The 72,089-nt window shown below is 40.6% G+C and overlaps 1 protein-coding gene across 1 annotated transcript; it reads left to right on the forward strand.

Moving 5' to 3' along the window:
• Positions 1–1,454: 1,454 nt before the first annotated feature.
• LOC124253082 (zinc finger protein 658-like) lies at positions 1,455–34,490 on the forward strand. Its single transcript, XM_046686803.1, has 6 exons — positions 1,455–1,602; positions 16,511–16,846; positions 17,099–18,017; positions 33,415–33,419; positions 34,024–34,275; positions 34,360–34,490. Exons 1-6 carry the CDS (start codon positions 1,536–1,538, stop codon positions 34,488–34,490), a joined length of 1,710 nt encoding a protein of 569 aa, XP_046542759.1. The 5' UTR covers positions 1,455–1,535.
• Positions 34,491–72,089: the final 37,599 nt, after the last annotated feature.

The raw sequence follows: 72,089 nt of genomic DNA on the forward strand, positions 1-72,089 counted from the left end.
GAGATACTATGTGATTCCAATGTTATCAAATTCACTCATGACAATCAGAACCAAAATACACTCGTTGAAAGAATGTACGACATGGTACGTTTTGCAAGGGTTCATGACTGCAAATGGCGCACACGTCCTTTCTATTCAATCGAACATGTACAGGAACGGTTGATTTACACATAAGTCATTGCTCAAGATATTCCTCCGACGCATGATAATGAAACGTTTATGTCTTGATAACTTACAGGGTGTAATCAACTCACATTCCATGCTGAAAACTCCGTAAATTCCATTGCATTCCAAGTGGCAGTTTCTGGCTCCGGAAAACGAGAAGGATGTGGCGAAGGAGAGTAGTTCCCCGTTAATAGTGAACGTAACCTCAGCAATGTCACATTCAAGCACACTGGGTGCACCTAATTACACACACTCAAAAGATGGGAGAACATTGAACGTAAACTGGTACACAAGTACAAATCCTCAATGTGCAGAGATATCAAAAACAATCTTCTGATGACGACAACCACCAAGCGATAACGATGCAAGAATTAAAACCACCACATTTGCATGGTAACATCATCGTTTTAGAGGGTTTAATTAATTTTCTGTGATCTTGTCTAGTTATCATTATCACCATTGCCTTAAGGATGCGAAAAGGTGGCAGAAACCTTTTTGTGGAGGGTCACCATGGGGATGAGTAGTGATTAGGAAGCCAAGTGACGTCACTCATTCATAAACGTGTTGTGTATTATTGCGCACTTACAATGAGAAAACATGGAATTTGAATCTATTCGACCATATAATTGTGCGATTTTATTGTGTGTAAGAAACGGATTACACGCTCGTTAAATACGTTTTGAAACAACTCGTTGTAAGATAAATGATATCTGACAGACACTCGTTTAGTAATCTCTATTTATGTTTTCAGCAAACACCATAAGATCCTCAGAGTAAAGACGGAAGTGGAAATCCACAGAATGTCACTGAAACATATGAAATATGTTGAAGGGGTTTGCTGAAAACTGGAGATCTCGGGGAACATTTTTATTGACACCTTGGAAACTGGTGATCTCATGAGAGAACCCATAATTGCAAACCTGGAAACTGGTGATCTCAAGAGAGAAACTATGACTGGAAACCTGGAAATCTCACGAACGAACATGTTATTGGAACTCTGGAAACAGATAGTGTGGAAATGATGAAAATCATAGTGGTCCATCGAAGCAGTCTCATATGTGTTGAGAGAGGTACGAAACATTTTCTAAGTCAGGTGACTTGGAAAGGCGTCTGCTCTGTCATAGTGGAATACATACTATTGAGTGTGCTGAATGTCGGAAAACATCCACACTATCAGTTAATCTTCAGACACACATGAAGACTCACACTGGAATCAAGCCCAATGAATGTGTTGATTGCTTGAAAAATATTACAACATTTACACATTCCAAGAGTCTGCGGATACACACGAGGATTCACAGTGGAATCAAGCATATGAATGTGTTGAATGTGGGAACGAATTTACACATTCAAGTAATCTTAAGAAACGCATGAAGATTCACAGTGGAATCAAACCTCATCAGTACATTGTGTGTGAGAAAACATTTACACACTCACGTGACCTTCAGACACACATGAGAATTCACACACGAATCAATTCTCACGAATGTGTTGAATGTGAAAACGTTTGCACATTCAAGTTATCTTAAGAAACACATGAAGATTCACGGTGGGATAAAACCTTATCAGTGCATTGTGTGTGAGAAGCATTTAGAAATTCAGGTGGCCTTCAGACACACATGAAAATTGACACAGGAATCAAGCCTTGTGAATGTTTTGAATGTGGGAAGATATTTACACATTTAAGTAGTTTGCAGACACACATGAGAATTCACAATGGAATCAAGCCTTATGAATGTGTTGAATGTGGGAAAAAGTTCACACAATCAGATAGTCTGCAGACACACATGAGAATTCACAGTGGGATCAAGCCTTATGAATGTGTTGAATGCGGGAAAATGTTTTCATAGTCGAAAAACCTTCGGAGACACATGAAGATTCACGGTGGAATGAAACCTCAACAGTGCGTTGTATGTGAGAAATTATTGACACAATCAGGTACTCCGCAGGAAGACACGAGGATTCACAGTGGAATTAAGCCTTATGAATATGTTGAATGTTGGAACAAAGTTACACAGTCGTGTAAACTTCAGAATCATATGAAGATTCACTGTGGAATCAAACCTCATCATTGCATTGTGTGTGGGAAAAACTTTGCAAAATCAGGTGACCTTCAGGAACACATGAAAATCCACATTGGAATGAAGCCTCATCAGTGCCCTATATGAGAGCAAACATTGACACAATCCGTTCATCTGCAGGCACACATGAGGATTCACAGTGGAATCAAACCTTATGAATGAATATTGGAAACATTTTACACAATCAAGTACTCTGCAGATATACATGAGGATTCACAGTGTTCTTGGAGATCTCCAAACCAGACAACAGTATCGAGACAGTAGACTTGCCATCTATGCTCGCTTAGAGCAAGACACCAGATGATCTAGTTACTGCATTCTATATGAAGCATCGCTGATTTACCCCCTCGTCCTTGTATTACCCAGATCGAGGTTAACTATACTAACCACATAAAGAAAATGTGCATTGTCAAAATATTATCCCAGTTGATAAGTACGATAACAAATGTCAAAGGTACATATAAACTTAAATGGAGGGATCATGAGACCATAACAAGTTGGGAGAATTTCAGTTGAAAAATCAATCACTATGACGCCACGAGTCCACAAGCGGGACAGGGGTCAAACGACCATGTCACAAGTTCAATAACGGGTATGTCCACCATCGGCATCGAGAACAGCAGTGCATCGACGACTCATAGAGCCTATCATACATACAAGGAAGGCCTGTAGGATATCACGCCAGATTCTCCCAAGTTCTGTTACAAAGTCAAGGACGTTTTCTGGCGGATGAGGAAGACGGCGTAGACGTCGATCAATCTCGTCCCAAACATGCTCTATCGGGGAGAGATCAGGTGAATTTGCAGGCCAAGGCAGTAAGTCAACGCTGTGGTGTTGCAAGAAATCCATAGCAAGCCTTGCCGTATGAGGGTGGGCATTGTCCTGTTGGAATGTTAACCCAGGGCCATGACGTTGCAGAAAAGGAATTGCCACAGGTCGAAGAATCTGATCCCTGTAGCCCACACCAGTTTAGTTGCCCTGAACAATCACCAAAGGAGTTCTTTGGCGTGCTGTTATTCCACCCCAAATCATCACACGTACGGAACCACCACCAAAGCGATTCCTCTCCAAGACACAGGCCTGTGCATAACGTTCTCCCACACGTCTATAGGCACGTTGACGTCCATCACTATGGGAAATGTTAAACCTGGACTGTAAAAACAACATCTCTCCACCAAAACAAGGGTCGGCGGACAGGATTTCGGCACCACATTGTGATGTTGTGTCAGGATAGGCCGTATGGCGGGACGACGTGATCTGATCCCGTGATGATGTAAACATTGTCGAACTGTGTTGGGGTGGATACGGCGAAGTCCTGGGATGGTTCGGGCAGTCATCACTGCAGTCTGAAACCTGTGGCGAAGATGGGTCACCCTTATCCATCTGTCCTCTCTTGGCGTTGTTACACGTGGACGTCCAGAACGTGGCCGATCGATGACGTCATTTGTGTTCTGGTAGCGTCTCACCAGTGCAGAAATGGTGTTCCGGTTGTAGTGGAATGTGCAGCCACTTGTCGTTGAGACATTCCCCCACAGACCATTCCAATGGCCTCATGACGTTGTGCAGACGTGAGCCTTGGCTTGCTATGCGTTTCAATAGCCGTTTAATTTTTTGAACGATGGCAAGGGCAGGGATTGAGCTTTCCAAAGTGACAGTATTGTGTGGGATTCGCTTGCTCTGTTTCTCTTTCCCGGAATGCACTGGAAACAACGTATTGCACGTCTCCAGGACGAACCCACTGACGTCACGGAACGTGGCACGTGCATGCATGCTGGATACATGTCACTAATCTATGAGTTTAAATCCTTATGTGTCTACGCAGGTTTGATAAATTTAGATTTTAAATTTTTGTATGCACAGTTTCTTTATGTGCCTAGTATAGTTGCGGCGTTTTAGAATCTCGAGAGAGTGCGAGACAGAATCACTTCACTGAAGTTTATTATCACTACTGCGCACGTCCATGGGGTTTGAACTTGGCGATCTGTCCAACAAGCCAGGACTTGTCTCGTCCCAGATCTAGACAACCATCCGATCCCCTCCTTGGACGATTCGGGTCAACGAACATACCCTTTGGCGCATATGTCAGCTCTACAAACCACTTTTTGTGCAGTCAAGGAATATTCTATGAACACTTCGCTGAGTCCTGTGTACTACAGACAAACTCGTAACATCGCTGTGATGTATCGCTGGGTGCAATCATGGCTTGGTTCGTCGTCCTCATCATTAGTTTTAAACATCATTACCCAGCTACTGGACCCATGGGTGGCGATTCAACGCATGATACCAGTAGTACTGTCTTCACACGGCTGGCATATTGCTCAATGTGAAGTACAATGAAAAGGGCCATTGGAAAATAGACGTGTGTTTTGGCTTTTGTGTTGACATCAGAATATACATAACTTCTATTGTACAGAAATTACTTCTGTAGTATTGACTTACATGCAGATCCTAACACTCCATTGTGACGTCAGTAGTTGGGGGAATGGGTGGGTGGGGGTTTCTGTGTGTGTGTGTGTGTGTGTGTGTTATTTATCTATTCTTTTTGATGTCATCGTAAGCAGCAGTCTAGGGCGTTGACCAGTGAGTTGAGTCCGTCGGGTCTTTAAACAAATTGTGATTCTGTGTTTAGATCCTGCAGGTTCGGAACACGGATTCCATCTGGTGTCTAGGCACCAAACCTGAACTCGTGAGTTTGACCAAAGCTGTAAACGTTTAGGACCAGTGAACAAAGGGCTTTCTTCCCACATCTTGTTCACCCGCGTACGCCGTGATGTTATAATAAATAAATAAAGTTAATATTTGTATAGCGCCTGTTCCAACATATTGCTCAAAGGTGCTTAGGCGAAGGCTATGTTGAACAAGTGGGTTTTGTTGTCGTTTAAATTGGTCGAGATTGACAATGTTCTGAATGTGCCGAGGAAGACGGTTCCAGAGCCAGGGCCAGGCTTTGGAGAACGATCTATCTCCATAGTGTCTTTTCCTAGTCATAGGAACATCCAGTGCTCTTGATGGTCTTGACCTAAGATCCCTCCCTGGAGTGTAAGTTGATGGGAGTTCACTGATATACTCAGGAGCTAGACCATGCAGTGATTTGAAGGCAAACACCAGGATCTTGAACTGGATACGTTGTCTCACTGGCAGCCAATGGAGGTCTTGTAAGACCGGGGAGATGTGATCTCGACGTCTGGTGTTGGTGATTACTCTGGCTGCACTGTTGTGCACTCTCTGGAGTCTGGAGAGTGAGTATTCCGATGCTTTCCATAAAGCAGCCTTAGACGTAGTAGATATGGTCGACAGGGGAATTAGCTCGATTTAAGACGTATTATATGTTGATGAAGACGGAGGAATAGTTGACGGAGATTTCTTTAGTTGACTCTACAGCACATGATGAACAAATACACAAGACATAAGTGAGGTGAGCGGAGTTCCAGCTCAACCCCAGGGCGTTTCCTACGAGCGGCATTATCCTGCTCGCGGTCGTCCCTACACGGGCACTCGAAAGACCAGACTGTTGACAATATAGATCTGAACATATATACAGTTTTTGACAACAATGGACAGGCGATGACTCAACAATGGACAGATAGAGAAACGATAGCACTACCTTGAACCAGTTGATGTGATGGCAGACATGGTTAAGGGGGATGACCAAATAAGGCTATAAATGTCACATACAGTAATTAATGAAAGTGAGAGAGTGGTACAGGGTGGCTGACAAGACAATGTACCCTGCGGTAGCGATAAAGATTAAGGAAGCAGATTAAATAATTACAAATAAGTATCAAATGGCTTGGTTATATAGTTTTTGGTCTTTAGAAGTATTTGGACGATGGCTGTCCTCTATTAGACGCTGAAGCCCATTTCTGGTGTCCCCCGCCGTGATGTTGACGGAATATTGCTAAAAGCGGCGTAAAAAAACAAATCAATCAGTCAGTTTATTAGACGCTTATCAGTTGTCTGAAGTCTCCCATGATGTACAGCTCGACTGTTGCTCGAAGTGGCGTAAAATAACCTAAACGAACATTGCAAAATACATTTATGTGTTTTGTCTATATTTAAACGCTGTAGAGATCCGTGAAGGTCCAGGTTAGAACTGGTCTTCAGCAACCCATGATTGTCGACAATCGACAAACGAGATCAGGTGGTCTCGGTTGGGCTCGCTGACTGGGTTGACACCTGTCATCGTATCTCAAATGTGTAGATCGATGATCATGTTGTTAATCACTGGGTTATCTGCTTATACTCGATTATTTACAGACCACCGCCATATAGATTATGTCTTGTGGTGTGGCACTTACTCAAGATTACCTCCCCTTACATGGCAACTCAGGGTGCACGGGTGGGCTTGCTGTTCATGGCGCCATCTTTCCTGTACAGAATTTCCTCCCTCGGGAACGGCTGAAACCTATTATTATGCTTAAGTAGGTTGAATTTTACGCCGCTGGGGACACCAAAAATGGGATTCACACATTGTACCCATGTCGGGAATGGAACCCGGTTTTTCGGCGTGATGAGTGAACGCTTTAACCACTTGGCTACCCCAAGTGTTGAATCAACTGACTGAGTAGGCTGAAATCTCATCAGTGTCGTGAGTGTATACATTACAACAGATAAATGATAAATCAATCCACATATTATCGTTTTGTCATTAATTCATCCATGTTCGGATGCATAAAGATGGATCTTTTACATTTACTCTATGACAAGATGGAATACGTAACATCTACAGTTCAACATCATTTGTCAGTTTGCAGATTAATATCTATACAGTTACAGCAATACACACGTACATATGCATATACATTCATATGTGCTATTTTAACAGGCCAAATTCGTTCAAGCGTTATCCATAATTTGCAGGTCAAGGTTGTTCGGGGTAAATTTCGAAATTTATAGTGAAAAGTGTCAGTGTTATTCTGTATATTCACATGTCATAGTTATTCTGTATATTTCGCATGTCAGTGTTATTCTGTATATTTCACATGTCAGGGTTATTCTGTATATTTCACATTTCAGTGTTTTTCTGTATGTTTCACACGTGACAGTGTTATTCTGTATATTTCACATGTCAGTGTTATTCTGTATATTTCACATGTCAGTGTTATTCTGTATATTTCACATGTCAGTGTTATTCTGTATATTTCACACGTCAGGGTCATTCTGTATATTTCACATGTCAGTGTTATTCTGTATATTTCACATGTCAGTGTTATTCTGTATATTTCACATTTCAGGGTTATTCTGTATATTTCACATGTCAGGGTTATTCTGTATATTTCACATGTCAGTGTTATTCTGTATATTTCACATGTCAGTGTTATTCTGTATATTTCACATTTCAGTGTTATTCTGTATATTTCACATGTCAGTGTTATTCTGTATATTATATTTCATGTCAGTGTTATTCTGTATATTTCACATGTCAGTGTTATTCTGTATATTTCACATGTCAGGGTTATTCTGTATATTTCACACGTCATGTTATTCTGTATATTTATCAGTGTTATTCTGTATATTTCACATTTCAGTGTTCAGTGTTATTCTGTATATTTCACACGTCAGGGTTATTCTGTATATTTCACATGTCAGTGTTATTCTGTATATTTCACATGTCAGTGTTATTCTGTATATTTCACATGTCAGTGTTATTCTGTATATTTCACATGTCAGTGTTATTCTGTATATTTCACATGTCAGTGTTATTCTGTATATTTCACATGTCAGGGTTATTCTGTATATTTCACATGTCAGTGTTATTCAGTGTTATGTTATTCTGTATATTTCACATGTCAGTGTTATTCTGTATATTTCACATGTCAGTGTTATTCTGTATATTTCACATGTCAGTGTTATTCTGTATATTTCACATTTCAGGTTATTCTGTTATTCTGTATATTTCACATGTCAGTGTTATTCTGTATATTTCACACGTCAGTGTTATTCTGTATATTTCACATGTCAGTGTTATTCTGTATATTTCACATGTCAGTGTTATTCTGTATATTTCACATGTCAGTGTTATTCTGTATGTCAGTGTTTTCTGTATATTTCACATGTCAGTGTTATTCTGTATATTTCACATGTCAGTGTTATTCTGTATATTTCACATGTCAGTGTTATTCTGTATATTTCACATGTCAGTGTTATTCTGTATATTTGTCATATTCTGTATATTTCACATGTCAGTGTTATTCTGTATATTTCACATTTCACAGGGTTATTCTGTATATTTCACATTTCAGGGTTATTCTGTATATTTCACATGTCAGTGTTATTCTGTATATTTCACATGTCAGGGTGTTATTCTGTATATTTCACATGTCAGTGTTATTCTGTATATTTCACATGTCAGTGTTATTCTGTATATTTCACATGTCAGTGTTATTCTGTATATTTCACATTTCAGTGTTTTCTGTACATTTCACATGTCAGTGTTATTCTGTATATTGCAGTGATTAACCCAGACTGAACTTGTTCTGATTTGGTTTCAAACTCAGTTAACCGTTTTTGACCTGCGATATCAGTCATGTCAGGAACTGCTACACACAGTTGGCATGTAGGAAGTTGGAACTAGACGTTGTGGCAGGAGCTCTTAATAATTTATCAGATTGCAATCAAGGCAGAGAAATAAGGCTGATGACAAATGTTAATCTGGCAGACTAAGGGCTCAAAGTGCCTCTCAATATTGGAGATGAGCTTCACAGAGCATAGACATCTGTGTGAGTAGACAGACGATTCGTAGCTGACTACGATTAGGAGTTTAGGAATATGTATCGTCTAATACGGGATTGTCTGGAGGTATATTAATGAAACACAGAAGTAAGATGACAACCAACACATAAGACGTGTATTGCTACATCTATCAAGTGAAAACACATACGCATGTAATTTGGCCACAGTACAGTTTACTGTGTACTATACTGTGTTCAACCATCATCCCTTAAGCAAGTCGGCGGTCAATTTCTGTAATATGTGGAGCAAGGCGTTTCAAGGTACATTTTACTTCTTCATCGGGTACAAAGTATACTAACTCCTTCATCACGTGAATTCCTTCTTTAGTTGAAGAATGTACTTACTCCATTAAGTGAGGAATATACTTACTCCTATAACAGGTGATGGATACACATAATCCTTCATCTGGTGAACAATATACTTACTCCATCATCACGTGAGGAATATACTTATTCCTTCATTAGTTGGAGAATAAGTGAAACAATATTANTAGTGAAAAATGAAACATAAGTGAAAAAACATCTAAACAGGTGAAAGACTTATACTATATATTTACCTTCATCAGGTGAAGGACATGCATACACCTTCTTCTGGTAAAGAATATGCCTACTCCTTCATCAGGTGCAAAATATACTTACTCCTTCATCAAGTGAAGAATACAGTTACTCCTTCATCCGGTGAAGAATATACTTACTCCTTCAACAAGTAAAGAATATATTTACTCCTTTAGCAGCTAAAAATATGTTTACTCCTTCACCAGGTAAAGAATATACATACTCCTTCACCAGTTTAAGAACATGCTTACTCCTTCATCCTGTGATCAATATACTTACTCCTTCATCAGGTGGAGAATACAAACTCCTTCATCGATCTACACAGTTGGGACACGAATCTGGCCAGTCCATCCCGTTAATCGCGTGTTAAGACAAGCATTGGTTGCTAACGATCAGGTTCTAACCCAGATCGTCACGGATCGGGTTTTGGTCACCAAAAGAGGTTGATTATACTATACAAAATTGAATAAAATAATTAATTATTTTGTGACACGTTTACGTGCAGAGATCCATCCATAGCTTGTATTAAAACAATGTTACACTACTTTAAGGTTAGTTTATGTTATGTCGTGCCTTGGCATTTGTTATGTTCAAATAGAAAACATAGTGGTTAGATCTCCTCAGTTTCAACAAACGTTCCGAGCCTGCTCGTGACGCCGAAGACCCGGGTTCGATTCTTCACATGGGTACAGTATGTGAAGCCCATTCCTGGCGTCTTCCGTGGTGATATTGCTGAAACATTGCTAAAATGTTGATGTCAATTTCATCATGACGGTGATTTGCCAATGACAAGATAAACATACGTCAGTCCAGTGATGAAACGATTTTATACAAAAGGTGTAACGTAATGCTGTATAGATGACACTTGACACCTGAGGTCAGGTGGCTCATGATCTTCCAGTTGGTATACTGAATGAGTCAACATGTTTTGGGGAAGTGATTGAAAGCCTGAATTGATTTGTAATCGATACAAATAAATTCATAATGTCCAAAAATAAGAAGATTACCGTCAGATGACTTTTGTTCAAAATTCGCTATGCAACCTCAAAATTAAGAGTTACCTTTTCAAAAAGGTGTCCTAAGAATTGCACTGAGATATAGACACGTGATAAATACAGCTTAAATCTATTTCAAAATGTTGCCTTATAGTCCTTATCCTTGTAGGGCTGGGACGGGTACTCGGGTACTCGAATCCGGGTCGGGTACAGCTGGAATCGAGTCCTATTTCTTGGAATCGAGTACCCGGGAAGGGAGGGAACTCTCATTTACATCAATGGTGTTGTCCGATTAATGATACGAAGGTTATTATTAACGACTGTAATTTATCTGCACATGAGCAGTGAGTAGTGAAAGTTACGGTAACAGCGGGAACGAAAGGTTCTGTGTTTTACCGATGAATGTAAGTAATGGTGTTACTCTTTATATTGGTTTAACAGACGTAAATTAAAAAGCCTAAGATCTGTTTTAATGTCTTATTGCCATCCTTTCGAATTTTCTATAATAATCTCTGTCAACTCGTGATTGAATATTCAGAAAGTTGACAGAAGCGTTGTGTTCCTTACATTTCCGGGTACTCGATTCCGATTCGGGTAAGTACATGCGGGTACTCAATTCCACTTTTTTCCTACCTGTCCCAGCCCTACATCCTTGGTCCAGACTTTGATTAGCTATAGACTGCCACCATATAGCTGGAATACACAACCTGTCTGTAAATCCAATATGGACCAGACAATCAGGTGACTGACATCATGAGTATCTATCTACGCAACTGGAATACAGTAACACATATCTACCATGTCAGCAATGCTGACCCCTCTGATATGAGATGCTGAAGAGGAATTCTCACCTGAATCTTCAAGGGTAGGTATAGACAGGTATGGAGAGAGTGAGTGAGTTTAGTTTTACACTGATTTTAGCAATATTCAAGGAATATCACAGCAGGGGACACCAGAAATGCGCTTCACACATTGTACCCATGTGGGGAATCAAACCGGGGTCTTCTGCATGACAAACGAACACTTTAACCCTTAGGCTACCCCACCGCCCCTAGACAGGTATGGACAGGGTTTTTAGGACCTAAAATTCCAAAGCCAAGGGATAGAAAAAGGAAATACACTAACAGGTCAAATTCTTAAAGTTAACTTTGTAGTCACTGAAAATAAACTAAACCTATAGTATTGCTTCTTACCTACCATCCCACGTGTTAGGATATGCTCGCTGATACCCTTGTAATATTTCATGTGTGTCTGTCAAACATGCCACAGAGAACATGTTCAAGAAAATGAAATAACAAACCTTATGGTGCTCAGAATATTCAAAAAGATAAATTCTGAATTCTTTAATTAAGAACTTGCACGCTTTTCGGTGTACTTCACCAACAAAAACCATTAAAAGTATCTCTTCTTGAAGATGCTTTTTGGTTTATTGGACTAGAACATCTGTGAGAAGTAAAAAAGTGTACAAAATTTGCTTAATCATTATGGGCATGTAAATATTTTAATGAGCACTAAATCTTCTAAATGAATACTGAAACACATAACAGAACAAAATGTTATCTAAAGAAAATAAAGAAAAGCTATCATTAATGCATTTATTATTACCATAATCTAGTATACAGTGCATGAGACATAAGGAACACAATCTCGCCTCATTGACAAAATTACTGAAGCAAGACACTTAGTTAACAGAATCTATCTTATGTTATTGGTGAACCAAATGCCACAATCAAATACAACCATAAATGTATGCTTAAATTGATCTGTCATACAGTAGTCCATTCTCTTCCCACAGAGGTTACTTGTCATATCTTCCTACGAACCTCTGTTCTAATACGGCCGTATTTCCCGGTTCTTGTAAAATCCCCTAGCGGCAAAAGATCGCAAAACGAATTATCTCCCTTCTTTCTATCCAATCAGAACACGACTTAGATTCAACTTGACTAACACAAGCAAATGTGGGGCCGGTTTTGTTTACAAGTAGCTACAACCGCGCTCGCAACGGAAAATCTGGTCGTTTTATATTTCAACCCGAAGTCGAAAGGTCGTACATAGTTGTGGCGCTCGAACGTAAGTAAATGCAACAGATTACAATTCGAAGGTAGAGCATTATTAACATCTACACTTGTAGTTGTGTCTCGTTTGTTCGTGATCGTCGGTATCTAGATATGTTACCGTTCGTTATCTGCAGTATGGCTGTTCGAGTCGGATGCATTTCTCTGACAAAGGCAATGCTTACCCCTTACAACGATGTTGTCACGGGACCTTACTGAAAATAATACGTCCTTGGTCCAACATTCATATAAAGAAGTACGTATCTAGATGGTTATCAGTGAACGAGTGTTGGACCTAAGACGTGTCATTTTCAGCAATACTAGCCGAGAGCCGCGATGCTGTCCTATGTCAACAAGACATGTGGAGTGCAGGGTCGTGCATTGACTGTGCGGGACCGCATCGCGGCTCTCGGCTACAGCAGTACAAGCCAGGAAAAGAATCCTTTCAAAATTCCCCAGTAGACCACAGGACCAGTGAGTGGGCAATAATAAGTGGAGTAAGATTTTTTTTTCCCCCCCCCACCCCACCCCCAACCCCCGTTTGAAATGTATTCTATTTATTGTGATTATTTCGAGATGTTAGGGGGGCGGTGGGGTAGCCTAACGGTTAAAGCGTTGGCTCGTCACGCCGAATACCCGGGTTCGAATCCCCACATGGGCACAATGTGTGAAGCCCATTTCTGGTGTCCCCGCCGTGATGTTGCTGGAATATTGCTAAAAAGCGGCGTAAAACCAAACTCAGTCAGTCGAGATGTTAGGGTTAGGTTTAGGATTTTAGGATTAGCGTTTGGTTTAGTGTTAGGGTGAGGGTTAGTGTTAAGGTTTTATGATAAAAACTATTTGGCACAGAATGATAAACACAAAAAGGGGGTTACGGGCGGAAATCTTTCCAATTTCGCACTCTGCAAGCCTGTGTTGATGCTGTATCAGCCATGTGTTACCATATGCAAAGAAAAGAACGAAGAAAAGAACTATATAGTAGAAACAAAAACACAGGTGGTCATACACCCTGAGAATAACGCCGATTGTTACCTTCAGTGACGGAAGTAATTACACAGGCTAAACTAAACAGAGATAAGCACTTCGGTAGCAATGCATTACACTGGACCCCTTCCGCCATATTCTTTTATTTGCAGCTTCGATCAAGTTGTTATTTTCAGGAGGTCCCTAACATTTTATTCGAGGGGTGTGTGTGCGCGCGCGCGCGTGTCGGTGTGCGTACATGTGTGCGTGTTCATCCAGTTTGTTGCAGTTTGTCAGCAATTTTATACATGACGGGGGGGGGGTTACATACATTGTTCATATTTGTCCATAAGAATCATCATCGCCCACATTTAATAACTTTCTAAATGGCACGGTGTAATCATAGCCTTCGGCCATAAGAGCCTTGCCAATTTACACTTATCAGAGGCGTACACATGGTCCGCAGTCGTGACTACTAGTTGTCCGATTTCCACTTTTGTGGAAGTTGCGGTGGCACAGTGAGTTGGGTAGCTGACTTTGTGTGCTGGCGATTAGGGTGTGGGTGAGGGTGTTGGTTCGAATCCCGGATAGTACCAATCCTTTACTTTAGACAGAAAGTGTTATCCCAAATATAACAAGGCTACATTGACCACTTTCTAAATGGCACTGTGTAATCATCCAACCAAATCTTTAGAATCTCAGGGCAAGTCGTTCTGGCTCAGGTCATCGCGATACGACACTCGTGTGACTGAGATGTACGAGATTAGTATGCAACTATCCATACGTTGACCATGTGGGTAATAAAATGCATTGCTGCCTAAGGGGCAGGGGAAGGAATCTAATCCAATGGTAGGCAGGTGTTCGGTGTAATGCATTCCTACCTGAGGGGCAGGGGTAGGGATCTAATCCAATATGGTAGGAAGGTGTTCAGTGTAATGCATTCCTATCTGAGGGGCAGGGCAGGGGTAGGGATCTATTGCAATATGGTAGGTAGGTGTTCGGTGTAATGCACGTGTGCCCGCACTTCAACAGGTGCTACACGTGCTGCTACACGTCTTAAATGATATGAGTGAATTTCATAGCACAGCATTTTTGCATATCCATAAAAATGAAAATATTGATGACAATATTGGGGCTAAATGGAATAATGATCCGTATATTCATTGCTTTTAACCAATTGTACACAATGGAGTATATCATCTGGCTGCACACCACTTTGTAAGACATCTATATAGGTTTTTTTGTTTGATAGGATGATGAACTAGTCATAACCTTTAGATATGTAAAATCAGTAAAATTATGGATATTAATCAGCTGAATGCAGTTCATTGTGAGGCTATAGAAAGGATAAATATACATCCTGCCATTAGCATTTTACATACTGAATGATGAAAGCAATCAGCTAAGTTGTATATAGTGTGTTGAGTGTGGGAACACATTTTTATAGTGTCAGGTTAGTTGTCATGCTAGATGTCACTCCATCATATTTTGTATGGCCCCTACCCCAGATGTTATAAGAGTGTGACAGCGTTTCTTATGTTTTCAGTAAACACCATAACATCCACAGATTAATGAAGGAAGATGATGCAATCCACAGACTGTTTTCTCTGTCACTGAAACAAATGCAAAAGGGGTTTGCTGAAAACAGGAGATGCCAAGAAACATTTTCATTGACACCTTGGAAATAAGGGATCTCAAGAAAGAACTTGTAATTGGAATCCTGGAAACTGGTGATCTCATGAAAGAACCCGTTATTGGAACCCTGGAAACAGATGGTCTGGAGAACCTGAAAACCATAGTAGTCCAACAAAGCAGTCCCATAAACATGTTCTGAGAGTTTGGAAACATTTTCTAAATCGGGTGACCTGAAAAGGCACATGCTCTGTACACATTCGGGAAATCTTCAGAACACATCAAGATTCACAGAGGAATGAAGCCTCATGAATGCATTGTGTGTGAGAAAACATTTAAATAATCAGTTCGTCTGCAGGCACACATGAGATTCACAGTGAAATCAAGCTTTATGAATGTGTCGAATGTGAGAAAACATTTACACAATCAGGTCATCTGCACAGACCAAACCTCATCAATGTATTGTGTGTGAGAAAACATTTCACAAATTGGATCATCTGCAGAGACACATGAGGATTCACAGTGGAGTCAAGCCTTATAAATGTGTTGAATGTGGGAAACAATTTGCACGTTCAGGCAATCTGCAGACACACATGAGGATTCACAGTGGAATCAAGCCTTATGAATGTGTCGAATGTGAGAAAACATTTACACAATCAGGTCATCTGCACAGACACATGAGGATTCACAGTGGACTCAAGCCTTATAAATGTGTTGAATGTGGGACAGAATTTAAGCAACCAGGTGAACTTCAGAAACACAAGAAAAAATTCACAGTGGTATTAAACCTCATAAGTGCATTGTGTGTGGGAAAACATTTACACAATCAGGTAATTTGCAGAGACACAAGGGGATTCACAGTGGTATCAAGCCTTATGAATGTGTTGAATGTGGGAAGAAATTTACACAATTATGTAGTGTGAAGACACACATGAGAATTCACAGTGGAATCAAGCCTTATAAATGTGTTGTATGTGAGACAATATTTACAGATTCAAGTAGTCTGCAGAGACACATGAGGATTCACAGTGGAATCAAGCCTTATGAATGTGTTGAATGTGGGAACAAATTTACACTATCAGGTAATCTTCAGACACACATGATGATTCACAGTGGCATCAAGCCTTATGAATGTGTTGAATGTGGGAAGAAATTTAGACATTCAAGTACTCTTCAGACACACATGAGGATTCACAGTGGAATCAAGCCTTAAGAATGTGCTGAATGTCGGAAAAAATTTACAGATTCAAGTAGTCTGCAGAGACACATGAGGATTCACAGTGGAATCAAGCCTTATGAATGTGTTGAATGTGGGAAAACATTTACACTATCAGGTCATCTTCAGACACACATGATGATTCACAGTGGCATCAAGCCTTATGAATGTGTGGTATGTGACACAAAATTTACAGATTCAAGTAGTCTGCAGAGACACATGAGGATTCACAGTGGAATCAAGCCTTATGAATGTGTCGAATGTGAGAAAACATTTACACAATCAGATCATCTGCACAGACACATGAGGATTCACAGTGGACTCAAGCCTTATAAATGTGTTGAATGTGGGACAGAATTTAAGCAACCAGGTGAACTTCAGAAACACAAGAAAATTCACAGTGGTATTAAACCTCATAAGTGCATTGTGTGTGGGAAAACATTTACACTATCAGGTAATTTGCAGAGACACATGAGGATTCATAGTGGAATCAAGCCTTATGAATGTGTGGTATGTGAGACAAAATTTACAGATTCAAGTAGTCTGCAGAGACACATGAGGATTCACAGTGGAATCAAGCCTTATGAATGTGCTGAATGTGGGAAAAAATTTACAGATTCAAGTAGTCTGCAGAGACACATGAGGATTCACAGTGGAATCAAGCCTTATGAATGTGTTGAATGTGGGAAAACATTTACACTATCAGGTCATCTTCAGACACACATGATGATTCACAGTGGCATCAAGCCTTATGAATGTGTGGTATGTGAGAAAAAATTTACAGATTCAAGTAGTCTGCAGACACACATGAGGATTCACAGTGGAATCAAGCCATATGAATGTGCTGAATGTGGGAAGAAATTTAGACATTCAGGTAGTCTGCAGAGACACATGAGGATTCACAGTGGAATCAAGCCTTATGAATGTGTCGAATGTGAGAAAACATTTACACAATCAGATCATCTGCACAGACACATGAGGATTCACAGTGGACTCAAGCCTTATAAATGTGTTGAATGTGGGACAGAATTTAAGCAACCAGGTGAACTTCAGAAACACAAGAAAATTCACAGTGGTATTAAACCTCATAAGTGCATTGTGTGTGGGAAAACATTTACACAATCAGGTAATTTGCAGAGACACATGGGGATTCACAGTGGCATCAAGCCTTATAAATGTGTTGAATGTGGGAAGAAATTTACACAATTATGTAGTGTGAAGACACACATGAGAATTCACAGTGGAATCAAGCCTTATAAATGTGTTGTATGTGAGACAAAATTTACAGATTCAAGTAGTCTGCAGAGACACATGAGGATTCACAGTGGAATCAAGCCTTATGAATGTGTTGAATGTGGGAAAAAATTTACACTATCAGGTCATCTTCAGACACACATGATGATTCATAGTGGAATCAAGCCTTATGAATGTGTGGTATGTGAGACAAAATTTACAGATTCAAGTAGTCTGCAGAGACACATGAGGATTCACAGTGGACTCAAGCCTTATGAATGTGCTGAATGTGGGAAAAAAATTACAGATTCAAGTAGTCTGCAGAGACACATGAGGATTCACAGTGGAATCAAGCCTTATGAATGTGCTGAATGTGGGAAGAAATTTACACAGTCTGGTATTCTTCAGACACACATGACAATTCACAGTGGAACCAAGCTTGATGAATGTGTTGTATGTGGAAAACAATTTACACAATCAGGTTATCTGCAGACACACATGAGAATTCACAGTGGAATTAAGCCTTATGAATGTGTTGAATGTGGGAAGAAATTTAGACATTCAAGTACTCTTCAGACACACATGAGGATTCACAGTGGAATCAAGCCTTATGAATGTGTTGTATGTGAGACAAAATTTAGACATTCAAGTACTCTGCTGAATCACATGATGATTCACAGTGGAATCAAGCCATATGAATGTGTTGAATGTGGGAAAAGATTTCCACTATCAGATGACTATCAGAAACACATGAGGATTCACAAATGAATCAAGCCATATGAATGTGTTCAATGTGGGAAAAAAATTACACAATCAGGTAATCTGCACAGTCACATGAGGACTCACAGTTAAAATCAAGTTTAATGAATGTGTTGAATGTGGGAAAATCTTTAAAGAACATATAAACTTTGGTTTTTTAACTCTTTAACCATTACATAAGAAAGATTTGTGGTTAGTCTTATGCGGAACACCAAATTCATTCTTATAAAACTTGTGGTTAATTAATACCGAGTGATTAAAAGTTGCCAAAAAGTCGCCTGCTTCAGTCTCGCCCGCCAACGAAACCACAGACAGGTTACGTCACTCTGTTGCCAGAGCACTGCAGTGACGTCATGTGAGGAAGGGTGTTCAGTTAGTTGTATATAAGTGTGTAACAAGCTCGTCATTTTGATGATTTCTCGACATCAACGAAGACATGCCGAATCTTTGCGTTGCCGTCAATTGCTCCTAGGGGTCGGGCGATGGTGTCACCATGCACAGATTTCCACAGAACATCGGTTATGTTTGTAAGAGCGAAGCGAGCGTGGGAAGCCTGAAACGATATCTTACTTGTATTCAGGTCGCTTCGCGGATCAAAACTTCTTACTAGTTGTAGTAAAAAATGTATATGATCGATGACCAAAAGGATTTTCCATGACACAACTTGTAACGTAACGATTTCTTCCTCGGAAGCGAGGTTGTGGTCGAAGTGACAATAATATTGTAAGTAGTATCATATTGACACCCACCTCGCTTCCACGAGAGAAATTATTATGTTATAAGGTATGTCATGCAAAGTCCTAGTGCAATCAATCAAGTAAATATTTTACTGCCAGTAGAAAGTAGTTTTGATTTTGTAACTCGGTGAAAACAAACCTGAATAGTATTATACTCACACTGGCGGATGTTCACGACATAGCGCCGCCATTTTTGAAAATCGTGAAGTCACAGGCTAATATCTGTTAGGATTAATGAGATTATGGTTTGTTTTCATCAAGTTAGAAAATCAAAACTACTTTCTACTCGCAGTTAAATATGTATTTGAATCATGACCAAAAGGATTTTGCATGACACAACTTGTAACATAACGATTTATTCCACGGAAGCGAGGTGGGGGTCGAAGTGACAATACTGCATGATACATTTATGCTACATTCACGTGGTTAACGTCCACTCACCAGTATGTAGATACTAGTCAATGTACCTCTTTGTATTTGGTCTTATAATCCTATTTAGTTAGTTTTCATACTTGTATGCATTTTTAAACTTAATAAAAAGCAGGCTATCTGCTGATGCTTATAGTGAACTTATAACATGACTGTAATATCTAGACATTCTATAGTTTGCCAATGTGAATCATAATTCGCACACACGCCCTAGTGACTGACTGAGTTTAGTTTTACGCCACTTTTAGCAATATTCGAGCAATATAACGGCGGGGGACACCTGAAATGGGCTTAACACACGCCCTAGTGTATGTTGTCTGTCTCATTACACTTCACAGCGAAAACAATGATTCTGTTGAATGCCACGACAAATGAATAAAACCAAATGCAAACATTCAAATTAAAACTGATTAAAGTTGTAGGAACAATGTCAAGCTATTACCTTGTTCGAGGAATGTATCCATCAATATCCAACGAGTGATATGCCATTCATCTGCAGCTCTTCCAAGTGATGTCCTTTAACAGTCCAACATACGAAAAAGTGATATATCGTTTCAGGTATTTCACATTGGTATATAGTCTCATTGGTCACCCAAGATAGCACACCTGGCAACTGATTGCATAATGTCCGCCATTCTTTTTAAAAAAGTAGTTTACTTAGCCAATAATGAGCAATCAATCAATGTATTGGTGGTTAATCCTTTGAAAGAAGGACGTTGTTTTTACACTGACACTTTACGACAGAGTATATTCATTATAGATTAGTAAATCTACATACATAAACACTACATTTTAACAAATCCGCTGTGCAAGATAAAAGTAATTAATCAATCAGCGTGTTATCGGTTAATCCTTTGATCGATGTTTATAATGTTGAGTATTTACTTCAGACACAAGAAATGCCAAATGGGAACCTTTGTCGGGTAATCTAAGTGGTGTTACCACTAATTATACCAGCTATAAATTCATTAACTGATCATCAAGTAAATGATGACAAATAGCATGTGTAGGTTTATACCACCTAACACGGGTTACAAGGGAGTATTAATTGCTGCATTGCATGTGGAAACTGTTTTGAGAATTCAAACAGAACTTTATTGTTGCATAAGAAATACATATAAGCATTTGCTGTGTGCTTAAACTGTATGTACCTATTTACCTCGAACAAATAAGGCCTAGCGACACCAAGCGATTTTGACAGAATCGTCTTTGAAAACAAGTTGTAACTCGGAAGCTGGGCAAAGCAGGTGACAAAATTAAATGACAGTAGATTGTGAGAACATATAGCTTTCATTTTTCAGAACAATGGTCACGAGTTCAGGTTTATGCAAACCAGTAAACAAGATGATTTACCCCCCCTGAAATGTACATGAATTCTACATCGGCCCTCATATCTATTCCTCATATGACGTCACGGAGACGCGCCCCTCTGATTGGTTGAAATTTCGTTCGCGGGTGAGAATTGTGCACTGTTGTCAAAAAGGTCGATTTAAGTAAAGTAAAGATCGAAATGAGTAGTTTTAATGACGGGGTTTCATTTATAACGATGCCAATTAGTGATGCCCCCTAGAGTATATGTGATCTTTAAAATCGTATCCCATCTCATGGTTTGTACTCTCCCTCTCATGATTGACAGCTGAGTTGAAACGAACCTTAAACAAAGTTTTCAGTCTCTCTTATCTCATTCGCCCGAACATAACCCACTGTTCCCATTCTCGGACAGCCACAGTCCCTGCATGCACCATGTCCTCCGGCTAGTCACGTGACACGTTAGTGTGATCATTCTTTTTCTTGTCATGCTGCTGAGCAGTCGTGTTGCAAACTTGAAGGGAATATTTTCTAATTCTTTCTGCTAAGGGAAGAGAACTTGTCGTCAAGGCCAGATGGTTTACTCAAAACCTAGGAAGACATTAGTGTGGAGAAAGCCCGGCCGACATCATCTTCATTGACGGAAGTTAAAGATTATTTAGACACACCATCGGACTGTTATCTAAGCGAGAACTTATGATTTTTCTCATTGAAAGTGATGTCTATATTTGGTATTCAATCAAAATATTGAAAGTTCTGGAATTCAAAACGAGGCTTCAAGCTCTTCGCTTTGCTAGTACGTCTATTCAGGGAGACTCTATAAGTTGTAGAGTATCCCTGGTCTATTTGAATACAAACTGTAATATGACCCGCTGTAAGCAGCTTGTTTCGCTGTGTGGAGTTTAAACTGAGCCATACCTAATCTCTATTTAACCTTCCAGTTAGTGCAATCTCCACCCTTCCTTCATCGATCATGTCTAGACGACTCTCAGCAATACGCTCAGCGCATCTGCGGGAACAGCCTCCTTCTACTTCGAATTCTCATCCTAGATCTAGACAACCATCCGATCCCCACCTTGGACGGACGATTCAGTTCAACGAACCTACCGTTCGGCACAGATATCAACTCTGCAAACCACTTTTTTTCCCTCAACTTGTTCCACTCCATCAGCAGTGAGAACATTCTTTTAGATCGACAATCCCCGTGCATCGATCGTACTACCTTGTCACTCCATCAGTGGAAGATCCTCACGTTTGACATTTCTATGGCCGTGTGGCTATTACGAAGTCTGTCACTCGGTTCCAATGGGCATTCTCTTTTAGGCTTTATCGATTGTTGCATTTAAGCCCAAGCAGACTCTCAGACTCTTCAGTTCACATCTAGGCTACTCCGCCATCTTGGGTGGATTATCAACGACAGGAGCTGAAATCAGCACCTTCGCAATTCATGAGGATCGTCTTCAACACGCACGAATGTATAGGTGGGCAAAGATGGAACGATGGAGAGACATACAGAGACACACTCGTGCATACGCTTAGACATGTACATATAGACAGACAGACAGCTTTATTAGAGTATAAGGCCTCTGGCCTAAAATACAGTATTGCAATCGGTTGATAATGTACACTGCATGCATCAATTTAGTTTTAAAGTTCATGGGGCTACACGACGTGCGTTGAGCACTTTGAACAGGACCATAGCTGTACCTTGGATTGTTTTTATATCAGTGGATTGCATGAGCTGAGCGAATTTATGCAAAGTTGGATTTTCAAAGAAATATTGGTTGATATATGTTTTCCGTAGCTGGACATACAATTCTTTAATGCGTTCAAATGTACAGCGATAGCAAGAACCCCAGTGTGCGACTTTGATCGAGTCACATTCATCAGATCTGCATGAAACCAAACAATTGTTCTTGTAACAGACATTATTTCATGCCGACTATATCATGACGTGGGGCTGGGATATTGCTCCGTGTGACGTGGAACAAAAAAACCCCGGAATTTGAGTGATTTTGTGTTGACGTCGTTCTTAAGTACAGATTACATGCAGGTTCTAACTCTCCCCGGTGACGTCAGTCATTGGGGAGGAGGGAAGAGGGATGTTATTTCTCTACCATATTTTGTGATCGTAAGCATATTTAACGCAACAGTTCAGGGCGTTTACCAGTGAGTTGCGTTCATAAGGATTTGTGATTGTGGGTTCGGATCCTGTAGTTTCGGATCACAGATTCGATCTGGTGTCTAGGCTTGTCAGCACCAAACCGGAATTCGTGGGTTCCAAACAGCCTTAAACGTAAATGTCTCCCATGATGTAGAACTCGAGTCTTGCTTGAAGTGGCTTAAAACAAGTAAAAATAACATTGTAAGATTCATCTGGGTGTTTTGGTATGACTGGAATTACTGTTGACGTCGGCCTAAAATAGAGGTTGAATTCACAACGTGCAGGATCACAGTAAAAACAGACTGGCCCCCGGCCTCTTTTGAGGTTACAGCCTGGTTCCCTGGGTATTCTGCGCTGGCGCTACACTGCCTTCGTTACTATGAGCCTGCCGCCAGTGGCCCAGGTCGCTGAAGAGAGATGCAGAAAACCAGTCTTTTCTGAAAATAGCTTCATCTGCGGTCGCAACGGAAGCCTGGTCGTGTTGGTTCACCCCGAAGCCGAGAGGTCGTACACAGTCGTGGCACTCGAACGTAAGTAAATGCAACATTGCAATTTGAAGGTAGAGCATTCAGTAACATCAACTCTTGGAGTTGAGGCTCATTTGTTCGTGATCGTTGCTATCTATATGTTACCGTTCGCTATCTCTCCTATCGTTGTTCGGGTCGGATGAGCTTCTCTAACCAAGGCAATGCTTCCCCTACACCGTGGTCTTTCAGAGGGTGTAAAATAGCGACGACCAATGCTCCCCCCTTACAACGATGTTGTCATAGGGACTTGTATTGTTGAAATACATTCACTGATAGCCATCTACATATCGGGTCTTCTCCCCACAACTCCTATTGTTTCAGTATAAGACTTCACTGGGGCGTGATAATCCCCTCAAATCCCTTATTCTGTTCCGTGTGAAATAGTATCTGGGACCAAATGCGATAAAATAACAACTACTTTTGATTCAGTGTTTATTTTTATTTACTGATTATATATACAAGTTATCCAATTATACAAGTTAATACAACATCAATACTTTGAAATACAAGAAATGACATCATATCACATATTAGATGAATAGAACATCAATATTTCATCATGTCTTTGAGGGATTGAAGGAAGGTCTTGGTATCGTCTGGCTGGTGGTAGTCTGTGTCACAGTCCCTGAACCACATTATTTTCCCTACTCCCTTTCCGTCACTGCAATGCATAGTCTCTGACTGGATAATATAGTTGCACCTTAAAAGAGGTGGGAATAATAGAAGACGCTATCGTATCCGAGACTCGCTCTACTATTGGGTGCGGGTCTGTAGCCTGCGATTTGTTTACTTCCGGACATATGTCCTGACTTCGTCCGAGAATGGATGGCAAAATTATTGAAAGCTTTAAATGGGAATAAAATCATCAGGTTTGTGATACGCAAGGTACTTTATAGAGGTCAGCTGAGTATAAATTGTGCAGTTTATTCAACGGTCAAAGCGATGGAAGCGTTTGTCAGACCGAAACCCAGCCGAGCCGAGCCGGGCCGCCATTTTGTTTCGATTTACTGACACACCTTTCTTATATCTTATATATATAGATCATACCTGTACATATATCAGAATCGGCGCCTATGCTGCAATGCTAAAGCCCTAATGATTCAAGTCTAATCTCTGGTCTCCCTGGGGCTCCTTTTCAATTTAAATTGGTTTATTTGTTACTATCAACATTATATATGTTCAGAGACTAAGCGTTAGTCTAGGCTGGGGGTTGTGTTCATCCTTGTAAGATGTCACAAGGCCATCGTTGGTGTTGATTGTTGATCGACAGTCTTTCACACAACACCTCCAATGTATGCAAGTATTTTGTCTGGTCTTGATACTAAACTTACAGCCCCTGTAGACTGACCGCCGCGTGTATTGGGAATGAAACGAGTGTTTGGAGTGCAATAGTGCAATGGAGTAACAACTTTATAACATTTGTCGTTGGCATAGTTCACTCAATTAAAATTCAGTTTGTAGAAAATGATATGAATATACATGTAGTTCACTCAGATCAAATATAATTGTTAGCAAGTGGTATGATTATGAGTTAATCTTGTGAAATATGTTCACCTGTGGTCATGAGATTGTACTGATTGGCCCTAATTGGAGTGCTGGGTGAAGTTGTGTCAGAGCCAAAGCAGGGGTAACAAATTCACTCTGCACATAATCACTGACACATAACTGATAATCTCTTTTAATGCCCCCTGCGGTAAGTTGGGTAGGTGGGAATGAGCCCTACATGTTGCCTTAGGGCAATTATAGCGCTATAGCGCTACCACACTTTTTTACCCACGTGGCCAACGTATGGGTAGTTGCATACTAATCTCGTACGTCACGTGTGTCGTATCGCGTTGACCTGTGTCGTAACGACTTGACCTGATATTCTAATGATTTGATTGGATAACCGATGACCTCTCACTTAGGTCACATTCTGACGTAACTATTTTTTCATTCGTAACAAACACGTTAATCCATTCATCCTACAACTTAAATGCATTGAGGGAATGTAAACATCGCGAACGATGCCGTGTCGTTGTTTAATTGTGAGTCGAACTGAGACATTATACCCGTCCAAAAACGTAAACGCAATGTTTCCACAAGTGATGTTAGCCCAATGAAGCAACTGCAAACCAAGAAACGGGGTGCTATGGAGTAGTTTACTGTAGGAGGCTGTACGAGGCGATGACAACTGACATGAATCGTGACGTCGGTTACCAAGGCAGTGACATCATTGCAGTGACGTCATGCAAATATTGTACTACAGTACAAATCTCTTCCGCAACCTCTTTATGAAACCGGTTTCGGTTTGAAACCAATATAATTACAAAAATACGCTATTTTGTCATTTTAATGCATGTAAGACGTGGGTAATAAATAAAATACCACACTCGGTCTCATTACATATGAATTATACGAAACTCGTTACCTTCCCATGTTATCTGACCTCGCTTTCGCTCGGTCAGATACCATAGGAAGGACACTCGTTTCGTATAATTCGTATGTAATGAGACCTCGTGTAGTATTCTCTATGTCTCAAGCGCTATCTCGCTATATCACGGTAATTGCTCCTTCCCTTGCATCTATAGGCCAGACCAATTATATTTCTTGTTTTATGGATTTTTGTCCTCAGAAAACCTAAACAGGAGGGGAAAATAAAAATAAAATCACAAGTTAAAGCAATATTCCTTCTAAATACTCAAAGTATTTTACTTTTGGCAAATTATGAAGTGTATATGGGGCCAAAAAAGCAATCTTAAAATTTGTCTCGTAAATTTATATTTTTGGCCCATAAAAACATTAGAATTTTATTTTTTGAGCGGGGAAAATTATTTTAATTTTTTTCCTTATTCTTGTAAAAATACGACAGGTGGATCCGTAAAACAAGAAATGAAATTGGTCTGGCCTTAGAGTCAAACAACCCTTACGATCCTTAGGCAGCGCTAATTAATCTGAAAAGTGCACCCGGTAAAGTGCAGTACTCCCAAAGATATTTATGTTCATGTAATATGATATGACTTGAAGCCAGAGGATTAAGGGACGTCACCCATTTTGTAGATCACAAGCAGGGGACCACTTACTTTGTACATACATTTTTTTATTCACTGATTGTATGTGTGTGTGTGTGTGTGGGGGTTCACTCACAGTGTTAGGTTATGCTCAGTAACATACCATCACACGCAATGCCATACTGATCTTGTCACTGTTAGAAGGTCTACTCAGTAACTATCACCCCATATATAGTAGGTACGCTTCTGACAGTCCAAGTCACAGGACGGATGTTTTGACTGAACAGTTTAGTCAGGCATCAGTTACCTCACCTTAATGACTCGCTTTCCCTTCACTTCTACCAGAAGTGGGCTTCACACAATGTACCCATGTGGGATTCAAACTAGGGTCTTCGGCATGACGAGCCAACGTTTAACCACTAGGCTACCCCACCGCCCCTCCCTGTCTATGATCAGACAGTCACGCGAATGAGTGACCCCCCTCTCAGGTAGTCACTTGTATGCGTAACGGGGGGCCGTCTCACGTACACGTTACTTCCTCTTCTGATCACTCTCCGAGGACATCACACACAGCAAACAGTTCACACACTGCACACAAATCACACAATTCGCTATCACTGTTTCACTCAAAAAGGTCACTTCATAACACTCACTAATACATTGATAGTGTACTAACACTCCACCTACCTCATACAATACTGGGGCGGTGAGGTAGCCTAGTGGTTAAAGTGTTGGTTCGTCAAGCTGAAGGTTTTATTCCCCACATGGGCACAATGTGTTAAGCCCATTTCTGGTGTCCCCCGCCGTGATATTGCTGGAATATTGCTAAAAGCGGCGTAAAACTAAACTCAGTTAGTCAGTCAGTCATACAATACATCCAATTGTAGATTTGTAAGGCATAATCCCACTCTTTATTCATGCGAGTAATATCTAGGGATAAAATTAGTTCTGTTAACTGAATTCATTCAGAATTTGCTCACAAGATTGAAATGTTGTTTCTTATCATCTACCCAGAGAACACCTGTAAATTGCATAAACTGTAGGTAGATTTTAAAGGTATTATCCCACTTCTTGTCAAGTGCATATGAGTATATCAACAGTTAAAAATCTGAACTATTGACCTAGTACATTCAGAAGTTTGCTCACACATTTGAAATGCTACTTGATACCATCAGTCCAAAGGAAATCTTGAAACTGTAGGTTTTAACATGTTTAAAGGCATTATCCCAATTCTGGTCAAGGGCATGTGACTAATAATAATATACTGAGTCAAAAAAGAAACTTCACATTCTTTCTTCATGGCACTATAAAAGAACAAGAGATGGTAAGATGGTTAAATTGTTATTATTTCATTGCTGATATCTGTGTGATGTACTGGATACACTGACAGTGCCATAATCAGTTCCATTAGGCTACACCGCCGTTCCAAAACATGGGTATACAGAATGTCAAGTCACAAGAATAAAAATGCGAAATTTCTCAGTTTAATATCGTGTATGGCTGCCCCACGCATTCACCACTGCCAAGCATTCACCACTGTCAAACACCGTCTCCTCATCGACTGCTTGATGCTTGTAAACACGTGGTTGGGGATTCTGCGCAATTGCTCTTGCAAGGCAGCGCCAAGTTCCTGCAAATTCTGAGGTTGGTTCCTAAGACCACGAAGCCTTCTCCCAAGTGAATCCCAAACATGCTCTATTGGATTAAGGTCAGGGGACCTCGATGGCCAGTCCATGACGTTGATTCCAGCGTTTTGAAGGAAATTTTGTGTTAACATTGCGGTATGCGGCCGAGCATTATCATGCTTGAATTGTAGACCTGGGCCATGAGCCGCCATGAAAGGAACGAGTTCAGGGGTGAGCACCTGGTTGCGGTAAGCAGCAGCTGTGAGGTCTCCACGGATGACCAGAAGTTGGGAACGGTTGTTCGGTCCGCGAATCTTGAGGTGAACCTGGATTCATCGCTAAAGACGACTCGTTTCCAGTCTCTCTGGGTCCATCGGAGGTGACGTCGGGCCCACAGCAGACGTTGACGTTGATGAAACGGCGTCAATATTGGCCCACGATAGAATGGCAGCCCGCAACCGATTTTGAATGGTCTGTGAGGACAGTCGACCTCTAAACATCTCAGCCCTGGTTCGTGTAGCCGGCAGAAATCTGTCACGTAGGTGACGTAGGACAATTTGACGGTCTTATGCTCGTGACGTCACACGTGGACGACCCGACCTTGGGCGATCAGAGGTGGTACCAGTTTGTTGTAGACGACCTCGCAAGTCATACACAGTACGACGGCTGCATCCCTTTTCTCTTGCTCCTGCCAGCACATTTGACAATCGTGGCATTTCAAGTACCGTTAGAAGGGTTTTTTTCAATTCTTGAGGCCAATGCAAACACGTGCATATGAAGAAAACTTCGATGCGAAGATCACGTGATCAACTGCACATGCAAAACCTAATTTGGCACAAACGTCATTTGCACGACGAATGGATGGGTGTGAGTGGGTTTTGCTAACGTTTTTCTAGAGTCGAAAGATAGGGATCCCATTTCGGATACATAGATGTTTCAATAGAGAAAAATTATGCATTATTTTTCAAATTACATTTTGTAATGTTTCTTTTTTGGCTCAGTACAGTTAAAAATTTCTGAAATTGAAAACTATTGACCCAGTACAGTCAGAAACTGCTCACAAGTTTCAAATGCTATTTACTATCTTCAGTCTTAAGGAGAGTCTCGAAATTTCATAAACTGTGGGTTTTAATGGCTTTATCCCACTTTTGGGCAGGGGCACATGACTAATAATACTAGTCACAAATCTCTGAAAATTAGAACTATTGACTCATTACATTCAGAATTTGATCACAGGTTTGAAATGTTATTTACTATCCTAAGCCCAGAGAACATCTTCAAATTTAATAAACTTTAGGTTTTAAAGGCATTATTCCAGTTCCACTCACGAGTAGTAAGCACACGAGTAGTAATAATATTTAAAAATCTTTGAAAATTAGAACTATTGACCAAGTACAATCAGAATTTGATTATTTGTTTGAAATGCTATTTACAGACCCGTGCCAGTTATGTTTGGACACTTTCGGGTCCGTAGCGTGACGTGTTGAATGGGTAATCTTTGAGGCGCTCATAACAGCATTCAAGAGCGATTATGCCCCTTGACAAAAGCTTTGTCATATGATGTGGTCAGTCTGTCTTCTGCTTGTTTACATTGACTACGCATGACGATGGGGCAGAAAAGTAAAGGTGCGCTTGATGTGATGCTCATTGAGGGTTGACTTAGCTTGACCAGATGTGAGGATCTCTGCTTGAGTTAGTACCGTTGCCCATCCTGAGTCACGTAGCAGCTTCCCTATCATTAGATGCATCTTGTCTTCGATGTGCAATGCACTCATCATAGGAACAAGCTTGTCTTTGATGTTTTTGTTCCACCCTCTAGGTCTTATTATCCATCTAACTTCTTTAATATCATTCACACAAATTTAATTTATATATCATTGTAAAGCTCTTTTTATTGTCTTCCATTTGATATACACCATATAATGTACAATGTGTGACAATTTATGACTAAAACTTTTCTTAAATCGGGGTGGCGGGTGTTTTGTTTTTGGTCCAAAATGGCCGCGACAGGGGCGGCAATCTTGGCGCCCGTCAGAAATCAACTTTGTATGTCTTAAGCTACCTCTGTGCCAAATTTGGTGCTTTTGGAAGAATCTTAACCAAAATATCCCTATGCCCCCTGACTATATGGTAAATCCTTATGAACCTAATGGAAATTTGAGTACTTTTCACTTAATGCTCTTCTAATTTTCGAAAGTGCTCGTCTTAGATGTCGAAATGAGATCAATTCTGGAGGTAGTTCATTTTGCAATAGTTTATATAATCCTGTACTCAGATGGTCAATCTTTCTCTCAACCATAGTGGCAAAATGAAGTTCTTACGCAACGAGCTGAATCCAGTGTCCATGCAATGCCTTGAACCATTTGATCTTATCATACTCCATCTAAAGCTGAGTATCGTGGCCTAAGTGGCGAGACGATATATCCCGATACTAGTTTAATGAGGCGAGACGATATATCATGAAAATATTGGCAAGGAACCTGCGAGACGATTATCATCATGATACAGTGGTGGCGATACGATACTTATCCCGATACTTTACAATCCTAAAAACAGGACATATATGATAGATGAAATGACTGAATCTTTTTTTGTTATTCAGCAGAACATGTGTTACATTCACACACACTCATGTAATAAAGTTTCAGCATTTAATGCTTAAGAAAGTACAATCAAGCATATTCAGTATACCTTGCCTTGCCAATGCTTGCACAGGCAATTTATACAGTAATTTATACCAGAATCACTGCAAAAAAACTCATAAGTATGCTTTCTAAATTTTATCTTCTCTTTCTTAACAAAGCTAAGACATCGTTCATAGTTGTTAATAAATGGTGTTATTTGTCAAACAACTAAAACATGTTTCAATTACTTAAAGACAAGTCTTTACAGTTCACAGAGATTGTTCACATGCTTTCACTGATACACTAACTCCTTTGTTCATGTAACAAAGATGGCAGACACAAACAAATTCCTTTTAGGTTCAGTTTCTTTTTAAAATTCACAAAAATTTCAAAGAGACTCCCTTCCTATTACTTATGCAATACTCCCCTACGACTTTTAGTAGTATTTAAGTTGTATCGGGATATATCGTCTCTCGTGGCGATACATCGATGTATCATGGACCCTCGCGATATAAATATCCTGATATATTGCCTAAATGTGTTTTGTATCGATGCACTCGTATCGCGTAGTTGACGATGCAAACATCGATACTATCGATGAGTCGTTACACCACTAACTCCATCGCTACTAGTTGACTCAGTCCCTTGTGATTTTCGAGAATACCATGTCTTAGACCTTCCAATCTATCATTAGTCTTTGCCATAGATGAACCCATGTAGTTTTGTGACACGTTAAATGCTGATTCCTTCGCTTTCATTCTCTTAGTCAAGATATTGACCTGTTGTCTGATTATGTTCACGTCACTGTCACTGTCACACTGAATAGATTGTGTGAAAATTCACCAATGAAGAGAAATAATGATCGCCAAGAGCGTGTTTGAGAACCGGGAAGTGGACTTTGGGGAATAAGGTTTTGATGAGAGTGATCCCATCCACCAAGTCATGGAAAGTGTCATCATGTATTTTATATATGAAATTCAGAATTGACATCATGTTTACATCAGCTGAACTAACAATTACGCAAGTATCCTTTGGAATGAAGTTGATAGGTATACGGCACGCATGTCGCCAGTGGTATTGAGTTCCACATTGTCAGTAGTGTCATCATCACTTTAATTGTGAAGCCGAAGGGTCCTGTAGAACAGAGACATTCAAGTAAGTTCTTGTTTTCAAATACTCTGTTCCTCTCCTAATCATCAAGTCACTCTTAAGTAAGGGAATATTTAACAATCCCAATTGGTCATCACCAATGTACAATACAACAGATCAAACTCTCATTAATAATGTTTAAAACATTCAGTTAACTGAAGAACAGTTACACAGTTCATACAGCCTTAGTTCCGGAGAAAATAACACGCAGTATTCGTGGGTCAGTCAAATATATCGAATATTCGTATAAATGCGGGGTCTCTCCACTACAAATTCATCAATGCTCATAGACGCGGTCTCTCTCCGCTTCATATACATCAATTCTCATAGGCACGGTCTATCTCCCGCTTCATATACATCAGTACTGATACATTTTGGGTAACCATATGAATTGACACGTGTCATAATAAAGAGGGACTTAGAAATATGTCTTACTATCTTTTACTCGGAGTTTCAGGAACATTTTGATCAGGAATCCTATCGTTTGTTCTCGCGCTTCTGTTTCGCTTTTCCTTTCGTTATCTGTCTGATGTGGAAGTCTTCGAATTCCACTATTTCCGCAGGGAGAAACTCCCATAGGACCCATTCATGTTTTGAGACACCTGCATATCGGACCTTGTACGATTTACCCCTGTAATCCAACATGCATTCTCTGTTTCATAGCACAATTTCTTTCCATATCCAGAAGGAAGCATAAATAAAAAAAGGGTATATATTATTTTTTCCTGAGCATGGCAATATGACCCCAACATTTCTTTACAAGGACAAACATACATGTTGTTGAAAAACACATGTTTATAACTTGTCTCCCCACGAAAGGTTCTGTTGCTGGTTCTAGATGTGCTCCAAGTGCTTAATGACAGGATGTGTCTCTCCTTACGATATCTGCCATAAAATATTATTTATATAGAAGGGCATTAATTTTGAATATGCAATATTATTATGTAATTAAGGTGATCAAAGATAGATGTAATTATGATCATATGAAGACATATTTGAATTATTTCAGTGCTGTGTTTTTAAACTCTGGGTACGTTGATGACAATATTAGGGCTAGATGGAATAATAATGGAATATATTCATCGCTTTGAACAATTTTACACAATTGAGTATTTCACCTGTACACCGCTTTGCAAGAGTGAGTGAGTGAGTTTAGTTTTACGCCGCACTCAGCAATATTCCAGCTATATGGCGGCGGTCTGTAAATAATCGAGTCTGGACCAGGCAATCCAGTGATCAACAGCACGGGCATCGATCTGCGCAATTGGGAACCGATGACATGTGTCAACCAAGTCAGCGAGCCTGACCACCCGATCCCGTTAGTCGCCTCTTACGACAAGCATAGTCGCCTTTTATGGCAAGCACATGGGTTGCTGAAGACCTATTCTAGCCCGGCATCTTCACGGGTCTGCTTTGCAAGACATCTGTTTACTTTTTGACAGGATGATGAACAACTCATATAAATATGTAACATCAGTAAAAGTGTAGATGTTACACACCTGAATACAATTCATTGTGGGGCTACAGAGAGAATAATTATAGATCCCACCATTTAGAGTTTGAATGGTCCCTAACCTAGTTGTTATTAGAGAGTGACAATGTTTCTTATCTTTTCAGTAAACACCACAACATCAACAGCTAAATGATGGAAGTTGATAGCAATCCACAGAATCTTTTCTCTGTCACTGAAACATATGAAATCTGTTTAAGGAGTTTGCTGAAAATAGGAGATCTCAAGAAACGATTTTTATTGACACTTTGAAAATAAATCATCTCATGAAAGAACCCATTATTGGAACCCTGAAAACAGATGATTTAGAGAATCATGAAAAAACATAGTGGTCCAACAGAGCAGTCTCATACATGATCTGTCAAAGTGGAATCAACACGTCTCAGTGTGTTGAATGTCAGAAAACATCTACACCATCAGCTAATCTTCAGACACACGTGAACATTCACAGTGGAATCAAGCCCTATTAATGTGGGGGGAAATATAAAATCAGGTCATCTTGCAGACACACAAGGATTCAGAGTGGAATCAAACCATATCAGTGCATTGTGTGTGAGAAAACATTAACACAGTCAGGTACTCTGCAGACACACATGAGGATTCACACAGGAATGAAGCCTTATGAATGTGTTGAATGTGGGAAAAGCTTTACACTTTCAAGTAAGCTGCAGGAACACATGAGGATTCACAGTGGAATCAAGCTTTATGAATGTGTTGAATGTGGGAAAAAATTTAGACATTCAAGCAGTCTGCAGACACACATGAGGATTCATAGTGGAATCAAACCTCATCAATGCGTTGTGTGTGAGAAAACATTTACACAGTCAGGTACTCTGCAGGAACACATGAGGATTCATAGTGGAATCAAACCTTATCCGTGCATTGTGTGTGAGAAAACATTTACACAATCAGGTTCTCTGCAGGAACACATGAGGATTCACACAGGAATGAAGCCTTATGAATGTGTTGAATGTGGGAAAAAATTTACAAAATCAGGTCACTTGCAGACACACATGAGGATTCACAGTGGAGTCAAGCCTTAAGAATTTGTTGAATGATGGAAAACATTCAAGTATTCTGCAGGCACACATGAGGATTCACGCTGGAAATCAATGTGTTGAATGTCTTAGCGAGAACTTCGGTATTCAATCAAAGTATTTAAACTTCCAGAATTCAAAACGAGGCTTCAAGCTTGTTGAATGTGGGAAAATATTTACACATTCAAGTATTCTGCTGAATGAGGATTCTCATGAATCTTTTACACATTCAGAGACCCTTCAGAAACACATGATGATTCACTGTGGAATCAAGCAGCGAAGACTTATCACTGTGTTAGGTTTGGGAAAGGATGTACCCCTGCAAGCACCCTTCAGGAACACATAAATATTTGAAGTGGAACCCCATGTTATCAAAGTGTTGGATGTGGGAAAACATTTGCACTGTCAGATACTCTTAACCAGTAAACAGTTCAGCTGATCAACTGACTGTTGTTTTAGTGTTATGTATACATAGCAAGGTGTAAGACTGATTATAGTTCTCCAGTGTTAATTTGGGGTAGCTGGTGACAATTCAATGCTTACAGTCCAAACTGACATAACTTGGATATGGCTAAACACAACAACTATGTGTTAAAACACACGTTTTTAATGAGTATTCCACTGTTTAAAAAAGAATGCAATTGTACCTTTCCATGTATTGAGGGAGGGAGTTTACTGTTTTGCCCCTTAGCAATATTCCTGCAATGTCACGGCCTGGGACACTAGAAATTTGCTTGTCACATCGTATACACCTGTGTGTATGTGTGTATATATACTAGCCACATAAAGAAAATTGTGCATTGTCAAAATATTATCCCAGTTGGTAAGTACGATAACAATGTCAACGGTACATAATAAACTTTAATGGAGGGATCATGAGACCATAACAAGTCGGGAGAATTTCAATTGAAATGACGTTACGAGTCCACAAGCGGGGCAGGGGTCAAACGACCATGTCACAAGCTCAGTAACGGGTATGTCCACCATCAGCATTGTGAACAGCATTGCATCGACGATGCATAGAGCCTATCAAACATGCAAGGAAGGTTTGTGGGATGTTGCGCTAAATTCTCTCAAGTTCTGTTGCAAGGTCAAGGACGTTATCTGGCGGATGAGGTAGATGTCAATCCATCTCGTCCCAAACATGCTCTATCGGGGAGAGTTCCGGTGAATTTGCAGGCCAAGGCAGTAAGTCAACATTGTGGTGTTGCAAGAAATCCATAGCAACCCTTGCCGTACATGAGGGCGGGCATTGTCCTGTTGGAATGTTAACCCAGGGCCATGACGTTGCAGAAAAGGAATTACCACAGGTCAAAGAATCTGATCCGTGTAGCCCACACCACTTAAGTTGCCCTGAACAATCACCAAAGGAGTTCTTTGGCGTGCTGTTATTCCACCCCAAATCATCACGGAACCACCACCAAAGCGATACCTTTCCAAGGCCAGTGCATAACGTTCTTCCACGCATCTATAGGCACGTTGACGTCCATCACTATGGGAAATGTTAAACCTAGACTCATCTGTAAAAACAACATTTCTCCACCAAAACAAGGGTCTGCGGACATGATTTCGGCACCACATTCGGCGAGCTTGTCAATGACGTTGTGTCAGGATAGGCCGTATGGCGGGACGTCGTGGTTTGATCCCATGATGACGTAAACGTTGTCGAACTGTGTTGGGGTGGATACGGCTAAGTCCTTGGATGGTTCGGGCAGTCATCACTGCAGTCTGAAACCTGTGGCCAAGATGGGTCACCCTTATCCATCTGTCCTGTCTTGGCGTTGTTACACGTGGACGTCCAGAACTTGGCCGATCAATGACATCATTTGTGTTCTGGAAGCGTCTCACCAGTGCAGAACTTGTCGTTGAGACATTCCCCCACGGACCATCCCAATGGCCTCATATCGTTGTGCAGACATGAGCCTTGGCATGCTATGCGTTTCAATAGCCATTTCATTTTTTAAACGGTCGCAAGAGCAGAGTTTGAGCTTTCCAAAGTGACAGTATTGTGTGGCATTCATTTGCTCTGTTTCACTTTCCTGGAATGCACGTGCAACAACGTATTGCACGTCTCAAGGACGAACCCACTGACGTCATGGAACGTAGCACGTGCATGCATATTGGATACATGTCACTAATCTCTGAGTTTAAATCCTTATGTGTCTACACAGGTTTGATAAATTTAGATTTTAAATTTTTGTATGCAGTTTCTTTATGTGCCTAGATATATATATATATATATATATATATATATATATATATACATGTATATATATATATGTCTGTGTATGTATGTATGTTTGTGTATATGTGTGTAATTACATATCTTAGTGCAAGCTTGTATGAGTGTGTATCTGTATGTCTGTATTTGTGTATCAGCGAAGACCAGACAATTTACATGGTTAAACAATAATATAACATCTGTAAATGTTGCCTAGTCTCATGGATATGATTTCCTGACAAATCCAGTGTTTAGGAAAATGCATTTAAGATACAAAAGCTTTCAAGAAGGATGAGGGCCGGTGGGGAGCCAAGTGGGTAAAGCGTTCGCTTGACACGCTGAAGACTTGAGTTAGATTCCATACATGGGTACAATGTGTGAAGCCCATTTCTGGTGTCCACACCTGCAATACTGCTGGAATATTGCTAAAATCAGCGTAACTCAGTAGACAGTCAGTCAGTCATCTCTCTCTCTCTCTCTCTCTCTCTCTCTCCCTCTCCCTCTCCCTCTCCCTCTCCCTCTCTCTCAACCATTGATCATGCGGTGAAATTTTAGATAAAATGGTATTGTGTCTTTACATTTAGGTTTCTAAGCATAAGGATATAGAATAGTAAATATTCACATATTCAAATATCAGTGACAGAGGTTTGTGATAGAAGATGGCGAGTGAGTGAGTTTTCTGTTTATGACAGTTGGAAGAGTATTCCAGTTATATCTTGGTCTGTCATCTTATTTTGGTAGTACAGACTTACATGCCTAACACTCACTGTGGTGCTGTAGTACAGACTTACATGCCTAACACTCACTGCAGTGCTGTAGTACAGACTTACATGCCTAACACTCACTGCAGTGCTGTAGTACAAACTTACATGCCCAACACTCACTGTTGTGCTGTAGTACAGACTTACATGCACTCACTGATGACGTCATTCTATACAGAAGTTTAGAAGTTTAGACGTACATGCACAACCTGACACTCATTTCACAAGAATTGGCATATGTCATTCCGTTAGCTCCACGGACTGGTGCGAAGTTCTATGAACATATTCTCTGACACAGACGAATGTCATCAGCACCAACCGCTGTAAAATAACGGAATTAATTCATAAAGATTTTAGTTGAAGGCTGATAAATAGTTTCCATTTGCATCTGGGCTCATCTCGCTCTTGCGACTGATAAAATGTCTTCAGCCTTGAAGACTCAGAGTGACAGGTTTTACAGACAGACAGGCATTGTCCAAAATCAGACCACAGATTGTAAAGGTTCGTAACCTCATGTCCACTTGTGTGTGAAATGGAAAACTGGCGTTACGTGTTCTTATATGGGGTTTTATATGTTGTAACCTGCTTATCTACAGGATTGAGATTTGTATTACATTCCATAAGAGGCGACAGCCAGACAGATTCACCAGCCAAAAGCAGAGACATCATGTCTACTTGTGTGTGAAATGGACTGCGATTACACAATGCCATTTAGAAATGGACTGACGTTAAATGTTCATGTTTTAGGTTTTATCTGTTGTGACCTGTTTATCTACAGGATTAACATGTTTAATCTATCTACTTTTCTTAGGGGGCGACAGCCAATTACACCAGTTTCATGACAGTCTCGAGTCGGGGCGGTGGGGTAGCCTAGTGGTTAAGGCGTTCGCTCGTCACGCCGAAAACCCGGGTTCGATTCCCCACATTGGCACAATGTGTTAAGTCCATTTCTGGTGTCCCCCCGCCGTGATATTGCTGGAATATTGCTAAAAGCGACGTAAAACTAAACTCACTCACTCACTCGAACCCTGCTCCATATTACGATCCAGCGTGTGCCTTTGTGACACCTGTAGAAGGAGCAAAAGGCTTCTGTGCGCATGTCACGATTTCAGCGAATGAAGCCACAAACGTGTACTAGTAAATCGTTTAAAGGTCACATAAACCCTAGGGGGTACAAATACATACATCACTAACTGGCATCGTTATAAATGAAACCCCGTCATTAAAACTACTCAGTTCGACCTTTAATTTACTTAAATCGACCTTTTTGACAACTGCACAATTCTAACCCGCGAACGAAATTTCAACCAATCAGAGCGGCGCGCATCTGTGACGTCATATGAGGAATAGCTTTGAGGGCCGATGCAGAATTCATCTACATTTTAGGGGTTAAATTATCTTGTTTACAGGCTTGTATAAACCTGAAATCGTGACAATTGTTGTGGAAAATTAAAGCTATATGTTCTCACAATCTACTGTCATTTAATTTTGTCTCCTGCTTTGCCTTGTTTCCGAGTTACAACTTGTTTTCATAGATGATTCTGTCAAAATCGATTGGTGTCGTTAGGCCCTATTTGTATAATGACTGATCCAAACTGATCCCATTTTACCTCGATAATTAATCATGTCATGCAAAAATCTGTTTGTATTCTCAAAACAGTTTCGGCCCATAAGTTTTCACATGCAATACAGCAATTAATACCCCCTTGTTGTAACCTGTGTTAGGTGGTATAAACCTACACATGTTATTTGTCATCATTCACTTGATGGTCAGTTAATGAATTTATAACAGGTATAATTATTGGTAACACACTTAGATTACCCGACAAAGGTTCCCATGTGGCATTTCTTGTGTCTGGAGTAAATATTCAACATTATAAACATCGATCAAAGGATTAACCGATAACATGCTGATTGATTAATTACTTTTATCTTACACAGCGGAATTGTCAAAAGGTAGTGTTTATGTATGTAGATTTACTAATCTATACTGAATACACTGTCGTGTCGGTGTCTGCGTAAAAACAATGTCCTTCTTTCAAAGGATTAACCGGCAATACATTGATTGATTGCCAATTATTGGCTAACTAAATTAATGTTTTTAAAGAAAGGCGGACATTATGCAATTAGTTGCCAGGTGTGCTATCTTGGGTGACCAATGAGACTATACACCAATACCTGAAAAGATTTATCACTTTTTCGTATATTAAACTGTTAAAAGACACATCATTTGGAACAGTTTTATGGATATTGGTGGATACATTCCTCGAACAAGGTAATGGCCTGATATTGTTCCTATAACTTTAATCTGTTTTAATTTTAATATTTGCATTTTGTTTTTATTCATTTGTCGTAGCATTCAACAGAATCATTGTTTTCGCCCAGAAGTGTAATGAGACAGACAACATGCACTAGGGTGTGTGTGCGAATTATGATTCACATTGGCAAACTATAAAATGTCTAGATATTACAGTTCTGTTATAAATTCACTATAAGTATCAGCAGATCGTCTGCTTTTTATTTAGTTTCAAAATGCATACAAGTATGATAATAAACTAATTAGGATTATAAGACCAAATATACAGACCTACATTAACTAGTATCTACATACTGGTGATGGACATTAACCATAGGAATGTAGAAGGAATTTGTCGCGCAGTATTGTGACTTCGACCCCCACCTCGCTTCCGTGGAAGAAATCGTTATGTAAACACACAGCTGCCTGTGAACGTGTCTGTGCGGGGTAACCAGTAAAACAGGAATCGCGAAACGGGAGAGGATTGAAAAAGTATACATCTTTCAGCCGATCCCGAAACACGTTTCTGTCGGCGAGGAAAAACTTTATCCTCTGTATCCAAGCATATACCACAGAACACGCATAGCAAGACGGTGTATTTTCTAGTGGACATTGAGTCTGTAGTCACAGCTTTACTTTTTATTGAATTGTTGAGGATACATTTTTGATTCCAACTATACACTTGTGAATGCTGGAAGTGTATTTACCCAAATGCACGTTTCGTTTTAATATTCTGCAATCCATTTTTGGAAGTACCCGGCTGCCCGGCCTGGTCTGACTGTTGTTGGGCCGCGTGTTATTTGGGCACTCCCGTGTAACAATGTTTCAAGAGTCATACGTTGTATATGTCAGTAGTCAGGGAACGGTAGTCGTTCTCTATACTTTATGGTATAATTTGAGTTCTGGTACTACAAGATATTACAACTTTGTGGGGCATTTCCACTACATTCTGACCCAGTGAGTTGGAGAACGTTCTGAAGTCTTCTCTTATAAGTATGTATAGACAGGTAACTATAATCTCGCACCTCCAATTACACCTCAAGACGACCAGCATTGTGTGGAGATGATTCTTACCCGGGATACTCAGCCTCGGGTTATTTGGGAAACGTGACCATTGTTGCCGTAACGTGAATATTAACACCATTCTCTTCATTGCTATAAGTAAATTTTGGCTTTGGATTCGTACAGCCACTATTTCACATTGTCACTGAAATACTTTTGTATTGTTTTGTATTCGTTTGTATACTTAGTAAATTTTAGAATACAAATTTTAAATTACAACAGACCTCTTTTTTAATTGGTTGGTTTCACAGCGAGTTCATTTGGGAATTGGTTACCGGTTGACTTGAGTTGCACCTGTCGAGTCAGGTACTCGCTGGCATACCTGGTATTACTACAATATTTTTCAAACCAACGTTTCTCACGCAGCAAACTTCAGTACAATACTACAAGTTATGCAGTAAAAACACAACAAGGCGCTGTACTCACTGGCCACGGTCCGGCCTTTTATCAACAACGACATGCCTTTTCAGTGAGCGTGTAAGTTTTGTCTTACTCAGCTTTTAGCAATATTCCAAGCAATATCATAGTAGGGCACAACAGAAAATCGCTTTACACATTGTACCCATGTGGGAAATCGAACCCAGGTCTTCGGCGTGACGAGCGAACGCTTTACCCTCAAGGCTACCACATCGCCCCAATCATATCCGTCTATCAAGGATAAGGGAGGTCACAAGTCCAGCACCTCTCCAGACTCCTACAGGGGCGTCACGTTGCTCCCAGTCATATCTAAGATATTTGAACTAATATTAGGCAAACGAATCCCTCAGTTAAAGGATTCGACAGACTTCCCTGGTGCCCAACAGTGTGGGTTTCAGAAAGGTTTGTCACCCCCCCCCATGCGTTCTTCACGCTGCAAGGGACTGTGTATCTTTACACTGAACGAAACGACTCTCCTGACTGAATCCCATCACATCCCCGAATCTAGATCATACATACATACATACTAACATTTGTATAGCGCCGATATGCAGCTCAGCTCAGCTGCTCAAAGGCGCTTTGTTTTTTTCCCCTCGTTCACTGGATGTCAATCTCAACGGCACATCGTATTGTCAATCTTAACTCCCTGGGGATCAGTGTGTATACCAAGAGCCACGTTTGGTTGCGAACTGTGGCTGGGCATCATTAAAGGTGAATCTATTACACTAGAGCGAGCACAACGTTTTTGCCTGAGGCTGGGACTTCCCAAGACCACCAGGACAGACATTTGCAACTGGCTCCTCGGATGGTCTTCAGTAGCATCTTACTTTGACACCAGAAAACTATTCTTCCTCGGTACTCTGTGGAACAGCAAAAACATCCTTTGTCCTTTAAATTGTATCACCCCTCATACAGTCATTGACCCATCAAGAAACAACTTCGTTTTATTCCAGATTTTATAAACATTCTTCAAAGGTATCACCTTTTACAGTATCTGGACAACTTCATCTATTCTGGCGTGTTTATGAAGCAATCGTCATGAAAAAGATTGTCAAGAAAACAGTTTTAGATCATGAGCTCTCATACTGGTGTGAGCGCCTCAGAACTGATCCACAGCCTGACTGGCTATTAGCTAGGAGACGCCCGGAACTGAAGAAGCAGTGTAAGTTTACGGTGCAGCTCTGTGCCGTCTGGAGACCAACCAGATTTGTCCAGGGACAGTGTGACCTATGCGGTGACGTATATGATGATCTCATGGTACATGCCACATGTACCTGTACATGCCATATGTACCTGTAAGGGCAGCGCAGAGACGAGAGACCATCTGTGATGCGACCTCGTCAACGTAGGACCTGTGGACCTGAGTGTAAGTCTGCATGGCAAGGCAGACCTGGGCCTTTTTTGTTGTATGATGTCCTGCCGAGCCCCTGTGGCCCTTGCAGATGACGACATGTGGTCGTGTGCATAATTGTCTGTATCTTTTTTAATGAACTCTAAACCCTTATTGATCGAATTATCGCATTTCTATGTACTCTCCTATGGAGGAATAAAGGTGTGTGTGTGTGTGAGTGTGTGTGTGTCCGTCTTAGCTGTTCTATCAGGAAGTCTATTGTGTGGAAGAAAACATTGCGACCAGAGTATCCAGTAATCAATGTACAGAGTTTTCTCCCGTAACTGTGACAGGATCCTCCTTGTGAGACATTTTATGTTATGTACAGGGCTTGACTGAAAAGGATGACTATAAAACCGCCGCCGAAAGGCAAGCCAACGCCCAAGCCAACCCCCAAGCCCAAGCCTAAACCTAAGGGCAAGGATGGCAAAAAGAATGAAAAAACTCGCAGCTACCAGTACCAAGACGACTGACTGACTGACTGAGTTTGGTTTTACGCCGCTTTTAGCAATATTCCAGCAACATCACGGCGGGGGACACCAGAAATGGGTTTCACACATTGTACCAATGTGGGGATTCGAACCCGGGTCTTCGGCGTGACGAGCCAACGCTTTAACCACTAGACTACCCCACCGCCCCCGCTACCAAGACGAGGGGATGCATTTGATGGGTTTTATTAAATCGCCAAAGACCGAGTTGCTGTGCCGGAAGTGTACAAAACTAGGCCGTCAGCGCAATCAAATTGGGTAATAAAATGACAACAAATGCACGTGCGAAAATGAGAGGGAAACTCAAATGTCTATCATCCAAGATGTCACTATCTGATGTTTTATCTTGGTAAGAATAATTTTAAAAACGAGTACAAATATTTTTTAAAGAAACACATTCATTCAGTGTAAAGTGTTAGCTAATCACTGAATCAGATCGCCGGAGGTAGTGAAGTCAAGCGCTGACGAGCTAGTTTTGTATACTTCCGGCTCAGCAACTCGGTCTTTGGCGATTTAATGAAACCCATCAAATGCATCCCCACGGAAAGCCCATGTATATGCTTCCTACATACATCGGAGATATGGACGAAAGCTTTTGATACTTATGAGACCTTTAAAATACGATATAGTCATTGACGTGTGCGTAATTGTCCGGATTTCGATCATGTCACCGTATTTCTGTGATGACCCTTTATGTATTATATAGTAGGGGTGTTGATACTAAACCGGGGCCTAGTTTATCGATTTTCTGACCCGCAGTGGGGGCCTGTGCGTCCGACCGCGGTCAAGACGGACGATTTCTGACGGACGGTCTAAATTTCAGGTTATAGCCAGCCTGGTGGTCTGGAATTTTTTTTTAGATGTTCCATACAACTGAGTAAATTCATTATATTTGGTCTGGTTATATCCATTTTTGGCTGGTAACATTTTGAAGTTACCAGCCCTGATGTCGGGCTGGATTTTTGGCTTATTTTCATTCACTGTTATATGTTACCGTTCGTTATCTCCCCTATCGTTGTTCGGATCGGATGCGCATCTTTGACCAAGGCAATGCTTCAATGACATTGTTAGGTATTAGTCAGTCATGGGCGGTTCCAGGAATTTTGATAGGGGAGGGTTCGGGGGTTTCTAACCCCCATGACGCACGCACGCGCACATACTGATCATATGACAGTTGGAGGGTCTAACTCAATAACTATCATCCAAGGGCATCACACACAGCAAACAGTTCACACACTGCACACACAGCAAACAGGTCACACACTGCACACACAGCAAACAGGTCACACACTGCACACACAGCAAACAGGTCACACACTGCACACACAGCAAACAGTTCACACACTGCAGACACAGCAAACAGTTCACACACTGCACACACAGCAAACAGTTCACACACTGCAGACACAGCAAACAGTTCACACACTGCACACACAGCAAACAGTTCACACACTGCACACACAGCAAACAGGTCACACACTGCACACAGCAAACAGTTCACACACTGCACACACAGCAAACAGTTCACACACTGCACACACAGCAAACAGGTCACACACTGCACACACAGCAAACAGTTCACACACTGCACACACAGCAAACAGGTCACACACTGCACACAGCAAACAGTTCACACACTGCACACACAGCAAACAGTTCACACGCTGCACACACAGCAAACAGTTCACACGCTGCACACACAGCAAACAGTTCACACACTGCACACACAGCAAACGGTTCACACACTGCACACACAGCAAACAGTTCACACACTGCACACACAGCAAACAGTTCACACACTGCACACACAGCAAACAGTTCACACACTGCACACAGCAAACAGTTCACACACTGCATACAAATCATGCACACAATTCACTATCACCGTTTCCCTCAAAAAGGTCACTTCATACCACTCACTAATACATTAATAGTATACTAACACTCTACCTACCTCATACAATACATCCAACTGTAGATTTGTAAGGCATAATCCCACTCTTTATTCATGGAGTAATATGTGGGATAAAATTAGTTCTGTTAACTCATTTCTTTCAGAATTTGCTCACAAGATTGAAATGTTATTTCTTAGCATCAGCCCAGAGAATATCTTCAAATTGCATAAACTGTAGGTAGGTTTTAAAGGTATTATCCCACTTCTGGCTAAGTATATATTAGTATATTAACAGTTAAAATCTGAACTATTGACCCAGTACATTCAGAAGTTGCTCACAAGTTTGAAATGCTACTTGATACCATCAGTCCAAAGCTAATTATGAAATAGTATAAACTGTGGGTTTTTACATGTTTAAAGGCATAATCCCAATTCTGGTCAAGGGCATGTGACAAATAATACTAGTTAAAAATCTCTGAAAATGAAAACTATTGATCCACTACATTCAGAATTTGCTCACAGGTTTGAAATGTTATTTACAATCATTACCCAGAGAACATCTTCAAATTTCATAAACCGTAGGTTTTAAAGGAAGTATCCCACTTCCACTCAAGGTCACATAAGTAGTAATGATAATTAAAAATCTTTGAAAATTAAAACTATTGACCCAGTACATTCAGAATTTGCTCATTAGTTTGAAATGCTATTTACCATCATAATATTATTATAACCAGGATATTAAGTGTTGAAAACATTATATACATTTTATAAATATTTAACGAAAATTTGAAGTCAAGTTAAGAAGGGTGAATGTACTGGGAAAGTGCATGGACCAAGCTAACCGAATTCTTATTGATTCACTTTTCTTGGGGAATAACAAGTTCCCTGAATTGACACAAATTGGGGTGAAAGGTTCAAACTGGTGTCTCTACACAATTGGGTGGATGGACATTTGGGATACAGATGGTCAGTTTGGTCAGTTTGTCGATAAAGGGGCACGCATAGGATCTGAAATGATTTGATTAAATATCTTCTGGTGCCGACCAGACTGAAATATTAGTTACATATGTCAATGTTTGGTTGATGGATGGCTTAAGGATAACTAGCAATGTCATTTTATAACTGGAAGAATTTGATGGTACCAAATAAAGTCTCCGAAAGGGACTAATGAAAGTAACTAATTATTTAGATTCGATATGAGTCATTTTTGTATGACGTATTAAATCGCCTCAATTAATTATCCTGTGTTCCTAATTAACAAGTGTGATGTTTTGTTTGAGTGGCATTTTAGAAGTTGAGATGTACAATATAGAACAAGTTTTATGGATAACAACTTCTTTATTTCGTGAGTGCGACGTTTCGATACAGATTCTTGTACCGTTGTCAAGCAAGAGTGATGTATGAAGTGTAGGAGCTGCATATATATACTGTATATAACAATGAAACAACATAATAGACAAAGGAAACAACATAATTGCCATGATTGGCTAAGCAGTAAGCGGATGAAGCCAGTGAGTACACAAAGGATAGTGAATGGAAGCCAGAGATGTAGTTACAATGAGATGTTTATACAATAGATGCGATGTTTATACAGTAGATTGGGCTTGGTGGAGGAGTGGATCATAAGCTGATGGAATGAAGTATCCTTGGTCACGGTTGATGGTGGGCTTGTGGCGTTTGATGTGAATGGCTTCTGTGAGCTTGCGTGTGTGATGTTCCCTGACGCCGATGTCAAGCAGCCAGTAAGGCACGCTTTAATTACCACTCACGTGTGATTGTTTGTATACGGCCGGCTGTGTTGAATGTCGGATTAACGAATGTATTTACAATGTATTTACAATAATCAGCTGCTAGATTGGTGTGTCGGAGTCGGAATGCGGACTAACGTAAGTAATTATCACTGTTTTAAATGGTTATCTCCCATTTGACAGACACCCATTTGACAGACACCCAATTGGCAGACACTGAACTAGAAGGTTAATTAGGGTAGCACCTACGGGTATAATGGAACAGTCCACTGTCCAGGGAGTAGAGCAGGGTGAGCCTGAAGCAGGCTTGTTACTGAGAAGTTTGATTGTGGGTAAATAGAACTTTGTTCTGATTAAATGATAAATGATATCTCTTCTCAAAATTGATTTTACTTTCAGTTACTATCTAATATAAAAACAGGTTTGTCACTTAGAGGTTTGATTGCGTTTATTGATAGAAAAGCCCCCTCCCAATAATAGCATATATACAACAGAAGTTAATTGAGAAAACGTTTTGTTGGAGAGATATAGATATGTACATATTTGTAAACATTCTGATTTGCAGTAAATGAGACACCTGCATTGCCATGTAAGATACGATTAATACCAATCAGTGTTCTAATTTTAACAATACTTTCTAAAGATTGTAACAGTTTATGTCTTTGAGTAGTATACAATGGACATTCAAGGAAGTAATGAAAAACGTTCTCACATCCATGGCCACACTGACATGATGCGTCATATTTTTGAATATGTATTCTACATAAATCGTAATTAAGTGAACTCGTCATATATCTTAATATTGTGTGCAAAACATACAACTTCTTTATTCCATATGAATAATATTTAGGTTCACATTTGTCTTTATTTGATTTATATGATATAATAGTGTCGCAATTTCTAATAGATAAGCTAATGTTTTCAATATGATGATGCCAACTCCCGTTAGACTATAAATGTTTATGTCGTTTCATCCATCTTTCAAATAATAACATAGCTTCAGTTTGTTCCTGTGTTTTTATTTGGACTATTTCATTATAATGTGTAGGTAACAGGTAGTAGATAATCTGTTCACTGAACCGTAAATTTGTTGTTTTAAGGTGTCTGCGACCTGGCTGTCTGCGTAAAGGGAGGACACCTTTTAAATGGTTCTCTAATTTTTTGTCGGATTAACGTGATTGTCGGATTAATGAGTGTTGGATTAACGAGAGCTGACTGTATTTCGGGGGGGGGGGGGGCAAAATTGTCAGAGATACAGCAGAGAAGGCTGAGGGGAGTTGAGCACAGCAAAACAACTGAATTGAGGGGAGTTCAGCACAGCAGAGAAGGTTGAGGGGAGTTCAGCACAGCAAAGCGACCGAGTTGAGAGGAGTTGAGCACAGCAAAGCAACTGAGTTGAGGGGACTTGAGCACAGCAAAGCGACTGATTTGAGGGGAGCGGAGTACAGCAGAGAAGGTTGAGGGGAGTTGAGCACCGCAAAGGGACTGATTGGAGGGGAACGGAGCACATCAAAGGGACTGAGTTGAGGGGAACGGACCACAACAAAGGGACTGAGTTAAGGTGAGAGGAGCTGAGAAGAGCCAGTGAGTGTATGGAAACAAGGTGAGTGTACGGAAACAGGGTGAGTGTATGGGAACAGATGAGTGGATGCTGTACTCCGCCACAGCAGAGCAAATGAACGAGGGAGGGGGTAGCAGAGCATAGCAGAGTGAGTTGAGGGAAACGGAGCACAGGAGGTGGAGTTTAGTGGAGAACAGCAGAGCGAGTGAGTGGGTGGGGTGGGGGACGGGGTACAGCAGAGCGAGTGAGTGGATGGAGCACAACACTGCAGAATGATTGAGTTGAGGGGGGCACACCAGAGCACGTAAGTGGGTGGAGCAGAGTACAGTTGACTGATTGGAGGAAGCGGATCACAGCAGAGCGAGTGTGTGAATGGAGTGGAACACACCAGAGTGAGTGAGTCGATGGAGAGGAGCAGACTTGAGTGCACTGGGGAGCAGAGCACACTAGAGTGAGTGACTGGATGGGTGCAGAGAACACAGTGTGTGGAGTTGAGAGGAGCGGAGCACAGCAGAGCGAGTCAGTGGATGGAGCGCAGCACAGCCGAATGAGCGGTATGGATGGAAGCACAGCAGAGTGAGTGACTGGAGTGGAGCAGACCACAGCAGAATGAGTGATCATGAACTGAGGGGAGTACAGCAGAGCGAAAGAGTGGATGGAGTAGAGTACACCAGAGTGAGTGAAAGGTGGGAGCAGAGCACACCTGAGTGAGTGAGAGGGGGGAGCAGAGCACACCTGAGTGAGTGGATGGAAGCGGAGAACACAGAGCGTGTGGAGTGGGGAGCGGAACACAGCAGATCGAGTGAGTGGAGGGGAGAGGAGCACAGCAGGGCAAATAAGTGGAGTTGAACTTGGCTAAGCAGAGCGAGTGAGTGGAGGGAGCAGACCATAGAAGAGTGAAAGAGTAAGGGGAGAGTGAGTGAGTGGGATGGAGGACAGCAGTGAGAGTAAGCTGAATGGAGTGGGGCAAAGCAGAGTGAGTGAGAGGATGGAGCGGAGCACAGCAGCAGAAGTGAGTGGCTGGGAGCGGAGCACAGTAGAGTGAGTTAGTAGTTGAGTGGAGTGGAGCACAGGAGTAGCAGTTTAGCGGAACACATGAGTAGGTGGGAACAGAGCACACCAGAGTGAGTGAGTAGATGGGAACAGAGCACATGAGAGCGAATTGAAGGGAGCACAACAAAGCGAAAGAATGGACAAGAGCAGAGCGAGTGAGTGGAGGGGAGCGGAGCATCAGTGAGGAGTGGATGGACAGCAGAGTGAGTGTACTCCGATAAACTCCTTCTCTTGTACTTAGCTCCCCTCACTTCCTTCTGCTGCAACCCCACTCATTTGCTCTGCTGTCTCCGCTTCATCCACTCACTCACTCTGCTGTACTCTGCTCCCCTCAACTCTCTCTCCTATGCTCCTATCCCCTCAATACGCTCGTTCTTTTGTGCTCCACTTCACGTTTTCACTCTCAAGTGCTCCGCTCCACTCCAATTACTCGCTCTTCTGTGCTCTCCTCAATTCCACTCACTCGGCACTGCTGTGCTCCGCTACCCTTAACTCACTCACTCTCCTGTGCTCAGTTAAACTGCACCTCCTGTGCTCCGCTCCCCTCAACTCACTAATTCTTCTGTACACCACTGCCCCCTACTCACTTACCCTACTCTGTCCCATCCACACACTCAGTCTGTTATGCTCTGTTCCCCTCAACCGTCTCTGCCATGCTCCACTGCCCTTCCCACACTCGCTCTGCTGCGTTCCTCTGTGTTCCGTACAAGTCAATAAGTGGTGGACAGAAGAGCAAGTGAATGAAGGGGAAAGGAGCACAGCAGAGTGAATAAGTTGATGGGAATGGAGCACTGCATAAGGAGTGAGTGGAGGGGAGTACAGCAGAATGAGTGAGTGGAAGGAAACGGAGTACAGCAGAAAGAGTGAGTTCAGAGCAGAGCGAGTGAGTGAATGGAGCAGAGTACAGAAAAGCGAGTGAGTCAGTGAAGGTGAGCAGAAAGAGTCGAGGCGAGGGGAGCAGAGCGAGAGAGATGAGGGAAGCAGAGCACAGGAGAGTGAGTGAGTGGATGGAGTGGGATACAGAAGAGTGAGTCAGTGAAGGCGAGCAGAATGAGTTGAGAAAAGCAGAGCACAGCAGAGCGAGTGTGTTGAGCAGAGAAGAGCAGAGCGAGTGTGTTGAGGGGAGCGGAGCAAGCAGAATGAGTGATTTGAGGGGAATGTAACGTAACAGAGTAAGTTTAGAGGGGTGTTGAATGTGGGAACAAATGTACACAATCAAATATTCTGGGGACACACATGAGGATTCACAGTGGAATCAAGCCTTATGAATGTGGTGAATGTGGGAAACAAATTACTCATTCAAGTTCTCTTCACAAACATATGAGGATTCACAGTGGAATTAAGCCTTATGAATGTGTTGCATGTGGGAAAACAATTACACAATCAGGCAATCTGAAGGCACACATGAGGTTTCACAGTGGAATCAAGCCTGTTGAATGTGGGCAAAAAAATACACATTCAGGCAGTATGCAGACACATGATGATTCACAGTGGAATCAAGCCTTATGAATGTGTTGAATGCGGTAAAACAATTGCAAATTCAGGTCATATGCAGGCACACATGAACGTCCACATTCGAATCAAGCCTTATGAATGTATTGAATGTGGGAAAATATTTACACATTCAGGCAGTCTGCAGACACACAAGACGGTTCACAGTGGATTCAAACCTTATGAATGTGTTGAATGTGGTAAGAAAATTGCAAATTCAAGTTATCTAAAGAAACACATGAAGATTCACAGTGGAATCAAACCTCATCAGTGCATTGTGTGTGAGAAAACATTTACGGAATCAGTTTATCTGCAGGAACACATGAGGATTCACACAGGAATCATGCCTTATAAATGTGAATGTGGGAAAACATTTACAGTTTCCAAATGTCTCCGGCCACACATGAGGATTCACAGTGGAATCAAGCCTTATGAATGTGGTAAAAGGTTGCAAATTCAAGACGTGAAAATTCACAGTGGAATCAAGCGTTATGAACCTGATGAATGTCGGAAAAAGTTCAGCTAATCTGCAATCTCACATGAGGATTCACAGTGGAAACGGAGCGGTGGGATAGCCTAGTGGTTAAGGCGTTCGCTCGTCACACCGAAGACCCGTGTTCGATTCCCCACATGGGTACAATGTGTTAAGCCCATTTCTGGTGTTCCCCACCGTGATATTGCTGGAATATTGCTAAAAGCGGCGTAAAATCAAACTCACTCACTCACAGTGGACTCAAGGTTGATGAATGTGTTGAATGTTAGAAATAATTTACAATTTTTAGATCTGATCCTATCTCACGGTTTGTAATCTCTCTCTCATGATCGACAGCTGAGTGAAAACAAAATAAAGTATTCTGCAGATACACACGAGGATTCACAGGGGAATGAAGCCTTATAAATGAGTTGGGTTTGGGAAAGGATGTACACCTGTAGACACCCTGTAGAAACACATAAGGGTTCAAAGGTTCATCCCGTCTTATCAAAGTGTTGAATGTGTGAAAACATTTGTACTGTCAGATACTCTTAGCCAGTAAACACTTCAGAGGAAGGTAGGAAAGAATTACACAATCAGGTAGTCAATGGAAACATACGAGGATTTACAGTGGAAACAAGCCTTATGAATGTGTTGGGAAATTTACAGACTCAGGTAATTTGCAGATACACATGAGGATTCACAGTGGAATCAAGCCTATGATTGTGGTGAATGTAGGACAGACTTTACATTGTGAGGTCATCATCAGAATACAGGAGGATTCACTATGTAATCAAGCAGTGAAGACTGGTCAGTGTGTTGGGTTTGGGAAAGCATGTACACCTGTAGACACCCTGTAGAAACACATAAGGATTCAAAGTTTAATCCCGTCTTATCAAAGTGTTGAATGTGGGAAAACATTTGCACTGTCAGATACTCTTAGCTAGTAAACACTTCAGGGGGCGGTGGGGTAGCCTAATGGTTAAAGTGTTGGCTCGTCACGCCGAAGACCCGGGTTCGAATCCCCACATGGGTACAATGTACTATCGTAAGTTTTATCTGTAAACGTGATTATTCGCGATAGATAGAATAGATATATAATACGGATGACAGTCACAAATCAGGGGGTGGCTGTCTAGTAAATTCATTCAGGTGTGTAACTTTACTTTCTTCAAGTTCGAGAAGTCTTTACTATTTCTGTTGTGTGTTAACTTCAATCTTACTGGACATCTCTTTACTACTTGTTACCCTTGGCACAGCCGTTAGATGTATGTGTAACGAGGCATCCCTTAGTATGTGTCTCATATCTTCTGTATTACAGTTTAGGATTGTTTATTTGATAATGATTAGCTCTACGTTGTTTTGTGGCTATTGTAGATTTTATAGAGTGTGTCAGGTATCCTAACTATTGCATTATGTGCAAACACGATGTTGTTTATTGACTGTTGTAGAATGCACATTGTATGAACACCCACTGGGGAGATGCCTAGATTGAATAGAATGTGTCGGGTATCCTAATTATTGCATTACGTGCAAACACGATGTTGTTTAGTGACTGTTGTAGAATGTACATTGTATTGTATGTATGGGGTGATATCTGGATTGTATAGATTGTGTATCCTAACTAGTACATTGCGTTATGAGCAATATGCTGTTTTGTGCGGTATGAACGCCCACTGGGTTGGTGTGTAGAGTATTGAACAATCACATTACGTTGTATGCTTTTGAATGTGTATCATGGTTAATGTAGTATGTGTAACGAATCCAAGTGTGATGTTTATGTACTTTGATAGATGATTACAGTGTTAACATGTCCTAATAATTAATTTTAAACCATACTATTATTGATTGATTATGTGAAAAGATCCTGTGACTGCTGTGTAATAAACTCCTTGTTTATTTTACTCAGGTGTTGTGTTGTGTGTGGGTTGGTATAGTCAGACCTCTTGCCAAGCGAGTTAATTCCCCAACACTAGCACTGCGTTTTAACATATTGTTGCGTATTTTAATGCAATGTACTTATTTCCACAGGACCTTCTTCAATTATTTTGCCTTTAAACAAGATCTATTTGCCTTTATGGTATAAACCTAACCACACATGAGATAAACTGATTGGGAAACCCTTAATGCACTTGCATGATCTCATCAACTGTCGATAGTCATTGCGACTCTATACTCATATATGTCAACATATGTTTATTTACAGTAACATTGTGCCTTTTGTAGAACTTCACATGTGATTCAAACGAGGAATATGATCTTCGAGAAACAGGGTGATGCTCGTCACGATTTAGATATGTAACAATAGACCGATCCAGTCTGTCAATCAAAACTGGCGCATGCGTCAATTTTGGCCAATCAGCAGGCCGGGCGCGCTGTGTGGATTTGTCAGACTTATTTCCGGGGTCAAACGATGCATCCGAAGCGATGTGCTTCAAATTATGCCATTTACACTCGCTATATTTATTACATATTGCTGCGATTTGATGTGTACCTTAACAAAACCATTACGGCCAAGACAACAAAAATGGAGGCGGATCAAGAAACGCGATAGGCCTGACGATCAGTTAAATGTCTGCACCATCGTTCAGGAAACCTACGTCTGCCTGCTGATGAGAATTTGCACGAATTTGCACACTTTTGCACATGTGCAAAATTATTACCAATTGATGACAACAAATAGCAGTTTAAGACTTTGCAAGTGTTATAAACACGGACAATTCTTGTAACTACAAAATTGTTTTTGCTTAACGTTTTTAGTCACTACTAGGCATTGAGTTGGTACGCCTCAAAGCTCAAAAGAGACAGGCGAGAAAGCCGTGACACAATGTAAACAAATCTTCATTTCGGTTGGGGTCAACCGAAATAGCAAAACATGTTACATGAAAGAACAATGTGGCGGATATTGTCCCCTTCGCTCTTAGATATTCTTCAATTTGTCACACATTTTAGGATGTTTTAAGTTTCATAAGCACAATCTGAAGGCCTACAGTATCTTGTTAACAGAGCAAAATATTCGAGGAGTAATATTTTTTATTCAAACGGAAGTATTGTCAGTGTCAGCAGTTGCCTATCATGCAATATCCAAATATCAAAATTAGTTCATATGAGTGCTTATAAAACCATGCTTTAAATATTTCAGATTTTTTATACAGAAATTGCATGGGACTTTGAACTGAATTACCTTCCTCCAGGTTGATCGAATACGAAAACTATGTGAGAAGAATAGTGACTTTCTGGAGTATTGGACGGAGTGAAATAAAGTGTATATCTTAATTATGAGAACATTATTTGAAGTTTTGTTACCACATAAATTATTCACATATAATGGTACATTTTAGGAGTAATATTACAACTGTAATTTTGATTAATTCACTGGAAATGATATCAAGGTATGATATCAGAATCTTTCTTTTTTTAGTAAACGTGGAAGGGTAATAAAATTAATAATCAAATCAATAATAAATAATTATTTAATTGATTGACATATCAGATTTTGTAGATTTTAAGGCAGAACTAGGCAAACAAACACCATACATATCAAGGCAGGACAATCACTTGGTATTAACTTAGTTTCTTGGCTCCTGCTTTTAGATGTCTTTTTTTAAATACTACATTTACTAATAAGATAATTCTGAAAGTGATTGCTAGTATCATAACTCATTAAAGTTATTTCAACATCCAGAAAATTTGAAAACGCAAAGGCTACGTTTTGGTCAAACCCTGGTCAGGCATTATCTAGTTCTGGAACAGAATAACTTACAAAAATCTCAGGTGACTTTTCATGTAACGGAATAAAGATTGAAACATATATTTAATCCATATTTGATATAATTCTTCTAATAAATCATAAGTTTTTTAGGAGGTTACTACTATTTGAAGACTGGGCCAAAGCTAGTGTTTATTAAGATGGTGGATTTGGACAAATTGTTCAAGGTTTGTTGATGGTTATTTGCAAAATGAGCTTCTTATTAAATTGCACACTGGTTTGAAGGAGGTGAACGCTTCAGGACATTTTCATGTCTGTTTTCCTAAACCTTTGTTATGACTTTTACCAAATTTTGAATCAACTTTACTATAATTTTTATGACACCAGTAAGTATCTCAGAAAAGAAAATAGATCAAAATCAGTGTTATGTCCTCTAGGGATATGGTCTCAGATCTAATAAAACAAAGATTATCATTGTTTAATTAAGAAGCAATAATTGTAATGACAGAAGGCTTTGAACATATGATATATTCTTTGCACCTTATTTACACTAGTAGTTAGCAGTTAAACATCTCCGATGAAAAAACAATAGATCTACATTTGTATTTTGTGTAACATTCTATTTCAATGCTAGTTAATTGTTCGAATAACTGTGGATTCTCTGTTCCAAAATTTTGCATCACATGTTTCCTATTTCTGGAAGATGGGTCAGCTAGTGTACAGGTGCAGACTGTATCTTGGATCTTCTTTGTGTTCTGGTGCAGCGACATACCTGTACATAAACGCTGGCAGTTCATGAAGTCCAGTATTGTGGAAGTTTGTATGTAAATTAGGATTCCACAAGAAAGTACATATAGAAAAATTAAATGGAAATGATGATTAAAAAAATGATTTCCTTATATTCAGTGTCATTTTATCATGGTGTACAGATTTTGAAGAGAGAAACTTTACTGAGAGTTGCTGCAGCTCAGCAGTTGAATATTTGCTTCTAGGTATGTCCAGATACATCCATGGAAACATATTGTTTACAAGCCCAATTACCTTTTCCAGATTTCCAAATAAGATCAAATAGGTTATGCTGTGATTGATTTGTTTACATTAATTGTACAGACAAATAAGGTGCATGAAGTAGTAGACGGGAAATATTTTCTGCTTTTTATTTACCATTCTCTTAATTCATTAAAAGATAGAAACCCATGTTTTCAGATTATTGAACTAAATTTGAACAACGCAAACGGATAAGTAAAGGCGCCACGCGCAGTGTTGATAATCTATTTATAGATACCGAAACGATGTGCAACATGACCATGTGGTTGTGTTCACGAGTTTTAAAAAATTATAAACCCAAACAACAAAATTCAGTTATCCTTTCCCTGCTAATATCTGTGAAGGAGGTGAATTGCCAGATAGATTAATTGATTCGAAGAAATTACGCTTCCTACAGTCTCAGCAGCTGGTCGAGACGCTTTTTCATCGGGCATGTAACTCATTTTCACTCGCCAGTTGTAATCTGCCAGCTAAAATATATTAAAAATCACATACGTATAACTTGCCTCTTTAAATAACATTCACAAACGACGGATACCAAAGTATCACAAGCAGAATTCATCAACAACGTTCGCAATCACGTAACGTTTCGCCGGCGGTGACGCCATTGTGATTTGCCAGTGGTTGTCCCCCCTAACGTCAAAAACGAAGTGGGCGGGGCTTATCGGCCGAGACTGGATCGGTCTATTGGCGGACGTGAATTTCTCAACGTCTCACTTCATGCCCACAGTGAGTGACACTCACCGTTAGACGCTGGCGGCAAATGTGCTGTGAATGTTGTGTAACACATGAGTGTGTGGTATGCACGAGCAGCTTGCCCGTGGTCCTCATGCTACGTAATGGGTCTGTTTACTACAGGAAACACGAACTTACGATTGATCGTCTAAACATGTAAACATTGAGCTTCATCCAACGATAACAAGAGTCCCTTTGTACTGACTTGATTTGTATGCATACCATGAGTTTGCTTGCTTAATTTACCATCTCATTAAAATGGTGTGCGTGCAAATACGAAGGCTCATTTGCTAGCATCTCTAACGAGGGGAAATCGTGATTATGAATTGATGCTTCTTAGCACAGCATAGCGTAGTATAATATACATGCATAATAATTGTATACGATCTGTGCAGCATAGTATATAAGTATTGTGTAGTATGTGGTACATGTGTGATGTGTTTGTAACACAGCACATAAGCATTATGTGGTGTGTGTAGTATAGCACAGGTTCACTGTAATGTTTGTAGTTCATGTGCAGCATATTCTTGTAATAGGTGTAGTATGTGTGTAGCATACATTATTGTAATGTGTGTATTATGTGTGCAGAAGATACATGTAAGTTGCATGTGTATGAATAACTCATATTACCTTATAAATAAGCCTATGCAAATGCGAACTTGTAAATATCTGTGTGTGTATGCATGTAAATGGACAATTGTGTATGGTTTGATGAAAGCATTTATGTATACAACGGCGAGCCTATACGTTTGGAAGTGAATGTATAGATCGTGTAGATATTTAGTTAACCAGCTTGTAATTGCTTACCTGCAGATTCTCCGTTGTCCCTATTTTTGGATTGTTCCTCCCATAAAGGCGCATCTTGCCTTCTTGTTTCTTTTATTAAGCCATATCATGGTTTTGGCTTACCTTATTTTCCTTTCTATTTTCTTTTCATTGTTTCATTCAAAATCATGTTACACAGTGTCAGTTGACCTATACCTACATCAAATTACAACAAACGTATGTACATGTATAAGTCACTTTAGTTCAGTTTGTGTGTGTCTCCCGCCATGTAATCACCCACTGGAACCCACTGTCCTACCTGATACGACTATATGTATGATATTTGATTATGGCTGATATTGAGCAGTACAGACAGGCGGTGGGTTCCTTTGCTGCAAAACTACAGTCAAAATCTGCTGTCCGGTTTATGAAATCCATACACAGTTTTAAGTTCTTGTGTCTCTACTGCACCCAAGTATCTGTAATTGCCTCTCTCATCCCTCTCTGCTGTGGCGATATCCATCCGAATCCTGGGCCGAAATATTTCAGAGACCTTAAAATAATACATTTGAACGTACGCAGTTTGAAAGACAAAACTGACTTACTTGACGCAGAATTTCGATCTTATGACGTTATATGTCTTACTGAAACCTGGTTGCATGCAGACATTCATAGTGTTGATACCTGGATATCACCTACCATTCAGGAAAGATAGGCAAACGCGTGGTGGCGGTGTCGCGATCTATGTCAAAAGCAACTTACAGGCCAAGCATATGGACAACCTTGACACCCCCGGGCTTGAGGCGGTGTGGGTACAGATAAAGTGTAAACACCGTTGTTACCTAATCGGATCTGTCTATCGAGCAGATAAGAGCGCGGGGTACTGGGATCTGATTGAGGAATCTGTCGGTAACGCCGTCGACCTGAACATGTATAATATCGTTGTCGGTGACTTTAATATAGACGTCCTTCGGGAAAATCGAACTAAAATAGATAACCTTCAATCGATATATGACCTTAAACAGATTATATCGGAACCAACTAGAATTACACCACATTCAAGTACCCTGATAGATCTGATTTTTGTTTCGAGTATTAAAGCTGTAAATGACTCGGGTGTCCTTGACCCTATCTGCAGTGACCATTGTCCGATATTTGTGACCATCAAACAACCAATTCCCCTCCTTATAAATTATAAGAGGAAAGTTTATTACTATTCGTTAGTTGATACTGTAAGCATGAACAAGAGTGTCGATGATATTGATGGGGATATTCTATTTTTTTCCAATAATATAGATAAGATTGCAACCGATTTAACATCCACAATAATGAAAATCTGCGATCAACATATACCAAATAAGACTGTCACTATTAGACCTGCAGATCCGCTCTGGATGACGAGTCAGATACGCTCTTTGATTCGGAAACGTAATCGCCTACATAAAATTGCAAAGAAATGTGTAACCATCCAACGAAGTGGGCTAACTTCAGATCAGCAAGAAATAGAGTTACTTCCGCTATTAGAACTGCTAAACAAATTTTCGTTTCTAAAATTGAAGACTCTGTTAATACATCGATCGGTACGAAAACGTGGTGGCGTCTGACGAAAGGGTTCATAAAATCACGTAACAATGACAATCAATTTGGGACAATTATCTTTAACGATACAATCTATAATGACCCTGAAGAAATCGCAAATGTCTTCAACAATTACTTTATCGCTCAGTCGACTATTGCTGATCCACATCGAGATTTGCCCGATACCGAGTTTCCTTGCAGCCCAAAATAAACTAACATCACTCTAACCCGCGATGACGTCAGAGATATTTTAATGTCACTGGACACATCAAAAGCGACCGGTCCGGATGGGATAGGAAATAAAGTACTTAGATATACCGCAAATAGTCTAACATCCATACTTACGAAGTTATTCAATTTGTCCCTTAGCCTGTCAATTTTTCCAAGTCCATGGAAAGAAGCATCGGTAATACCTATTCACAAGAAAGATAGCGTACATGACTGTTCAAACTACCGCCCTGTCGCACTCACATCTTGTTTATCGAAAGTCTTTGAGAAATGTGTATTTAAATATGTATTCAGTTTCTTAAGAGATAACGACTTAATGACAAATTTACAATCTGGATTCATGCCAGGAGACTCCACAACAAATCAATTAACCTTTTTGTACAACTTTATAGCCAAAGCTCTTGACGAAGGAAAAGAGGTTAGAGCAGTCTTCTGCGACATAAGTAAAGCCTTTGATAAGGTCTGGCATAGAGGAATTATTTATAAACTGAAAACCTATGGTATCCAAGGCGAACTATTACAATGGTTTGAAAGTTATTTAGAAAATAGAGTACAACGGGTCGCAATTAACGGCTATAAATCTGACAAGAAAACTGTACTAGCTGGAGTACCTCAGGGCTCTGTCCTTGGACCACTTCTTTTTCTGATATACATCAATGATATTGTATGCGATGTTGACAGTAACATTCGTCTGTTTGCGGATGACACCTCACTATATGTTATCATAGACGATCCATCAGTTGCTGCTACCTGTCTTAAAGAACCACTAAACTTTGTATTTTTGTTACTCTTTTAACCATTACATATGAAAGATTTGTGGTTAGTCTTATGCGGAACACCAAATTTATTCTTTAAAAACTTGTGGTTAATTAATACCGAGCGATTGAAAGTTGCCAAAAAGTCGCCTGCTTCCCTCTCGCCTGCCAACGAAACGACAGACGGGTTACGTAACTCTGTCGCCAGAGCACCGCAGTGACGTCATATGAGGAACGATTTTCAGTTAGCTGTATAGAAAATGTGTAGCACCCTCATCATTTTGATGATTTCTCGACATCAACGACGACATGCCGAATCGTTGCTTTGTCGTCAATTGCTCCTGTGGGTCGGGCGATGGTGTCCCCATGCACAGATTTCCACAGGACCCCCGCAGTTCGTGCTAAATGGGTTATGTTTGTGAGTGCGAAGCGAGCGTTGTGGAAGCCTGAAACGATATCTTACTTGTGTTCAGATCGCTTCACGGAAGTTAAAGAATCAAAACTACTTACTAGTTGTAGTAAAATATGCATATGATTGATGACCATAAAGATTTTCTATGACACAACGATTTCTTCCTCGGAAGTGAGGTTGTGGTCGAAGTAACAATAATATTGTAAGTAGTATAATATTGACACCGCCCTCGCTGCCACGAGAGAAATTGTCGTGTTATACGCTTTGTCATGCAAAATCCTATTGGCCATCAATAAAATACATATTTTACTACCAGCAGAGTAGTTTTGATTTTGTAACTCGGTGAAAACAAACCTAAATACCATTTATCCTCAGACTGGCGGATGTTCCCGACAGGGCGCCGCCATTTTTTAAAAATAGAAAAATCTGTTAGAATTAATGAGATTATAGTTTGTTTTCATCAAGTTAGAAAATCAAGACTACTTTCTACTCGTAGTTAAATATGTATTGGAATCATAACCACAACGGATTTTGCATGACACAACTTATAACATAACGATTTCTTCCACGGAAGCGAGGTGGGGGTCGAAGTCACAATACTGCGCGATAAATTTCTTGCTACATTCCCATGGTTAATGTCCACTCACCAGTATGTAGATACTAGTCAATGTGCGTCTTTATATTTGGTCTTATAATCCTAATTAGTTTATTATCATACTTGTATGCATTTTGAAACTAAATAAAAAGCAGACGATCTGCTGATACTTATAGTGAATTTATAACAGAACTGTAATATCTAGACATTTTATAGTTTGCCAATGTGAATCATAATTCGCACACACACCCTAGTGCATGGTGTCTGTCTCATTACACTTCACGGCGAAAACAATGATTCTGTTGAATGCTACGACAAATGAATAAAAACAAAATGAAAATATTAAATTTAAAACAGATTAAAGTTATAGGAACAATATCAGGCCATTACCTTGTTCGAGGAATGTATCCATCCATATCCACAAAACTGTTCCAAATGATGTGTCTTTTAACAGTTTAATATACGAAAAAGTGATAAATCTTTTCAGGTATTGGTGTATAGTCTCATTGGTCACCCAAGATAGCACACCTGGCAACTAATTGCATAATGTCCGCCTTTCTTTAAAACCAGTAATTTAGTTAGCCAATAATGGGCAATCAATCAATGTATTGCCGGTTAATCCTTTGAAAGAAGGACGTTGTTTTTACGCAGACACCGACACGACCGAGTGTATTCAGTATAGATTAGTAAATCTACATACATAAACACTACCTTTTGACAATTCCGCTGTGTAAGATAAAAGTAATTAATCAATCAGCGTGTTATCGGTTAATCCTTTGATCGATGTTTATAATGTTGAATATTTACTCCAGACACAAGAAATGCCAAATGGGAACCTTTGTCGGGTAATTTAAGTGTGTTACCACTAATTATACCTGTTATAAATTCATTAACTGACCATCAAGTGAATGATGACAAATAACATGTGTAGGTTTATACCACCTAACACGGGTTACAACAAGGTAGTATTAATTGCTGTATTGCATGTGAAAACTTATGGGCCGACACTGTTTTGAGAATACAAACAGATTTTTACATGACATGATTAAATATCGAGGTAAAAAAACACAGAAATGGGATCAATTTGGATCAGTCATTATACAAATAGGGCCTAACGACACCAATCGATTTTGACAGAATCGTCTATGAAAACAAGTTGTAACTCGGAAACTAGGTAAAGCAGGAGACAAAATTAAATGACAGTAGATTGTGAGAACATATAGCTTTCATTTTCCACAACAATTGTCACGATTTCAGGTTTATACAAGCTTGTAAACAAGATAATTTAACCCCTAAAATGTAGATGAATTCTGCACCGGCCCTCCAAGCTATTCCTCATATGACGTCACAGAGTCGCGCCGCTCTGATTGGTTGAAATTTCGTTCGCGGGTGAGAATTGTGCACTGTTGTCAAAAAAGTCGATTTAAGTCAATTAAAGGTCGAAATGAGTAGTTTTAATGACGGGGTTTCATTTATAACGATGCCAGTTAGTGATTTATGTATTTTTACCCCCTAGGGTTTATGTGACCTTTAACAAAGATCTAGATAGAATTTCACAATGGGCCCGTAAGTGTCAGGTTACATTTCATCCAAATAAAACCGAAACTACTCAGTTCTCACGTAAAACGAAACCGTCTCTAAAACCGAACCTATTCATGGACGGAACAATCATAAAAGAAGTCAAAAGTCATACACATTTAGGATTAACACTACAAAGCGATTGTACGTGGAATGATCACACTAATGATATTGTACGTAAAGTTCGCCCTATGATCAGTTGTCTGAGGAGCTTTAAATACCGACTATCGCGTAAAACGTTGGATATTATGTATAAATCGTATATCTTGCCAATATTTGACTATTGTTCGCACATTTGGGATAACTGTACTTCTGAGCAATCGCGAACATTAGAAAATTTACATCTTGATGCTCTGAGAACTATATGTGGTGCCGTTCGTGGCACAAGTCATAACAAACTTTATAATGAAACCAAATCCCAGTCCATGCAAGATAGAAGGAATTGCCAGAAGTTAACTTTTTTCTATAAGATGTACAACAACCGATTGCCAAAATATCTTTGTGACCTGATCCCAAACTCCCACAGCTTGAGGAATAACTCTGAAATACAAGGAATTTACAGTCGCACTGCCTCTTATGCTAAATCCTTTTTACCTGCCACAATAAATCTATGGAATGCCCTACCAAACTCCAAAGAGTCATGTAATCTCACACAATTTAAAAACCTTATTACAAAAACTGAAAACAAGATTTACTTTAACCTTAATTATGGCACTCGTTTTTGCCAAATCGTTCACTGCCGCCTCAGGCTCGGATGTAGCGACCTAAACGCCGATAAGTATAACAGGCATTTAATAGACAGCCCTTATTGCTCTTGTGGACATCAGAGTGAAAACGCCCTGCACTATTTCCTCACTTGCCGTAACTATACTCGGATAAGACTTAATATGTATTTTTACACTACCGGTTATAACCTCGATACTATTCTTAAGGGAAACAAAGAACTTACTCCATGTGTAAACCAGAAAATAGTTGAATCCGTCCAAGATTATATAACAAAGACACAACGCTTTAAATTTTCTCAGGAAAATAATTAAATTTACTCAACAGCCTTCTCATGATTGACTTAAATTTCTACAATTGCTTGTGAGACACACACAGCTGTAACTCTCTAACTTATGACTACTTAGAGAATAGTTGTATTTCATGTAATCAATGTGTATATATATTTACATACATATATATGTATATGTGTGTGTATGTGTGTGTATATATATATATATATATATATATATATATGTGTGTGTGTGTATATATATATATATATGTGTGTGTGTGTATGTATGTATATGTGTAAGTATGTATATATGTGCATTGAAAATATTATATTAATGCAATGGTCAGTATCGATGACGTCAAATCCTCCAATTTCATGTTGTACTATATGTTGCATGGGAGCGGTGTTAATATAAGCAGTAATGCTTGTTCACCAATCCCAGTTCATCTTCATGAATAAAAATATGTTTAAATCAACCTAACCACTCAGGTTACAGTTCATGTAATAGGTGTCGTCTCAGGACGCCGACCTTTCGATTTTCCACTAGTCTCAGGACGCCGACCTGCGGTTGGCTTTGAAGGTTATGTTCTGCTTAGGCTTAATGAGCGTTGCGGATAATCTACTCTAGATGTTTTGATAAGGTGAACTCGTCGCACATGTCACTTCCAATTGATAGGAAAGTTTACAATAACACTAAGTAGAGTGCCAATATTGAACACAGTTCATATCTTTGGTATACATATCTATGGAATGGCCAAAGGATTCACATTCTATTTAGAAATGGCAAATGCACAGCTAGATCAGAGATTCATCCCTACAGCTCGCGACAGTCGGTACTTGGTTGTTGGCGGGTTCATGTACAGAGTCAGCAAGGGAAAACGAGACTTGATTTCTTAGATATGTACCGCAAAAGACTGATGAAGACCGCTGCCGACAACTACATGACCAACTTCTGGGTGGAGGGAGATCTGCACATGACGCAATGGAACCACCACAACACAGGTGGGCTAAGAACAAACAACAACCTAGAAGGGTAGCATTCACGCCTGAAGAAATACGTCGACAAGGCTGATTGTGTCGTTGCTGTCACGATGTGGTGGTGGTGGTAGTAGTAGTAGCAGTAGTAGAAGCAGTAGTAGTAACAGCAGCAGCTATGTTGTTTAACTACAAGTTCTGCAGTAAAATCACAAGTAGGTGCTGTACTCACTGGTCAAAAGCCGACCAAGATTGGTAACGACCTGTACACTCGTGTGTGAAATGAGTTTGTGTTTATCTGTTCCGACCTGTTTATAAACTGCGACATGTCTTATCAGTAAGTGAGTGAGTTTAGTTTCAGTAATATTCCAGTAATATCACGACAGGGGACACCAGAAATGGGCTTGTCACTCTGTACCCATGGAGGCGATCGAACATGGGTCTTCGGCGAGACGAGCAAACACTTTAACCACTAGACTACCCCACCGTCCCAATCATATCCGTCTTAGTTGTTACATCAGGGAGTCCATAATGTGAACGGAATTTTGCATCCCTTAGGCCTAGAAGAACAAATGTGATTGTGGGTTCGGGTCCTGTAGGTTCGGAGCATAAATTGGACCTGGTATCCTGGTTTGTCAGCACCAAACCTGAACTCGTTGGTTTGACCAAAGCTCTAAACGTCTGGGACAAGTAAACAATGTTTTAATGGGCTTTCATCCCACATCCAAATAATGTGATGTTATGGTAGTACTGTTTCAAAGAGCCCATAAACGTATTATGTAAAGTCTCCCATAGTGTAGAGCCCGACTGTTCCTTGAAGTAGCGTAAAACAGGGTAAGAAAGAACATTGCAAGATTCAACTTGGTGTTTTGGTATAAATTGAAACCATGTTGACCTGTAGGCCTATAAACAGAGGTTAAATTCAAAACAATAATAATATATAAAATAGATATGTTACGTTTACAAATCTAGATTGTGCGTAGTTAACATCATAGTTTTGATTTTGTGATGAGGGATCTCTGAACCCTGTGGCAACGTGCACAGTAAAAACAGACTGGCCTCCGGCCTCTGTTAAGTTGTCAGCCTGGTTCCCTGGGTATTCTGCGCTGGCGCTACACTGCCTTCTATGCCTGCTATGAGGGAGTCGCCAGGGGCCCAGGTCGTTGAGGAGAGAGGCAGAAAACCAAATAGCTGAAGCCTCGCTCGCAACGGAAAATCCCATGAATCTGGTGGTAAAAGATTTTACATTCACCCCGAGAGGTCGTACATAGTGGTGGCACTCAAACGTAAGTAAATACAGCAGATTACAGTTCGAAGGTAGATCTAGAGCGTTATTAACATTATATGTTATTTAATTATCCATGTCCATCTTTTATGATCTATCGTGAATAAACAGTCATCTGTAAAAAGTATTGTCTACTTATTTACATAGGCGAAAAGTAAACAGAGAAATGCACTTCGGTAGGAATGCACTTCACTGGACCCCTTCTTTATTTCGCAGCTTCGGTCAAGTTGTTATTTCCAGGATTATTTTGAGGGGTGATACACATGAATTACACCGGACTCTAGCTTTGCTACAAGTCTGTACTGAGTACTAAGCCCATGCATGTAAAGGGATTGTTTGCTTTAAAGAGGCAAGTCTGTTCTTCATTTTATTTAGAAATTACCACTTAAACTATTAATTATTATCTAACCAGCATATTTAGAATTGAAAACTTAAAATACATTTGGTAAACGTTTAAGGAAAATTTGAAGTCAAGTTAAGAAGTATCATTGTACATGGAAAGTGCATGGACCAGAATAACCAAATTCATATGAATCATTTCTCGTGCGTATGACACTTCTAATAAGGGGAGATGAGTGGAACACGTGGAAAGGCTGGATCGGATGACTCATGTACCATATAAAAAATGAATGGTAGTTAGGATAATAGAAATCAGAAAAGGGACACACATAATTTGATATTAAAATGTTTCTATTGATACCATTATGTTTCAATTAAGTGTCTTCTGGCGCATGCCAGTCTGAAGAATTATTAAATTGCATGCTTCACAAATGACTCACTAATGAAGTGAATTTATCAAGGAAGAATTTGATGGTACCGATTATGTCTTGACTATCCATCCAGCTACATCACCCCAGAACAACAGTGGACAGACAGATTGCCTAGGGAGAAGGGAATAACACCCAGACACCGTCAGGTAACAGATAGTGGAGTTGCTTCAAGTTCTCTGTATCATGCTCAAAGTTATCCTGGTTTGTGAAACGTTACGATTCTGTTGGACTTGCAAATCATGAGGAGAGGTACGTGAACTGTTTCCTTCTATGGGTTCTGTGCTATGTTGACCTGGAAGAGACTGCTTGCATTCATGGTAGGTTATGTCTTTCTAAACAGGGTGCCTTTTCCCCTTAAACCATGTGATGACCTCCCCCCACGTCTCACAGTGAACATTAACTATATGAGCACCGGGACTTATTGATTTTCTGGACAGCGTGGTTCCTACTACAACAGTGTTATTGATTTCCTGGTGTTGGACAGTTTGAGCGGGACAGTTGGGTGAGCAGTTGGTGGAGCTGCCAGTGTTCAAGAAGTGGACAGCAAGCATTAGCTTTGTCTTTGTTTGTGGCTAGGTCCGGGAGGTTAGGTGAGACAAGTTTTCTTTTTTTTAAATTCACTTGATGACGTTAAAGTTATTCCACATTTTCATGGATTTATGATGGTTTAGCCTAAGGGTAGAGCAGAATTCTGTCCAAAGTTGAATCTTTGCTGCCTTAATAATTTGTTTTTTTTAGCAAAATGTAATTTAGAACGATCCCATTTAGTAATATGTGGGTGCATGAGAATCGGTATCTGCATTGTGTGGGTGTGTGAGAACCAGTATCTGCATTGTGTGGGTGTGTGAGAACCAGTATCTGCATTGTGTGGGTGTGTGAGAACCAGTATCTGCATTGTGTGGGTGTGTGAGAACCAGTATCTGCATTGTGTGGGTGTATGAGAACCAGTATCTGCATTGTGTGGGTGTGTGAGAACCAGTATCTGCATTGTGTGGGTGTATGAGAACCAGTATCTGCATTGTGTGGGTGTATGAGAACCAGTATCTGCATTGTGTGGGTGTATGAGAACCAGTATCTGCATTGTGTGTGTGTATGAGAACCGGTATCTGCATTGTGTGGGTGTATGAGAACCGGTATCTGCATTGTGTGGGTGTATGAGAACCAGTATCTGCATTGTGTGGGTGTATGAGAACCAGTATCTGCATTGTGTGGGTGTATGAGAACCAGTATCTGCATTGTGTGGGTGTATGAGAACCAGTATCTGCATCATTGTGTGGGTGTATGAGAACCGGTATCTGCATTGTGTGGGTGTATGAGAACCAGTATCTGCATTGTGTGGGTGTATGAGAACCAGTATCTGCATTGTGTGGGTGTATGAGAACCAGTATCATCATTGTGTGGGTGTATGAGAACCGGTATCTGCATTGTGTGGGTGTATGAGAACCAGTATCTGCATTGTGTGGGTGTATGAGAACCAGTATCTGCATTGTGTGGGTGTATGAGAACCAGTATCTGCATTGTGTGGGTGTATGAGAACCAGTATCTGCATTGTGTGGGTGTATGAGAACCAGTATCTGCATTGTGTGGGTGTATGAGAACCGGTATCTGCATTGTGTGGGTGTATGAGAACCGGTATCTGCATTGTGTGGGTGTATGAGAACCAGTATCTGCATTGTGTGGGTGTATGAGAACCAGTATCTGCATTGTGTGGGTGTATGAGAACCGGTATCTGCATTGTGTGGGTGTATGAGAACCAGTATCTGCATTGTGTGGGTGTATGAGAACCAGTATCTGCATTGTGTGGGTGTATGAGAACCGGTATCTGCATTGTGTGGGTGTATGAGAACCAGTATCTGCATTGTGTGGGTGTATGAGAACCAGTATCTGCATTGTGTGGGTGTATGAGAACCAGTATCTGCATTGTGTGGGTGTATGAGAACCAGTATCTGCATTGTGTGGGTGTATGAGAACCAGTATCTGCATTGTGTGGGTGTATGAGAACCAGTATCTGCATTGTGTGGGTGTATGAGAACCAGTATCTGCATTGTGTGGGTGTATGAGAACCAGTATCTGCATTGTGGGTGTATGAGAACCAGTATCTGCATTGTGTGGGTGTATGAGAACCAGTATCTGCATTGTGTGGGTGTATGAGAACCAGTATCTGCATTGTGTGGGTGTATGAGAACCAGTATCTGCATTGTGTGGGTGTATGAGAACCATCTGCAGTATGAGAATCATCTGCATTGTGTGGGTGTATGAGAACCAGTATCTGCATTGTGTGGGTGTATGAGAACCAGTATCTGCATTGTGTGGGTGTATGAGAACCAGTATCTGCATTGTGTGGGTGGAACCAGTATCTGCATTGTGTGGGTGTATGAGAACCAGTATCTGCATTGTGTGGGTGTATGAGAACCAGTATCTGCATATGTGGGTGTATGAGAACCAGTATCTGCATTGTGTGGGTGTATGAGAACCAGTAGTATCTGCATTGTGTGGGTGTATGAGAACCAGTATCTGCATTGTGTGGGTGTATGAGAACCAGTATCTGCATTATGTGGGTGTATGAGAACCAGTATCTGCATTGTGTGGGTGTATGAGAACCAGTATCTGCATTGTGTGGGTGTATGAGAACCAGTATCTGCATTGTGTGGGTGTATGAGAACCAGTATCTGCATTGTGTGGGTGTATGAGAACCAGTATCTGCATTGTGTGGGTGTATGAGAACCGGTATCTGCATTGTGTGGGTGTATGAGAACCAGTATCTGCATTGTGTGGGTGTATGAGAACCAGTATCTGCATTGTGTGGGTGTATGAGAACCAGTATCTGCATTGTGTGGGTGTATGAGAACCAGTATCTGCATTGTGTGGGTGTATGAGAACCAGTATCTGCATTGTGTGGGTGTATGAGAACCAGTATCTGCATTGTGTGGGTGTATGAGAACCAGTATCTGCATTGTGTGGGTGTATGAGAACCAGTATCTGCATTGTGTGGGTGTATGAGAACCGGTATCTGCATTTGTGTGGGTGTATGAGAACCAGTATCTGCATGTGGGTGTATGAGGGTATCTGTGGGTGAGAACCAGTATCTGCATGTGTGTGGGTGTATGAGAACCAGTATCTGCATTGTGTGGGTGTATTATCTGCATTGTGTGGGTATATGAGAACCAGTATCTGCATTGTGTGGGTGTATGAGAACCAGTATCTGCATTGTGTGGGTGTATGAGAACCAGTATCTGCATTGTGTGGGTGTATGAGAACCAGTATCTGCATTGTGTGGGTGTATGAGAACCAGTATCTGCATTGTGTGGGTGTATGAGAACCAGTATCTGCATTGTGTGGGTGTATGAGAACCAGTATCTGCATTGTGTGGGTGTATGAGAACCGGTATCTGCATTGTGTGGGTGTATGAGAACCAGTATCTGCATTGTGTGGGTGTATGAGAACCAGTATCTGCATTGTGTGGGTGTATGAGAACCGGTATCTGCATTGTGTGGGTGTATGAGAACCAGTATCTGCATTGTGTGGGTGTATGAGAACCAGTATCTGCATTGTGTGGGTGTATGAGAACCAGTATCTGCATTGTGTGGGTGTATGAGAACCAGTATCTGCATTGTGTGGGTGTATGAGAACCAGTATCTGCATTGTGTGGGTGTATGAGAACCAGTATCTGCATTGTGTGGGTGTATGAGAACCAGTATCTGCATTGTGTGGGTGTATGAGAACCAGTATCTGCATTGTGGGTGAACCAGTATGTATGAGAACCAGTATCTGCATTGTGTGGGTGTATGAGAACCAGTATCTGCATCTGCATTGTAGGGTGTATGAGAACCAGTATCTGCATTGTGTGGGTGTATGAGAACCAGTATCTGCATTGTGTGGGTGTATGAGAACCAGTATCTGCATTGTGTGGGTGTATGAGAACTGCAGTATCTGCATTGTGTGGGTGTATGAGAACCAGTATCTGCATTGTGTGTGGGTGTATGAGAACCAGTATCTGCATTGTGTGGGTGTATGAGGAACCAGTATCTGCATGTGTGTGTATGAGAACCAGTATCTGCATTGTGTGTGGGTGTATGAGAACCAGTATCTGCATTGTGTGGGTGTATGAGAACCAGGTATCTGCATTGTGTGGGTGTATGAGAACCAGTATCTGCATTGTGTGGGTGTATGAGAACCAGTATCTGCATTGTGTGGGGTGTATGAGAACCAGTATCTGCATTGTGTGGGTGTATGAGAACCAGTATCTGCATTGTGTGGGTGTATGAGAACCAGTATCTGCATTGTGTGGGTGTATGAGAACCAGTATCTGCATTGTGTGGGTGTATGAGAACCAGTATCTGCATTGTGTGGGTGTATGAGAACCAGTATCTGCATTGTGTGGGTGTATGAGAACCAGTATCTGCATTGTGTGGGTGTATGAGAACCAGTATCTGCATTGTGTGGGTGTATGAGAATGAGAAGTATCTGCATTGTGTGGGTGTATGAGAACCAGTATCTGCATTGTGTGGGTGTATGAGAACCAGTATCTGCATTATGTGGGTGTATGAGAACCAGTATCTGCATTGTGTGGGTGTGAGAACCAGTATCTGCATTGTGTGGGTGTATGAGAACCAGTATCTGCATTGTGTGGGTGTATGAGAACCAGTATCTGCATTGTGTGGGTGTATGAGAACCAGTATCTGCATTGTGTGGGTGTATGAGAACCAGTATCTGCATTTGTGTGGGTGTATGAGAACCAGTATCTGCATTGTGTGGGTGTATGAGAACCAGTATCTGCATTGTGTGGGTGTATGAGAAACCAGTATCTGCATTGTGTGGGTGTATGAGAACCAGTATCTGCATTGTGTTGTGTGGGTGTATGTAGAACCAGTATCTGCCATTGTGTGGGTGTATGAGAACCAGTATCTGCATTGTGTGGGTGTATGAGAACCAGTATCTGCATTGTGTGGGTGTATGAGAACCAGTATCTGCATTGTGTGTGGGTGTATGAGAACCAGTATCATTGTGTTGATTGATATGAGAACCAGTATCATTGTGTGGGTGTATGAGAACCGGTATCATTGTGTGGGTGTATGAGAACCAGTATCTGCATTGTGTGGGTGTATGAGAACCAGTATCTGCATTGTGTGGGTGTATGAGAACCAGTATCTGCATTGTGTGGGTGTATGAGAACCAGTATCTGCATTGTGTGGGTGTATGAGAACCAGTATCTGCATTGTGTGGGTGTATGAGAACCAGTATCTGCATTGTGTGGGTGTATGAGAACCAGTATCATCATTGTGTGGGTGTATGAGAACCAGTATCTGCATTGTGTGGGTGTAT

This window comes from Haliotis rubra, unplaced genomic scaffold (assembly GCF_003918875.1).
Source record: "Haliotis rubra isolate DU_JTF1 unplaced genomic scaffold, ASM391887v1 Scf531, whole genome shotgun sequence".
Classification (NCBI taxonomy): Eukaryota; Metazoa; Mollusca; class Gastropoda; order Lepetellida; family Haliotidae; genus Haliotis; species Haliotis rubra.

Coding starts and splice junctions, on each gene's coding strand:
- LOC124253082 (XM_046686803.1), top strand. CDS start 1,536: ATGAAGATTCACAGTGGAATCAAACCTCATCAGTACATTGTGTGTGAG. Junction 1,603..16,510: donor GAAAACATTTACACACTCAC/GTGACCTTCAGA, acceptor TTACACTATCAG/GTCATCTTCAGACACACATG. Junction 16,847..17,098: donor GAAAACATTTACACTATCAG/GTAATTTGCAGA, acceptor TTACACTATCAG/GTCATCTTCAGACACACATG.